At 40.2% G+C, this 72,089-nt stretch overlaps 1 protein-coding gene across 2 annotated transcripts; it reads right to left on the bottom strand.

Moving 5' to 3' along the window:
- Window positions 1–34,855: 34,855 nt before the first annotated feature.
- tmem168a (transmembrane protein 168a) lies at window positions 34,856–54,951 on the bottom strand. Of its 2 annotated transcripts, none has more exons than XM_061714711.1 (6): window positions 54,907–54,951; window positions 51,365–52,328; window positions 50,943–51,218; window positions 45,795–45,937; window positions 39,501–39,778; window positions 34,856–37,201 (listed from the first exon to the last, which is right to left on the bottom strand). In XM_061714711.1, exons 2-6 carry the CDS (start codon window positions 52,196–52,198, stop codon window positions 36,651–36,653), a joined length of 2,082 nt encoding a protein of 693 aa, XP_061570695.1. In that variant the 5' UTR covers window positions 52,199–52,328; window positions 54,907–54,951; the 3' UTR covers window positions 34,856–36,650. The 2 variants fall into 2 exon arrangements, with proteins under 2 accessions (XP_061570695.1, XP_061570696.1); XM_061714712.1 differs by lacking the exon at window positions 54,907–54,951 and adding an exon at window positions 54,667–54,701.
- Window positions 54,952–72,089: the final 17,138 nt, after the last annotated feature.

The raw sequence follows: 72,089 nt of genomic DNA, 5'->3' as shown, positions 1-72,089 counted from the left end.
GCTTCCAGCTCCAGCTCTTTGGAGGAGGCCTGTCCTATGGCCTCTCCTTTAATTTTAAGTTTTGACCTCTAAAGCACTTTATCAGTCTAGGAAGTTTCTTTTAAATCCTTTTGTGTCTTTATTAATGCTTTTTGCACACATCGCTCATCAATAAACGTGTGCCTGTCTGTTATAAAAAAAATCTAAGTTTTGCTGAGAGTAATTGTGAGTTTGTTGCAGTCCTAAAGTTACTCTTATTTGGAATTTAACCCAGCTCCACTGAACATATTATTTTTATTTAATTCACTCTAAACAAAAGTCTAACTTGCCAAACTTCTCCGGGATGGCCTCCATCAAAACAGCTTCTGATCAGACGCGCTGCCAGATCAGAGTGCACTACATTCTCCCAGCCTGAGTCCATCCAAGCAGAAATGAGCAAGAAGAGTCCAACTGGCCTTTACACCAGCACCACTGCTCAGCTTATGTTTTACTCTTGTGAATTGGGTTAATTGCAGCAGTTGCAGTCACTCTTATACAGTACATTTCCCATGGGTGCGATGAGCGTACAGTTTGAGAAAAGATACATGTAGGGTCCCCTCTGAAAACTAAAGCTAACATACAACAACCTAACACCTGTAGTTTGTCAATTGGCCAAAAGGGGACAAATTGATTGTATCTATTGGAGATGACAGGAAAATAATTTCATTGTATGCATGACCTTGGTAAACATTTTCTTATTGAGCTACTTTGATTTACTTAGAAGAGCACGTTTTAATTTTTCTTAATCCCAGTAGGGGATAAATTACTGTGGTGAAGATGAAATCATATTTATTTGGTTCACATTATGTAGAGATAAGTATGAACATACGCCCTGAACATGTTCTTTTTAGTACATTAATACTGCATGCTGACTTAGACCAACTGAAACTGACCTCATGTGTGATTAAAAAATGTGTCTGTTGGGCAGACCTGGGGTTATAATGTTAACATTTTTTGTAATATTTCATTTACGTAACTACTTCAACTGAAATGACATATTTTTACGTTGAAAACCTGTTAGCGTCACCATGGCAGAGTAATGCCAGTGCCCTTCTTCTATTGCATTACACAAGTAAATTGACAACGGGAACCATGATAACAGAGGGACCAGAAAACTTTCTTTCAGACAAACTAAAGTGCTGCTGTGCACTGCGAAAATAGACCTTGTACCGTAGATATAGTAAAAGAAATGCAAAGATTTCACACCTGAAAAGTTCAGGGGACGCAACCTTTATCCTGAAGAGATTTTATGCTTTTATTATGTCACTTTACTGGGAACCCTTCTCACCCCCAACTCATCAGAAATGGCTTTTTGGTTAAGTCTGCTTGTCATTGCTTTGTTAATGGACAGCATTAAACTTTAGTGGGAACCAGGATAGTTTTACAGGGCGTCAATCTTTGCCATGAGTTTGATCATCAGGGACAGCTCTGAAACTAGTCCCTGCTCATGGTTAGGTACTCAGGAGCTCAGAAAAACTAATGATGCTGGTGTTCTGGGAGGGGCTTGGCGTGGTGCTTGGAAACACCATTGCTGTGTATTAACAGCAAACAGTAGTTTTTCTTTGTTTACACCTACAAATAAATAAAAAAGCTTACAAACAGTGAAAGTGGTGCATTTCTACCATCAGAAGGTATGGTCAGTAGATCCTACCGAGTTCGTCACTTTAAATGGGGACACAACAGCTGAGCCTGTTACAAATCTAGCCTCTTATTTCACCCATGCCCCCCATAGATGCCAGGAGATTGTTTGCTAAATGTTGTCTACTAATAATGTCCATGTTACGAGATGTATTTGTTATAACCCAGACAAATTAGGAAATTATACATATCAAAAAAATACAAAATTACATACAAAAAATACAAAATACAAATACAAAAAAAAAAACATCCCTAAACACACACACACACACACACACCCCCCCCCCCCCACACACACACACACACACACACACACACACACACACACACACACACACACACACACACACACACACACACACACACACACACACACACACACACACACACACACAATGTTAAACTTTGATTGATTGATATTTTCAATGAGCAGATTTGGATATCAGACATTATTACAATCTAGTTAAAAGAACTGAAGAGACAGAGCTTTGCTAAATGCAAAAGACTTCAAATTGGATCAAATTGCCTGAGTTTTAACTAAGACAACTTTCCACTGCATCTTAAATGAATTTCTACTTTTTTTGTCTTTATTTCTCCTGACTGACACATTAGTTCATTTATATTGTTGTAGGAATTTCCTGGAAATATACAGTACAATTCATTACCCAGCTTCTTCTCAGAGATATCTTTCGTTGCTCTCATTCAAACTGGTCTTCATTAATCTGCTGTTCGTCCACTCATTGACAGAGAACATTTGAAGAAAAGAAAAGAAAAGAAAAGAAAATCATTAAGAAGATTTTCACACTCCCAAAACAATTTCACTGGATGAGTTACAGACCTCTCCCAAATGTAAGAGGTCAGGTGACAGGTTTAATTATGATGCTTTATTTAACAAAAACAAAAGCCACTACCAAAGCAGGATAGTTAAAAGCTCTATGTTCAAAGCTTACAAAACACCACAAGAATATTCATAGACAGGCTGGGAACAGAACAACCAGGAAAGGAAAGAAGAAGACAGAAGAAGGAAAACACAGAACTAAATGAACATATGATCAGACAAGCTGATATACAGGTGTAGACAATCAAGACAGATTATACCAACAAGCCAAAGGACACACCAGGGGAAAACACTAAAAATAACACAGGAAATCTAGTCACGAGTCCCAAAGTAAAAGAAAACCAGTAGCTACACTAAAGGCAAAATGCAACAACAAAAAACTAAGCAAGACTAAATGACAAAACCTGTCCACAGTGTTACTGTATTTATTCATCTGGACCAGAAGACAGTTCATTATCAAAATACTCTGGCAATAAAAAAAAATGGGTATCTCTGAAAGGTGCTGGATATTTTACTATATCAACTTTCAGTTTTGAACTAATCTATAGTGGCAAATATAGCTATGGATACTACAACTGTTTTTCAAATCAGACTGTAAACATTTTTATTTCTGCAAAAATCTGAGTGGTCAAGGGAGATTTACCCACTGTCAGAGCTAACCGTTAGTGGAATTACGATTTTATTTAGTTCTGTGTTCGATTCGTACGAGCAATCTGGAACTGGCTGTTGATCTTGATGCCTAAAGCCATTGCCCTCACCTCAGTCGTCATGTTAGTTGGGACTCCAGTCTACTTCATAAGTCAATAAGTGAAGCTAGTGGTTCTGACAAGATGGCAGGATATGGCAGCATCAGAGTGATGCTGAGAACACCTTGAATGAAGAATAACAATGAGACAGCAGTGGTCTAATGAGGTCAAGTGAGTTGTTTCTCACCGTCCTCCTCACTACGGGTCACATGTCAAGAACATCAGCAGACGTTACACGCAGCGCCTCTTCACAACTGCTGTCTGCTCTCATGTATAAGCACATGCATGGATGTATTGTATGTACAGTGGGGAGAACAAGTATTTGATACACTGCCGATTTTGCAGGTTTTCCCACTTGCAAAGCATGTAGAAGTCTGTCATTTTTATCATAGGTACTCTTCAACTGTGAGTGATGGAATCTAAAAAAAAATCCTGAAAATCACATTGTATGATTTTTAAGTAATTAATTTGTATTTTATTGCATGACATAAGTATTTGATCACCTGTCAACCAGTAAGACTTCCGTCTCTCACAGACCTGTTAGTTCTTCTTTAAGAAGCCCTCCTGTTCTCCACTCATTACCTGTATTAACTGCACCTGTTTGAACTCGTTACCTGTATAAAAGACACCTGTCCACACACTCAATCAAACAAACTCCAACCTCTCCACAATGGCCAAGACCAGAGAGCTGTGTAAGGACATCAGGGATAAAATTGTAGACCTGCACAAGGCTGGGATGGGCTACAGGACAATAGGCAAGCAGCTTGGTGAGAAGGCAACAACTGTTGGCGCAATTATTAGAAAATGGAAGAAGTTCAAGATGACGGTCAATCTCCCTCGGTCTGGGGCTCCATGCAAAATCTCACCTGGTGGGGCATCAATGATCATGAGGAAGGTGAGGGATCAGCCCAGAACTACACGGCAGGACCTGGTCAATGACCTGAAGAGAGCTGGGACCACAGTCTCAAAGAAAACCATAAGTAACACACTACGCCGTCATGGATTAAAATCCTGCAGCGCACGCAAGGTCCCCCTGCTCAAGCCAGTGCATGTCAAGGCCCGTCTGAAGTTTGCCAATGACCATCTGGATGATCCAGAGGAGGAATGGAAGAAGGTCATGTGGTCTGATGAGACTAAAATAGAGCTTTTTGGTCTAAACTCCATTCGCCGTGTTTGGAGGAAGAAGAAGGATGAGTACAACCCCAAGAACACCATCCCAACCGTGAAGCATGGAGGTGGAAACATCATTCTTTGGGGATGCTTTTCTGCAAAGGGGACAGGACGACTGCACCGTATTGAGGGGAGGATGGATGGGGCCATGTATCGCGAGATCTTGGCCAACAACCTCCTTCCCTCAGTCAGAGCATTGAAGATGGGTCGTGGCTGGGTCTTCCAGCATGACAACGACCCGAAACACACAGCCAGGGCAACTAAGGAGTGGCTCCGTAAGAAGCATTTCAAGGTCCTGGAGTGGCCTAGCCAGTCTCCAGACCTGAACCCAATAGAAAATCTTTGGAGGGAGCTGAAAGTCCGTATTGCCCAACGACAGCCCCGAAACCTGAAGGATCTGGAGAAGATCTGTATGGAGGAGTGGGCCAAAATCCCTGCTGCAGTGTGTGCAAACCTGGTCAAGAACTACAGGAAACGTCTGATCTCTGTAATTGCAAACAAAGGTTTCTGTACCAAATATTAAGTTCTGTTTTTCTGATGTATCAAATATTTATGTCATACAATAAAATGCAAATTAATTACTTAAAAATCATACAATGTGATTTTCTGGATTTTGTTTTTAGATTCCATCACTCACAGTTGAAGAGTACCTATGATAAAAATTACAGACTTCTACATGCTTTTCAAGTGGGAAAACTTGCAAAATCGGCAGTGTATCAAATACTTGTTCTCCCCACTGTACATGCTATTTTAGATGGAAAAAAAACCTAAATGTAAATAGCTTTTGCTTTTTTGAAACATAAGTAGGTGAATACCATGACTTTATTTCAATGCCAAATAAATTTTAATGCTGAAGAGGAATACGAGAGACCCCGTGACCCTGCAAAGGATAAACGTGTATAGAAAATAGATGGATGGAAGGAATACAAGAGAACTTCCTGGAGAAATGTTAGCAAACTCATGACCTAGACGTACACCAGTACACTAGTTGGAGACGGGCAAACCTTGACATGATGCAGTGCCACAGTGTGCTTTATGTCAGTTTTCTTGACTACAGAAGAGGAAAAAATAAGACAATCAACATTTCCCGACCAGTGATGTTGTTAGGGTCCCACATTTTAGTAAAAGGAATCCAAACAAAACACGAGCATGTTATGAACTTGAACAGACACCTGGTTTAGAAGTATATCTTATTAGAGGTACAAACTTAAAGAATTCCCCAAACATAACGTTAGCGGTTGATAAAACTGTTGAAATAAATGCTTCCACAAAATCAGTCTAAAAAACATTGCAGAAAAACATCAAGGATAATCCACTGTCTGTTTTAATTGGCTACATTTTCTCACGGGCATCATTTCTAGAGAAAATTACCGTACTGTCTGGCTGAAAATGTTTTGAGTTTCAAAAGGTTCAAATAAAAGCTGCTAGTAGACTGAAGCCCACATCTGTGTATGAAAATAACAAAATAATCATTAGAATATTATACAAAGCAAATCCAAAGTACAACTTTAGCTAGATGTATTATTTCAATAATCTGTTGAACATGAATCCCTATATTTACATAAATGTCCACTGTGCTCGTCAAGCTGAAAGGATTACTATGTAAGCATTTAACTCCCGACTAAATGGGGGCAGCATATTATTGGAAAGTTGATGAGCAATGCACAAAAAAAAGTGCTCCATTACCAGTCTTCCCCCTGCTCCCACTAGGCATGTTTTGCAGTTGCAGCAGAGATTACAAATACAGTGTAATGATGCCGTCATAACTTACTGTGTAAATAACGCATGTCAGTAATTTGCCTTCTCACTAACTGGGAAGGAACTTTACCAATTCTAAATCATATTTTGTGTATTTCTTATCTCCATTGGGGGAAGTAATGCCTCTATTGTTAATGCCTCCTTCTCTTCAAAACCCAACTGGTCTCCATCTATTATCCTTACAAGTTTCTATCCTTTCTATATCATTTCTATCCATTCCAAACTAATAAAAGGCATTCAATTCAATTCAATTAAAGGTCATGGGGGGGTTTGGAACCTATCACAGGTCAACCTCTCTTTGGGTTAGACCTTGGACTGATAGCCAGTCCATCACAGGGCAAAATACAGATGAGCAACCACAAACACCCACACTCACCAATTACCTTGACATACATGTTTTTGAACTGTAGGAGGAAGCCGGAGCGTACAGAGAACAACCCTGCCTGAATTCGAACCAGGAACTTTCTTGCCACGAGGCACCAGGCCCATACCTGTCAAGATTTGGATTTAAAAATACAGGAAATTTTCCGCCGCTGTCTCACTAGCGCAACCGAGGTCCATTATTACATTTTAAGACAGATTTACGAGAAATCTAAAATAACTATCTGTCAACCACTTACAAATTACAATTATGTGCTCAGAATCTGATAGTTCTACCTTTGTTGACACTGAAATGCTGTTGACATTCCCATGTATGTAATTCCTATAATAGAGCTTCAATGAAAACACAAGGGGAATTAAAGCACACCTATTTATTTTAAATGTTTTTTGGTTTATTTACACATTGATCGTCTTCAAGTGAAACATTAATTATTATTTATTTTCTTCATGTGGCTCTCTGGCGCCGCCCTGGCGGCGCTGGCGGACATCGTTCCTTCCCCGTGAGAGACACTAAAAACAGTTACACATCTTTCAGAACGGGTAACTGAGCCACATCCTGCTCCTCTTTAGGAAAGTAAATTCAGTTTCCCATTTTTAGAGATATTTACACGAAGTCGTCGCTTCTTGGGCAGAAAAGCCCTTTCTCTTGTTACATCCATCCATCTGATTTGTTGTTCCGAGTTTGTTCCTGTTGTCGCTACTAACCTCGCGGGAACGGCCCCCCAGGCTACAGCAGTTCTCACGAGGCTAATGACAATTCAGTTTGCAGTTTAAAAATTATTATATTATAAAACGGGAAATTTACGGGAAAATACTAATACGGGAGGACGGCGGGAAAGAGGGGTAAAATACAATAGTTTCCTGGCCAAAACGGGAGACTTGACAGGTATGACCAGGCCTAACCACCAATCCAGACCACACTGTCAACAACAAACATAGGAACTGAGATGTACAGTAACAACTTGCAAAACACAAGTTATTTGAAAATGAACATAGGGAAGAAACAACAGTGTAAGCTGTACTATGATTAGTGAAGAACACAAACACAGAATCAGAAAATACATTTAATATGGATAAAGGACTAAATTATCAGCATTTTGTGTAGATTGTGCTGCAGATATACAAATACACACTCAATCAGTGTATCCTCCTCTTTTTTTATTTGAATGTACAAAAAAATGGACCAAACTCTACAATAACTTCCATCACCTCCAGTTGGACAAAGCAGTGTTACAGACTTGCTGGTCTGGTCCCACCCGTAATCACAGTCAGCACAGTATTTTCAATGGGGTCTTTCACCAACACAGCAGCTCAATGTGTGTAATGTGGGATCAGATTGTTATCATTATTTTTTATATTCTTACTCAGTTGCTTGATTTTGTACAAAACACCTTTGAAACTGATCATTTAAAAAAAATCTTATTGTATCTTTACAGATAGTATGGTGAGGTTGCCCAAAATAGAATAATAATAAAAAAAAAAAATCAACATGTTTGTGTAGTTGAGTCTTAATTTTGCAGCTGGGTTCATCATTTTAACGGAGACCTAGTGTTGACAATGTCAAGTTGTTTTTCTTGTTATTATTTGGAAGTAGTGTGAAAACTGCCAGCTCTTGCTCACTCGTAGGTATGGCGTTACCATGGCAATGAGGCTTATCTGTGCAGAGGTGAGTTTGTCAGCCCCAAAGCTTTAAACAAGCTTCTGCATGACGACCAATAATAAAATGCTGGAGAAAAAAAAGATATTTGTTAGGTCAAACCTACTTCATGCAGTGATTAAAAACAACCCAGTAAGGTAATATTCAAAGAAATATATTGTCCAAATCCAGACAGTTTATGGAAGTGAGATTTTATTTTCAGCATGCCAAACCCAGCAGTATTATTTAGCAGTAACTACTACAGCCTCTGAAAAAACAGAGAATCCAGGGACGCGCACTTTCCCAACACTGTTCAGTTTCATATCATAAACCTCACAGAGGTCAGCAAGTACAAACAGTATTGCAGAAACACACTCATCCATCCTCACATTTCTGAACGAATTTGAGCTATTCTGATACATTTAGTAAAGGTAAAAAAAGAAAGGGGTTGAAATGGAGTTTACAACTATACATACATTTGATTTGCATTTCCCAGATTGATACACAGACCATAGAGAATATCTTTTATATTCTGCATTAATCAACAAAAGATTACATTATGGAAATACATTTGATGAGATGCTTCTCCCTCACTGCAAACAACCCAGGAGAGTGTGATGCAGCCAAAAAAAAAAAAAAAAAACCCAAAAAACAAAACAAAACAAAAAACTTGCTCCCTGACAGACTATGAACTCCAACTGATGTACTATTTCAGGTGCCAAAAAATACCAGTCTCCACTGTCGTATTGCTTCTTTCACTGTTATGAAATGTTCACTACAATCAGTGAGAGCCAGAGAGTCACTATGACAACAGCGCCTGACGTCTTGGAAAAACAACGCTGCAAATGGGGACAGCATGGTCGCTGCAACCCTCTGCCACAAAGGCCCATTTACCCTTCTTGACCATAGAGTGTGTTAATTTAATTCAGATCATCTTTTCCCATTTTTTTTCCCACGCTTCTACAAAAGGAGCCTAATTGCATATTCAGAGACAGACAATGAGTTTTCCTTCATCTATTAAGCTTTGCATCAGTGGAAATGAATGCGGGACTCATTTATGTCTCTTTGATCCCACATCTCATCGTTCATCACAGTGGCTTCGTTTCCCTTTCAAAACAGCAAAATCCTCTGTTCTGATACCATGATTTACAGGTACTACATGATGAAACCGGACAAGGTGATATGGAGATGAGAATGATCAGCAGGCGGGAGGAGAGTAGTTCCAGCCCGTAACTCATTTCCACATCCTCTTCCCCTTCTTCTAAATAAGAGAGTAATAACTCAAGTCTTAGCGTCCTCAGGTGAGTGCATAGCCTTGGTTTGGAGCATGTTGGGCTCAAGGATGTCCTCATGGCTCAATGTGAACGTCGATGATATTTTGCATCCCAGCCAAAGAACGACGGATGCCTGTCAGGAACTGTTGAAGCGTTCAAGAATGCCAGGCAGAAATACAAATCGTGGGAACATTGTGCAGCCTTACATTTGCAGGGTGTTGCAGTTAATCATGTCTCTGCAACCACAGGCGCTTCTTGAATGTTGTGCTTTGAAACTGCAGGAGAGTACCTTGAGGAACATAGCAGACATAATACAATGAGGTAATGTATCCATTACCCAGATTAGTATTCCTGGTGTTCCTCTTTGTCAGAGCTTCCTGTAATTCCCCAAAGGCTTCCCTGAACCAAATTACCTGAAGTGGTCACAAGCTTCTGGACTTGTAGGTAAAACTAGGAGCAAAATAAGGTTAATTTGCAGCCAAACGCCTTGAAATCAGCAAAAGTCATCTCTGAGATTGCCAAGGAGAGAGAGGTGGAGTATTTGTTTTTGGTGTGAGGAGAAAACAAATTAACAGAAGAGGCAGAGGTGAAAAAAGGGATGAGATCAGTTGTAGGCCAGAAAAAAACCCTACCAATTAAGCGGTGAGGTGGGAGTGGAGGGATTCGTCTGTGCTGTGTGTGTGCTTTGCAGAGAGAAAGAAGCCACTAAACTGGTTGTGATTGCTCACCTGTGCCACCTCACACATGCTGCGGCTTATGTAAGGTTTGATTACTGCACCAGTGAAGTGGTTCTAATCAAACAGGGTAAAGGGAAAAAAACACCTGATCCTCTGTAATTCGATCAGCTCCTGACTGACACTGGTACCACATGCATATAGAGCCCAAACTGCACTTTCAATGCACAAATCTTGACTGATTAAAAGTCAAGTCAGGACACTCGATGTGTATCGAGCCAATTCACAACAAAAGTGATCTCACAGCACCTTTATATTCCAATTCAGTACAATTTAATGTACTTTTATGATAATCCCATTTCAGTGGAGTCCACATTTAAACATTATATATTGCCAGCTCGGAACAAAAATACAGCTTAGCAGAGAAAAACAAGTTGTATCAAACTTTCTCCCCTGAACCTGAGAATAATTGCTGATTTTTGAACGCAACAGCCAAACCAAAACTGCAGCAGTTTTATTGGGGCGACCTGACGAAAAGAGAGAGGTTGCAATCCTATATATATTATGATTATATATGATTTTTTTTAATATAAATATATATATATATATATATATATATATATATATATATATATATATATATATATATATATATATATCAAAGTCTTTCTTATAGAAGTACCAAAATATCATAAAGTGTCAAGTAAGTTATTGGTGTAGACATGTGATTTAGTACAAAAAAGTATCCAAATTAAAAAAGTAAAAGCTGGCATACAAAAAAAGACATTTCTAAATCTTCGTATTTTAACTATTGACAGTATGTATTTATTCATTTCCAAAATGGGACCGAGATGACACAAACAAAAGAAAAAATGTAGCTTCCGAAAGTGTGTGAAGTCCTTTTGCAGGACTGTACATCCAGACCTTCACAAATTCATGCCATTCATAAAATAACTGGAATCCCCACTGTGAAGATGGTGAAAAAAAAATCATACAAAATCTCTTATGCTCCGTTGCAGCTTCATCGTATATAAACATGTGAGCGATGATCAGGAAGAAATAAAAACAATAGCATTAGCAATTGGATGAGGTCTTGGAACCATCATGACTGGACAGGTCTTTTTTGGTTTGAATAGAAAAGTCCTGTTATTTTCCATGTGACACTTCAGAGCGTTGAGTATTGTTGGTTTTCTGCACATAAGGAGGTCTGATTTTGAGATTGTCGTTGTCCAGAAGTTCTTCAGAGAAGTTCCTATCACTTTCAATATGCCTCACACAACAAGAACATTTGAAAAAAACTATCTGCAAGATGATCAGAACCTTTCCCCAATTATCTCACAAAGTGCTGTTGGGTTAACATGTGTTAAACCAATACCAAGGAGTTTCCCCCCACTTTCTTTCATGTTAAAATATCAGTTTACATTTCATTGGAGATATGCGATTATTTATACAAAGTGTCATTGTGCTGTCTCCCATGCCCACTGTTGGCAAAAAAATGTGCAAAGTCACTTTGGACTCCCCTCCTAGTCTCGCAATAACTACTTATCGCTTTGCAGCTTTATCTCAAATACAGCAAGGATAGTCAATGACTAAAAACTGGAGGTAGCGTTCAAAAATTGGACATCAAGACAGAGATGACAAAGAAACCCAAGATAGTAACAAAGAACAGAAAACAAAAACGTGACCAAGGTTCATAAAAAATGGCTTAAGATTTATGGTGTCCTGAGGGCGGGAGCATTGCAGTCTGACTGTGGTGTCCGAATCTGCTGCTTTTCAAGAGTGAAACACCGCGTGTGGGTTTCGACGCAACATTAAGTGAACCCATGGACGCTTCAGGTAAATAATTCAGAGATTTCGGCCAATTCCTGAGCACACGTTCATTTTAAACATTGAACAGCATATTGCATATTGCATATTGTACGATCCTTCTGACGAGGATGATAGCAGAAAGGACAAGAAATGGGGAGAAATGCATATTTTAGCAAGCGTCTTTCTGTGTGGTTCTCATGTTATCCCAAAACTAGCACAGGTTGGAAGCGTCCCCCGTCTGAAACACCCCCGTAGGACCAGAGGTCATGCTGAAGATGGTGCAAAACTGTGGAGCTTCTACGCCCGGTGGGACCCAGGTGTTTATCTTCACATTGTCTGGACAGTAGTACAGAACATGACCACATAACCAAACAACTGAAACTTTGTGGAAAAAACCCACTGCTGCAGCTGACGATGCAATCACTACAGTATTCCATAGATCACACTTCACCTGGATCCTAAAATTAATTCACAGTTGTAAAAAAACAGAAAAAAATACCTAACCAACCCCCTGCTAAATTGCAGATTTTGCAGTCTATAATGGAGCAGCCTTGCCAATGCAGCCATCAATATCTCTTCATCTAATAAATGCACAGTTTTGCAAAGTAAAATTGTGTTTCATTCATAGTTGCCAGCAGGGCAATATTGAAACCTATTGATTGTCTGAGCTTGGACTTGCCTCCGGCCATTGGTTTCGGGATGAGACGGGATCAGCACAAACAACCAAATGAGCGCCGTGAAGGGGGTGTCACCGGCCGCAACTCCGCAGAGTTTTCAGCGTCAACATGTGCCGGCGATTGACCTTGAAGCCACGCTCAAGCTCACACTTGAAAATACCCTTGAAAGGGGAAGGAGTGGGCGGCTGGCTGGGAGGATGGGAGGAGGCGTGGTGGAAAGGGAGGCAAGGTGAGGGGAACGGAAAAGAAAAAGAAATACAGAGGAAGGTTGGCAGGGTGTGTATTTAAAGAGCTGGAGATACCGGGAAGGATATATAGCAGGAGTATTTGTGTGTGTGTGGAGAGGGGAGAGGGAGGAGAGGGAGGAGTAAAAAAAAAAAAAAAAGATCCCAGAAAGGTCACTAGACAAAAATGATGAAGTCATCTCTATTAGATTTTCTGCAGCTGCAGCCCGGATGAAGGCTGGCTGTTTTCCAGAGAGGTGAGCTGCCTCTACCTGCTCCCAGAGCTCCTCCAGCTCCAGCAGCCCACTTATTTTGAATTCGCACAGAATTTTAATAACTTCTAAGGCCACGTTGAATTTACGCTGCATCTTTGAAAAAAGGGACCACAAACATCTTTGGGAAGCATACTGTACCTGCTGACATAACAGAAGTAATTAGATTTTAAAAGTATTTTTCTTTTCTCCACCTGTGGACGTGGTTTCCATCTGGCTGGCTGTCTCCAATGTCTAGAGGCACTTTGTGAAAAATCCAATAATTGTTCCCCAGAAGTTTGGACACCGGCTTCCTCCGGGCTCCTGCATCCGCTCCCCCTACTCACCTCTGCGGCTGCTGAACTACTGATGCAACAAATAGGCAATCCTCTCCGCGGCCCAGGGAAGCTTTAGGTCTGAAGCCTACACAGGGAGGACCTTTCCACTGTTTGTAGAAACTTCTGTAGAAGCAGCCTCTTAACTTAATTACATTGTTTTTGCAGCAATAGCAGCAAACATATTCAAAGAGCTTTCAGAATCTTTTTACGGGTTAGTAATATCAAACTTTTGGCTTTTTGTGTTAAAAGAGGGAGAAAAACCCATCCCACAACAGTGGGGGAAACAAAAGGTCGTGCATAATTAAATTCAAATGCCCAATTTGTTTTTGTGCCGTAGTTTTTTAAGCAATTGCAGGCGTTATGCTAATAAGAACTAGTTGCACTGCTGGTTAGCATGCAGCTAAAATGCAGCTGCATCTATAACACGGTAAGTACACTGAGATTTTAATCCAAATTTTATCTACAAGTTGAGTATGATTTTACCGTCACAACAGAGGCAGGTTTAGATGATCACCTGGAAACAGGAAGTACGCTATAATATCAACATTAACCCCTGTGGAGTCACACCACATGTCAATCAAAGTAAGCAGTAGAACCAGAAAAAGCCGCTGCAATTAGCCAAAGCGGGGTTCATATGAACCGCTGATCTCTTTGCATAGTTTCATCACATGTGATAATGGATAAATATTGGCTAAACTGACTATCAATCAAAAGCTTCATTAGCTTCATTTTAGAAATAAATCTTTACATAAATTCACCTGTTGTGGTACAAATGAGAAAATGGTTGATTGACGTTCATTTCTGTTGTAAACATTTTAACATGGGAGTCAACAGATATGGACTCATTCTTGGAGTCCGCTTCCCAAAAGACTTGCTGCTCACTGCAGGATGTTCAAGCAAGCAAAGGCTACTGTAAACACACTTAGATGAGCTGATGGGACACAGGTGCAGGCAATAAATGGCTGATAATAAAGACCGAGCAAATGTAACTGATCCACCAAATCAATATCCACCCCAGTCTCACGCCAAACTGCTCTCACTGCCCTCACTGCAGCAACCAATCATCGTTACGTGTCCCAAGCCCAGACAAATGAGGAGGGTTGCATCTGGAAGGGCATCCAATAAAAAAAAAAACAAAACAAAACAAAAAAACTATACAAAATCACAATCTGCCGTGGCAACCTCTACAAAAGGGAACATCTGAAAGACAGGGGAGGGAGGCTACATGTGTAACAGCAAACCAAGAACATCATTAACCTGAAATTGAAATTTAACAAGAGAGCTAAACACGCAGCAAATAATCTGAAGGTCAAATTTCCAGACCATGACAGAAATAGAAATCAATAACAGCTCAAAAACTGAAATTAAACATCAGACCATGTATCAACCGGTATAATTAAAATCTGTGTTTAATAGGAGCAGATCCACCTTAACTTCCAGAAGGACATGTGAAGTGGGCTTGGAACGAGACGGCAAGGAATCATTACTGAACTTATTGAGGCAACTCACAAAGACGCTCAAGCACAAGGCCGTATGGAGACCCCGGCGGACCAATTTAACAGCAGGGTTCATGAGCACAGACCCCGCAGCACAGAATTTAAAAGGGCTTATAGACACGGATCAAGGGAGATTTACGAACGGCGCTCGATGAGCAAATGCACACTGAGCGGGACCTGGACCCGGTAAGTCAGGAAATGTCACTGCTCCTGCCAAATCCTCTGACGGTGATAGAAGACACTCAGGACAGTGACAGTCTTCAGCTGTTATTGGTAACCTTATCACGAGAACATCACAACAGTGATGGAGCTAACCTTCATCTGCACTTTAAACCACAGGCCCAAGAAGAGGTGCCACAGGATTTAATAGATCATGTCACTTCATTACATCACGTAGAGGTTTATCAGGTTAAAATGAACCAAGGCGGGCTAGTGTGATGGAAATGTCCGCCCAAACACCATATCATGTCAGTATGAGGTTTGGCTTTGATGCCGATACACTGGAAGACGGACAGCAGTACCATCTGCAAGAGACTGCAGAGATGTCATTGCTGGAAGCTCAACATTCCCATTAAAACTGTAATGTGGAGTACTACAACATGCGACCCGGTGATATTCTGTCCAGAGCCATGCTTTGCTCGAGGAATATATGGCTGGAGCTGATGAGTAATAGGGAGCAGGTGCCCAGCATGTGAAATATTGGGAGATGATGACAGTCGGTGGGCAGGTGAGGAATAGCAAGGTCCAGAGCCACAGGAAGCATGAGTAATGCAGTGAAGAGGGTGAGTCAGATTAAACTTTTTTTTCCTGTTTCACGGCTTTGGGCCACCCACACGGGTGTTCTCACTTTAGTTTGCCTTATTGGACCTCTTTTCAGGATCATGTGCAGAGCAGACACTGATCAGCTGGAGTCCTTTTTTTTTTTTTCTCACTAAAATTCAGGTCCGTGTGAGCAACTAGTTCAAAAGTTCATTTCCAGCTTCGGTGGGACGGTCCCACTGGGACCTACGTATTTGCACGTCTAGACAGCAGAAGAACTTGAAGATGTGTAATAAAACAAATAGAATATCAGCTTTAATTCATTCATTTAGTTGAAATTACAGCAGCTCCAAACTACACCGTCGGAGGTTAACTCGAAACCCCACGGTGATGATTTAACCGCGGCTCACCAGAGGCCCGGCCCACTAAAGCAAGATAAGGTTTTAATCCAGAATATGTCCTTTAGCCTGGATGAATTTAGCCTGGAGTTAGTTGTATGAAAGCAGGGGTGGATAAGTTCATATGGAGATTTATTCTGTGCAGCTCGACCAGGAGTTCTTAATCCTGATGCTCTTTCACTTAACTGTCACTCCAATCGAAAAAAAAAAGTAACTGAAAGACCTTCTGTGTGTATGTTACCTCATTTTCTGTAGCCTGCATTCAATTTTAGCAGGCTTTATAGGCTTAATATTTATATTGATGTCAGAAATGTGTTCACTTAAATATTACCAAGGTTGTTGAGATGATTAGAAGCAAATGAGGTTGCAAACACCTACGATGGAGTGACAAGTTCAGTGGGCCAGGCCCTATTCATGTCCCGTGTGTTTCTCTCACATATTTTGATGTTTTAGATGATTAAGTTGTCATTCTTAGAAGAGCAGTTTGAACTCCTTGGCATTTCCTTACAACCGCCATCATGAAAGGTATTGTTCCTCCAGTGATTGTATCCACTACATGCACTGATTACTTTTTTATTTTCATAATTCAAGATGGTTATCACATCTTTTCTATTAAAAAGCAAGCTCATCATTTCAGTCCAAAAGTGTATTGGTTGGGTTGAACTTAAGGAGAGATGATGTAAAGTTTCTCCATTGCTTTTACATCAACACTTAGAATTCATATTTCATTTATAGTTATGTTGTGTTTTTTGATCGCTTAATCTATTTTTTAATCTCTAACTTTACTTTTTCTGTTTGCAAGTAGCCTTGAAATCTGTGTTTGTAAGGTGGGCTTCTTGTGCATCTTGTGGAGCATGTGAAAGTTGTCAGGCCAATGAATGGGGAGTTTACATTTCTAAAACGCCCCGACAGCACAATTGATAACGGTATGATATGTGTTCTTTGTGGAAAGGACCACCGAAGCAGCCACTTTTTTGTTGTTATATATCAATCTTTTGATCTGCCACAATAATGCAATGAATTCAAAGGAAAACACCAAAAGTTGAGGGCTTTTCTCAGCAATTTTTAGATGAGATTAAAAAAGAGATTAATTAGATTAATTAATTACAGATCTTAATTAATTAATCTCAGCACTAATTATTGGAAGGAGTACGGTGGCTTAGTGGTCAGCACTGTTGCCTAACAGCGAGAAGGTTCTTGGTTTGACTGCTGGTTTGGGTGGGAATCTTTCTGTGTGGAGTTTGCATGTTCTCCCCGTGCTTGCGTGGCTTCCTCCCACAGTCCAAAAACATGCATACTAGGTTATTCGAATTTGCCTGTAGGTGTAACTCTGCCTGTCACCTGTTATGAGCTGGGATAGGCTCCAGCAGACCCCCGTGACCCTGTAAAGGACAAAACGGGTATAGAAAATGGATGCATGGATGGATATTATTTGGGAGTAATTGAGACCATTTCTTATTATTCCCACAAAACTCTAACCAAAAGAGAAATGCAGGACAGTAAAGAGTGATGAGGACAGCTGCGAACAGGACCGTGAAGTTTGGACATGAGTGAGAAGACTCATGCGCTGGACACATCCGAATAAACTGCAGGGTCTAGGGCACACGAAAGAGACTTTGTGAGCAGAAAATGTCTCCACAGCATCCGTGTTCAGGTTAGAGTGATTTACAGTTGCCTTCACCTACATAGTTTAAAAAAACTACCTAAATAGACATATTAAGGCTAAATATGGTCCATGTGAAAGAACTGTGGAAAAATCTTTCATCATGCGTCCAAATTAGCTGTAATTATCTGACCACTGTCACGCTGGTCTTACAACCAAAGACTCGGTGGAATCATTTTCTGCCAGTGCTAGTTATCCTTTGCGATTCAGTCAAAACACATGTGTTCACATGCTGCGATGCAGCTGTTCATGTTTTGCATGGCTTCTCTTTAAAGTGCAGTTACATAGCTTTCCAGTTTGCATTACATGCTTTGCATCAAGACAGCTTTGCAACCACTCTGCGGCAGAGATTTCCACATATCAAACCTGGGTGGAAGATATTGGCTTGATTTTATTATTCCATCTGGCACTTTGACTAGTTGCAGCCACTAATGTTCTTTTGCATGAGTTGTTACAATAGTTGGGAATTTAGCACAGAGATGGTGTTATCAAACTTTCCATGTGACTCTTGGACAGAAGGCTAAAGTTCAGCGACTGTGTTCCACAATCTTAAACTACTCGTATCCAAAATTTCTGGTCAGTGAGGTTTGGCTTGTGCTCACTGCTGCCGATTTCAGTGTGAAGAAGAGTAAAGTGCAGCGTAAGGGCAGTTTTGTTGTAATGATGAAATACATGCTGATGACAATGCTGTTATAGGAGCTGACACGGCATATATATTTCAGAAGGGAGGTCTGCTGGTTTCTGCTTAACCACCCATTTTAACACTCCCCCCTTAACTGCCATCAAAAGCACTATATGGATGTGAGCAAGAAATGTAAGTGTACTCCTTCCATCAGTGAGCTCCTTTGGAAAATCAATGCAGCCTTGCCTTAAGTTTCGACTCAGAGGAAGGATGTATCTAAGTTTTAATGAGTGGCATTCATCTGATCCAAGTCTGCCAAAACCCTCTGCATTTCCAAGAGCCCTCTGCATAACTCGGCTTGATTGGCTGTGATTTTTCAAGCACGGCCATAAGCGGCTGCCAAGCTGGCGTGACATTGTTGAAAATGTCAAGGCAGGTCAGTCAGCACGCTGTCAAACGAAAACCACCAATTACCTCGCAACAAATCGTGTGGCGTGCAGGTTTGCATGCAGATTAGTCTGGGTCATGTTTGATATTTCCAAAAGTCAACGCCTCCTTGAAATCTCTATGGGTCTTTGTTAAAAATCCTGCAGCCCTGTGTCATCAGATGCAGCGAAAACATTCATATGTCTCATAAAAAAGGTTGGCTGCTCAGAGGATATAGACGGGATGCTGTTGTGCAGAGTAAAAGCACCCCGTGTAAAAAAAATATGACTGAATTATTCATAACATCACAGCACTAATAAAGTAACTGTTTTGTGCATTGCGAAAGGTGAGAAGGAACAATGTGAGAGAGGCAGACTGGAAATTCAGTGTGCCTGGAGGCTACGCTATCATGTTATCGTAAACGAGTATTATGAGGGCTCCCCTCGTCTTTCTGCACAAATAAATCACTTCAGTAACATGACCGTAGCATGCTGGCTGACCACAGGCTTTCAACAACAGAAACACCCTCCCCGCGTCCCGCAGTCCAGTTGTACAGACCTGACTGGCAGGAAGCAATTTCAGCGTTGAGTGCAAGCTTTATTGCAGGTTTGGATGGGAGTGAATGGCAGGATGGAGAGCCTGGCAAGTAATACTTTCTGGGTCAGGTGTTCCTTTTAGATCCTGCTCCACATCTCATGGTCATGTAACGGGCAGATGACAACAAAGAAACATGTGAATGAGGACAAATGTGACATTTTTTTATGTTTGAGTTTATATTCAAAGAGTTAGAGCGTTTGTGCTGCATCACACCGGTCATCTAAATTCATTATTGACTGATAATACAGCTGCTGGCAAGGACATTCTGCTGGCAAAATCTCCCCTCCTTACCTTGTTATACAGGAATGTGTTACTGCTCCTGAATTCATTAACTACCACTGGGAATGTATTTTACAAGCCTCTGCAGATTGCCACTGGAAATACTTGGATGTTTTGGTCATTCTCTTTCTTTTTGCTTCTGATATATGTTAATGACTCATAAGCAGAAAGAAAACAAAAACAGTGAGCCTGCAGTGCTATCGACGTGGCTAGAAATTAATTTATGTTCAACTCAACATTAATCAATTTATCACTTTTTAGAAACAGCACCTTTGTCTAACTACATTGGATGTGTCACTATTTGTAGTTCACAGAACATCCTTGAGTCCGCAAAGCAGCCATTCAGAAATTAATTACAGTCTTGCCATGGCTGCTCCATCACTGTGAGCGCGAGCTGTTTTAATTAACATGGTGAGAGCTTAAGTTATCCAGTCAGTTAATTCTCTGTGATGTAGCACGAGCCAATAAATACGCTCATAGTTCACCCAAGTAAACGTGGCTGGAATGTGTGCATACATGCAATGCATTTGTGCATGCATATAATATAAAAACAGTTTACCCCTGACATGCATAGGAAAGTAATGACAAAAACAAGGACAAGACAAGGGATAGGGTCATTAAAAATCTTTGCAGCATCATTAATGCCCAGCTTGGAGAAGCAGGAAAGCGCTGTACAGAGATTGTTAAACCCAGCTATTTTGAGGGCCTGTGTAAGTTTCCAAATTTCCCTTCACTCCTCGGAGACAATCAATAGAAAGGTTTTTTGCAGCGGACAGCCAGGAATACAAAAGGACCTGCGGGTAATAAAAGTCAGTCCCCGATGCTGCCATTTCAATCTCTCAGCTGCTGGTAAACATCATTGATGAGTAAATAAAGAAAAAATGCAGCAGCCTGGCAGCTACTTCTTTCTGCAGGTCAGGATCTGACTTTCATTTATCTTTTGCTGGTTATAATAATGGAGGAAAAAAGCACCAAAAGAGGCCTGCATCACCTCAGCTGACATTAAATCCAAGTCATATATGGTAAATATGCACCTCATCATGACTGGCTGACAAGAGCACAGTCAAATCTGTGACAATATTAGACAAATGAACTCTGGATGCCATGTGAGGTGCAGTACATCAGCTTTTTTCTTGGAGGCGAGCATCTTATCCCTCACATTAAAAAGAAATACACTCTACTTTGGATTCACAGATGCTCAAAGACAACATCTGGCTCATGGATCTGTTGCTCTTTGATTTCCATTCGGTCATTCTGGACCAGGCATCTCCAAAGGCCAGCTGATTTTGTTAATTAAGATTTTATACGTAGAGTAGCTCATCGCTTCAGAAAACACATACGCATGAAGAAATGGTGACTCCTTTAGGTAAAAGTTTCACTCGTTAGGCAGGGTCATTGAGTTTAGAAATCTTTCCCAAAAAACATGTTCTTTGCTTTGTATGAAGGTATAAACTGAAAAATCCCACATAAATGTATAAATGTAATGGCACCCTCTTGCATCCACAGTTTTATATCGCAGAGGAAAGATCAGAGATCTTTGTTTATGACGACCACCAGATTTCTTGGTGAATCAATGGACAACAAAGCTCCTAATTGGTTATTGACACAATGTAAGATAATTGCCCAAAACTTGTATAATGTACAGTGGTTGAGTTAAACACCGTCTTCTCTCCTGCTGCTCTAGCTGACATGCAACCTCATATCTTGGCTGTGGTAAGTTTTATTGGATCTGCAGGATACAAAACATTTGGCATCATCTCCTTGCGCCTCGTCTCTCTTTCCTCTCAATCCAGGGAAACGTGTATCATCAATGAATATGCCTTTTACCCAACCATCCACAGACCAGGACTGCTTCTCTTCTCTGCAGAGTAGGTGTTAATGATGGTTTATTTCAAGCTTTGCTGAACATAAATCAATTTTGTCACAAAATTTGATTCATTTAGATATGAAATATATATGAAAGAAATAGTTGTGGGAAAAGGCACATTTGAAAAAAGACTGTTGATTTCACCCTTTTGAGACCTGGTAAACACTGCGGCGCAGATTTGATATATTTAACGTTTCTTCATCTTGTCTAAATTGCAGTTACAAGTAAATGCATTTATTGTGAGCGAGCTCACAGCATGCATATGTGTCATCTCACTGTAAACCTCTTTGCAAAAGGATGTCTTTATTCCGCTCTCAGCAAGAGCAAGATTATATACAAGAATTACTTTTGCACATTGTAGAGATGAACGCACATCATTCCCATTTGGTGTTGGAGTCGATTTTTATTGAATATGCATCAGGTCATGGTTTCGAGTGGCCCCTTCAGTTGGCTCCGAGGTAATTAAACCAAATATGATCAACAGTGGGGTTTTACAGCAGCTCAACCTAAGACAGCAGCTTAGCAACTCAAGGAGAAACAGCAGTTGTGAAAAAGAAGGGAGGAAGGCCGGCAGCAGATTAACGGTCAAGGGAAGAAAAAACATCCAAAACTCCGGTCAAGGAAACAAAGTTATTCTAGACAACAGTTTGCATATGACAACGTCCTTGAAGGGGTCGTTAAAATGTTGCCACAGGAATTTATTCTAAAACAGATGCTCTACGATTGGAATAAGAAATGATCTAATTATTCAAATTTCATTCATTTCATACTTTAAAATGCAAAAGTCTTTGAGGCTGTGAGGTAGGTTGACTGGTTCCATACCGCATTTGCAACGATCAGTGAGGGGATTAAGACAGAAGATGCTTTTGTAAATTTCCCCCGTGACATGGCTGCTGTTTGTTATAAAAATAAATGTTATGATTTTTTTTGTATCATATACGGCAATTACAAGGTTGAATAACACCCCAGTTGGAGATCTCTTTTCCTTCTTTAAAATGAACATGGGATAAAACTCATCCCATGTGAAGAGATTTTAGATGGTGATAGAATAAAGCTGTACAGTTTCGAAGAAAAAGGTTTCAAATTCTTGTTTTCTTTTGCCAAGAGCAACTCCCACTTCTCTCAATTAAAACAAGCAGTCCTCAGATTTTACATTCCCCTCCTACATCCCCAGTTTCTAGGAAAGTTGGCATTCTTTGAAAAAGCTAAATATAAGCGGATAGAAAGGATTCGTGTATAATTGTATTATTTTATTTAACTAGAAGTGAGACAAAGACAATCTATTGCATGACATGTTACAAATGTTTCAAAACAATGTTCCTCAAAGAAAGATTGAGAAGAATTTGTATATTTTTACTTCCTTAATAATTTCATTAAACTATTTAGGGAACCTGGAAGAATTTCAGCGTGAAAAGGGCAAAGGTCCAAGCTGAAGCTGGACACCTGCATTCTCCCATCGCTCAGCATTTGCCTTTGTAAGGCAAGGAAAGGTAAGGCAAGGCAAGTTTATTTATAAAGCACAATTCAACAAGGTGATTGAAAATGCTTTACAGACAGTAAAACACACATCACATTGCAGAAAATAGAAGTAGTTATAAGGGGTTGCAGTGCAACAAAGAAGGCTCGTGTTCACCTTACCCAGAGGCAGCATCAGCATCTCTGAACCGTCTCTGAACTAGGAGGCATCTGGATTAAAGACCAAATGGAAAGTCCAGGCTGTTACCAGCAATTGGTCCAAAAGCTAAGCTTTGTTACTTTGGGCTTGTATCAGTTTTCTAGGAAAAGGTCATCTACACTAGTGACATCTCCACAGGGACGATGTCTTGAACGACATTTGCAAAACACATTCTTAAAGGTATGGCAAAGGAAGAGGGATGTGCCCAATAGAGAAGAGCACAGTAAAATGAGCTGCTAAGTAATAAAATGTTTGTTAAAAGAGGATTCATCCACATAGCACTAATGAGGCGTCATCTCCCCTGTTCCCATGTTCCTCCCCCAAACCATACACATCCAAACGTTCACTGGCGCTCAGTTTGAGTTTGCTGGCTGTCCAGCCTAGAAATCTACGTTTTAAAAGGTTAGTTTAAAACAAAAAATGCACTAACAAAATAAATAATTTTCAAATGTAAATTAAAACAAGACTTTATTTACGTGTGACATTGGATAAACATTAATAAATGACCACGGAATCACAAGACTATTTAGAAGATCAGCAACATTTTCTTTAACAAACAAGTCTAAGCCACAAATGTTGAAATACTGTCTAGTTGTTATATTTAAAGGAGCTTGAGGCTCCTTTTAAGAAATGAGACTCTATAGCGCCACCCTTCACCACGACGGCCGTTGGGGGTACTGCAGCCAACAGTGAAGCCGGCACGGGAGAACGGGGAGAACGCGCATGCAGCGTCATGTGACGTCACATCCGCAGCCCAGTGCGGGAAATTCGGGACCGAATTGCAGCACATTTTGCAGCACACCGTTCAAGGCAAAGGAGAGATATACTAGAGGGCTCATTCTTTTGGGTTTGGAACGCTTCATCTGACATTATTACTAGAAAACTTAAAATGTATACAGATTTTTTTCATAAATCTTGCCACAATCCGGCCTCAAGCTCCTTTAACCAGTTTGAGTCTGAATTCAAACAATGTCTAAACTAAACTACCATGGTGGATGTGTAGGCTGCTATTGTAGCTACTTCTGAGCAGTGTGGACTGCTGAAATGGTAGACGGACTGCAATCCCTCGCTGCATGGCCGGCGTGGACCATGGTAGCGACGGTGCCAACTTTACACTGGCAAACATATTGGGCATCTCAGGTTGACCCTGGAAAGTGGGTGAGGGATAAGTTAGTGAGCTCCTCAGTTGAAGTCTGAATGGAAGGTGAAACGTCGTCAAGAATAAAGAAAGCGGAGTCCAGTCGCTTTGATCCAAGCCCTTTGAAGATTCTAATAAACATGTATAATTGGCTCAAACTGTACAAGTACAGATGGGGGAATGACTGCACTTAAGATAAAAGCTAGCTTTTCCTCACATATCTCTTGACACCTAAAACCAGATTTCGCCCCTTCGGTTTCTTCTCTCATTTGTCTGTTTGTCTTTGTGTTCCTCTGATGTTCGCTGCCTGCTCTCCTCTCTTGCTGCCCTGCTTCACTCTCATTTTCTTTTCTCGGTGATTTGCTCCCTCTAAGCAGCTTCGCTCCGGCCAAAACAGATGAGTCTGGAAATCTCCCATTCTGCACGGGGATGACAGGCTCTGGATGGGATTGTGCTCTTGTGTTTCTTTCTTTCCTTTTCACCTGTTCTTATCTTTACACCTATTCTGAGAATATCCCTGTCCTTTGTGATTATTTCCCCCCCTGTTCACAGCGTGCAGTTATCCGCCTCTAAATTAGGCTATTCCATGCCGCTGACCAATTGCCCAGCAGCACGAGGCTGTGATCGCAGCGTTTTGAATGCGCGAGGGCCTCGGCCTGCTTTCAACTCCCACAGTAAACCCTGGCTTCACCATCTGGGTGGGCAAACACAAGCTAGTTCTTGCAGCATGTATGTGGACATCATATCCATGTATTTTCAGATAGTACACAGAGTTGAGACAGAAATCATAGACACCAGAATGAAAGAGTGTTTTAGTGGGTGTATGCGTGTTTTGATCATTAAAAGAACAGGTATACTTTTATCTCCTTCCTTGATTTTACAATCTATTTCCTCTGATTTCCTCAAATTGCCTTAGCTCTTTTTGTGGTGAGTAAACGCTCGAGGCAAACAAGCTGTGTTCTCCTCTATGTATCACATCATCGTTCCCCCTCATTTCTCAGGTTTTTACACACTTTTTCTCTCTTTTTTTATTTCCTCCTCTCTTAACTTGTAACCTGGCTGGCTAATAGTGGGAGCCAGCTGTGAGGCTGTAATCAAACGAGCTCCTACTAAACCTCCTGCGGCTCCACTGGCATGACACGACTACACATGGAAAAAGAGAGAAATATATGAGTGGCCTTGCTGTCAAAACCATGTCGACAGATGCATAATCGCCAGACCGGCGAGTCAGGGATGAGTGTAGGCTCAGTAATAATATTAACGTTGCACATAGCTTCGGTTCTGGTTTTGATTTGGTTCTTTTCACTTAAGTATTCCTTTATTATTCAAAGAGGTCCCTCTCAAATCTCCTTAAGGATTTGCTCTGCCTCTGGGGAAAGGTCATGGTATGAATCCTGAATGTATGTCATGGTGAATGGCTTTAAAGTGAAAGTGCTAAAAGCTACACATGCATACAGGAGGTATTGGCACAGGACAAGCAGTTTCGTCTGAGTGCCAAGGTAAACACAACCGATGATAAGCATGCAGGAGCAAAATGCCTCTTCTAAGTCCATCACCTTGTGAAGCAACCATCCCCTAATCTCTGTTCAACCCAGCGGCTGAGCTACACAGCCAGTTGACTGCTTGTTACAGGCAGCAAACAGGTACATCTGCAGTCAGCGGCTGAGCACGCCGTTATGTCATGGCTGAGGAGAGACCCTGACAGCAGCTACGGACCCCGTTCGCTGGCAGTCAGACAGACGGAAGAGGGGAGGAGCGGGCTTAGGTGAGTCATGCATCAGCACTGCATTAGCTGGAGAAACAATTTGGAAGCACGATGGGAGTCGATAGAGACACGCTGCAGGGAGCCGGGCCAGAATTAATTCTGTCTGACTTATTCTGCTTAATAACAACATTTCATGAAGATGTTCAAGTAATGCACAATCCATCCACAGAAGTTCTACTTCTGCATTTAGTAATAACGTATGTACAATTTTAAATGTTGAAGTTTGTGTGTTCAAATGTGTGCTATGTGCTGTGTAACTAAATAAATCCCGTTTTGTTAACATTAGTGATTTCTTCTTGACAGGTAGAGTTAGCGTCCTCTGTGACGGTAACTCCATCCACACGCAGTTTGTTTAAATATAACAGTTAGTAAGGTAAGAAAGAGTGCAGCACTTACACCTAAATAAGACTTTGCATGTATGCAACTTTTTCAGTTTGACAATTTAAGCAAACATCATAAACTACTAGTAAGCCAACACTTTAAGCTAAAAAAAAAAAAAACATTTAGTGAAGCGTACCGATTAAAAAAAAACAGAACAGGAATCAACTTTATTGGCCAGGTTTGTGCAAAAAAATGAGTAATTTGATCCAGCTGACTTTATCCATGATAAAGCAGCATGATATGGACAGAAATCAGTTTCACATTAATTATATTTTCAAGCACAAAGAACATCATGGGACATTTCCACACATCCAAGTTTTATGTGAAGGTTTTTCTGTAAAAATGTGGCACAGACCTTTAAAAAACAATGGATGAAGCGTTGGGTCATGTGACCCATTGTTTTTTGAAGAGCTTTTTTTCTCCAAACACGCCCGTCATATCAAAGTTAGCTTTGGCTACCAGCTCCTTCCACAGCACCCTGCTCAAATATTACTGTAACATTTAGCTGACACTGGGTTCGTACAGCTGGGTCCTATGCTAAGTGTGGTAGCACTAAATGCAATAAATGTATTGCTGTACTAAAATATCCTGGCGGGCTCCAAAAAAATTCACCCTGAAATCAAACGGTTGAGACCAAAATGTTTTTTGAACTAATCTCTAAACATGTTTGTTTCTGCTCTAAAGTTGTCAATGGGATTGATTCAGTTTTGCAGCCAGCCTCTTTCGACCAGTTAGGGAACTGCAACAAATCTTAGTTCAGAATGAGCCTCAACCTGGAAGTTGGATGGTTGGTGCTTGGCGTGGACTGCAGGAATTAGATAGCTGTGTTTTTAAAGTAGCCGCAGTCGCACTGCTCAAAATGCTGCAGCACGGAAACATCTAGACCACCAAAAAGTGAGAAGCAAAAGTGAAAACCTTTCAGTACTTCTGTATGTGGTTTCTTTGGAACCTTCTGCTACGGTCTTTCATCAATCCCAATATTTATTAGTCTCTTCTTATAGGTTAAAGAAAATTTTAAAAGTGGCTGTTGGCTTTTAACTCCCTTCCGCCTCCTCCTTTTTGTTGATCATATTTAGTTGACGCCCTGTGTTAGACTGGCGACTGTGAGTGAACTGGAATAGGCTCCGGCAGACCCTTGTGACCCTAAACATGATTAAAATGGGTATAGGACATAAATGGATGGATGGATATTTAGTGAACGCTATTATTGCCTGCTAAGTTTGGTGACATTATAAAGCTGAATGCTTCACTTCACTGACATTCCTGATGTATAAACTAATTATCCATCAATATCAATAAGTAGAGTAAAACTGTACTTTTTAAGTGGTGCTCAATCTGCAAAATGGTCTAAGTCAATAAAAACAAGAGGTTGTTTTAACTCCAAATGGAAGAAAATGTCAGAGGAACTCAAATATATTTATTTGTTGGTTGAATTAAAAAAATAAAAAGGAACATTTTTATGAGTTAAGCTTTTTAATTAGAATAAGCTCTCGGGTCTACAGCGCTCCAGCCTGCAGCTCAGGGAAACAGCTTGTCTGGCTCTGTCCAGATGTAAGAACATTTCCTAAAAGTGCAACTTAAACCTATCAGGGTATTATTTAAGATTTTGTTTCACGGTTTTAGGAACAGCAGCTTAGTTCTCACCGCACAGACCGGTATGATACCAATCTTTTCATCCAACTCTGATCTAAAACTTTGCATCCTTGTTCAGAAATATGATGGATTTACATATTTTTTTACATCATAGTTATAGATTTTGCTCTACAAAACAGTAGAAGTCATGTCAAAGTTACACTAAATAACTCAATTGCACAATGGTGGGTTGAAATTGGCTTGCAAGTTAAGTCCCTCACAGAAATATTTCTGAACTTATCAAGGGAACAGTCTGAATGTGAGCGGAACGATCCTACAGGGTTAAAGCTTGGCTGACTTAAACAGACATATGGGCTCCCAGATGTGAGATGAGAATAGAAAGCTCATCTGTTTCACTAGCCACGCTCAGCTCCGTCCCGTCCCGTCTCAACCCAACTGTGACAACACACTTAATTACAGAACCTCCGATCCCGCGCAGACTGCTGACAGTCTTGTTAGCCTCCGATTTACACTTTTAATTGAATCCTGCATGAATATTGGCATCGTCTAAATATGTTTGGCTGACTACACAACCGCTCAGACTGATTTAGGATGAGTTCAGACCTAGCAATCACTGAAATAAATAAATAAATTGATCCAATGGTGATTACAATGTGTGCAGCAGATATTTACATTCGCCATTAATCTGTTCTTGCTTCCCTTTCAGATAAAACGGCATCGAGGGGGATTATGTGGAAATGTGGCCGAGATAACAATAAGACACGGCAGTAAAGATGCCCACGAACACAAAATACACTTAAGTCCTTTATCCTTTCATAATCTTGACCTTCACTTTAGAAAGAGGCATGTGTGTAATAACTGAGACTACAAGGTCTGCTACGCCCGACCTCATTTCTGCAAGGCAGCTCATAAAACGCTGCCTGAAGTAACTTCAATTCATGTACTATGAGTAATCTTTTTTTATAACTCTGTCTTGAAGTCGAAAATGTATGTGCTTTAGCTGGCATGAAGTGGCACTGAACATTCAGGGAGTTGAAAACTTTTCCCTGGCTGTAAAAGACTCGTCTGGACGAGCTTTATGCAAAATATGCATTCATTGTCCTGCCGCGTTGGATGAGAAAACTGATTTGCGAGCTTCCTGCCAAATGCTTTAGTGTCCATTACAAACTGATATCAAAATGACCGTACGGTTGTCACAGAAAGTACAATATTGAGAGAGCTCCCCAACACCAGAGATTTTGGGCAGCGTCTGTGCAGTTAAACCACCACTAAACGACCTTGTAATTCCAGATAATGGCTTTGACATTCCAGTGTCAGCAGGAACAGGCCTCTTGGAATGAGGGGGTAAAAAAATAAAATTAGGAGCTGTGATGCTGCCGATTCTGAAACCTCTCCTCTCATTACAATGTGATCCCTGGAAAAGGACAATACTTTAGCCTGCTGGGTGCCACTGAGCTGTGAGGAAGGTAAAATACTTTTTAAAAAAGTCATTAGATTTGCAGCTCAAAACTGTGGAAAGCTAATTCTTACTTGTCAAGTGAAGAAGTTAACTCCCTGCAAAGACACTTTTTAAGTTATTGAAAACAAAATGTGCATGAAAAAAAATTGGAAACGGATTGATAATACCAAATCGTATTAAACAAGGCACAAAATTAACTATTTTTATGCATTTAGAAGAACCTGAAAAAGCTTGAGTAAAGGTGAAGCTGTTATATTAATTTACTGCCAGTGCCAAGATAAGTCTTTTTGACACATTTTTCTTTCTCAAATAAATTACAACTGGGGATACAAATTCTCAAATTGACTAAGTTGATGTCAGTAATTATTATTTGGTACGAATCATTACTACGGCAGTTTCCAAGAAAAGCTGAGCCAAAAGGAACGTGGATAAGAGGAAGAGCTCCGTCTATCAAGAAAGCATTAAAAACTACTGAAATCTTTAAAAATGATCCTTAAAAAAAAAGATTGGAAGGGATTTTAATAGTTCTCTGTCTTTAGTGTATAATATTAAAAATACAAATGGACCTCCCGTCCTCTCATGATCCAAAGCGTCTCATCCATCTCAGTCATGGATCTTGGAGCTGCTCCACTGTGGCAGGAGACAACACCATCCAGCCTGCACTACTACGGAAGAAACTGCAGAGAACACGGGTGGACGCCTCCACAATCACCTGCATTAGTGATTACCTGACAAACAGACCACAGTTTGTGAGACTGAATGGTTGTGTGTCTGACCAGGTGCTCAGGAGCACCACAGGGGACTGTACTCGCACCACTCCTCTTCACCCGGTACCTCAGACTTCCAGTACAAGTGGGAGTCCTGTCAGCTGCAGAAAGATCAGATGACTCTGCAGTGGTGGGATTTATCAGTGATGGACAAGAGACTGAGTACAGAGAGAACTGGTGGACCGTTTAGTGGCATGGTGTGGGAGCAATCCTCTCATGGTGGAGTATAATTACCTCAGTGTTCACCTGGACAGCAGACTGGACTGGAGATATAACACTGATGCTGCTGTTGTGGAAATTTTATAAATTGCACAAAGTAAACTACAGATCCTTAACAAAACTACAACACCGGTGAGCTTGAGATTACCAAAGTTTATTTTAAACTGATGCGCATCAGGAGAGTCGATGTGCAGCACGCAGGCTTGGACAGTCGAGTCTGAGGCCCCGTTTACACGGAGCAAAAACGGAGGCGTTTTCATGCGTTTTGGCCGTTCGTTTACACGAAAACGGAGCTCACCAAAAACCAAAAACCAAAAACGATAATTTCTGAAAACTCCGGCCAAAGTGGAGATTTTCAAAAACTCTGTTTTCACGTTTGCGTCTAAACAGAGGAAAACGGAGATTTAGGCTTCAGAACGTCACATTATGCAACAGACACGTCACCAGCATCATGTGTGCGAGCTGTGTTTACAATTAGTTTGGCCACCGTCAATATTTTCTTGTATTTTACCTGTTTTATATTCTAAAGTCACACTTAAAAGTAACTCCACTTCTCTGTCACTCCAAACGAAAGACTCTCGTTCCGTCTTGGAAGTAAAGCCTGAATTATGGTCCCGCGTTAAATCGGCGCAGAGCCTACGGCGTAGGGTACGCGGCGATGCACGCTGTACGGTGTGCGTCACCGCGTACCCTACGCCGTAGGCTCTGCGTTGGTGTAACGCGGAACCATAAATCAGCCTTAACTGGAAGTTACACGTCACGTGTCATTTGTTGATGTTTTTTCCAGGATTCTGATTGGCTAGCATGACGTTAACAGCGTATTCATGCGGATCCGTGTAAACGAAGATATTTTGAAAACGATCTCATGTAAACGATGGAATTTTTCAAAACGTAGAGGGGGAAATATCCGTTTTTGTAAATACCCGGCTATGTGTAAACGGGGCCTGAGGGCAACATGTTTGTTTTCTTTTATTCATGGGTTTCAGTCACGTGACATTTTTTGTTGTCAGCGCCATCTTGAGGACCGACCGAGGACCTTTCCGTCGCGCAGCCAATATGACGTCTCACCTAATAACTCACTTAACTCCCGAAGAACAGCAACGGTATCTACAGAAAATTGACACTTTAGGTTTCGATCCGTATCTAATATCTAATCAATTACTGACTCCACTCCAGTCTGCCAAAAACCTGCCAGATTTGTCGTTTGCGGACATATATATCTACCTGGTCCACAATCCTTCTCCATACACCGGCAAAGCTCTCAAAGCTTTTAAAGTACCAAAGCTTACCGCTACTTCACATCATGATGGGTTAAAGATGCCAAACTTCATCATGTGGAGGCCAAAAAAATGTTCGTGGTAACAGGAAAGGTAAGTGACAGTCTGGTGATGAATAGCATTGAATTGCCTGCACAGGATACGTTTATGTAATGAAAAGTAAGAAGGCAGTTCACTTTTTCAGTAACGTTACTACTCTAGAAAGTAAAAGCATATCATCATGTCACCATAAAACTTTATTAAAACATAAAATATAAAATATGATTTATTATATTATTAATGCAAATGTTCATCTTGCGCTCCCGATCTCCTGCGCGGTGCGTCCCGTGACGTCTCCATCACCAAGCGGCTCTCCCAAATCCAAATCAGCCTGGATCTCGTGTCCTCTGCTTTTTTCCCACATCTCAGTAATGATCTGACATGCTGACATGCTGGCTGCATTTAACACCACGAACACGCCGCTCATTCCACGCTGTTCGCTGTTTGATTGCGTCACCACACGCAGTTATTAATTGTTCCCCCACCCCCACTTACAGGACCTTTTCTCTCCCTCCCGTCCGATGTTCTGGGACCTATATAATAATAGGATATTATTTATTTCTGCCACTTTATTGTGGTTTTTGTGGTGAAATGAGGAGGAATCATAGATAACTTCTCATTTCAACTAACTGGATCAGCCGTTCCTCATCATGACTGTTAAAGATGGCGCTGCGAGTACTGTGTGACGTCACATGATATCCATGAATATGGGAATGGGTAACACCTGATAGACCATTGAAACAATGGTCATTCAATGGAAATTGTGGCCCCCTGCATTGAAAGACAGGATACCTAACAGTAGTCATTCAATGCAATTGTGGCCTCCTGCATCCGACACATAGGTGCTAGTTCTCTTAGAGAAAGGCATACAGTACAAAATAGATAACACCAACACCTTTCATCTGCATCCACATCCTCCATATCCCCCACTATCAGTTCCCCTCTCGCAGCTGACCCCCGTTAGTATTTTGCATTAAAACAGCTGTTGATCTTTTGTTAGAAAGTATATAATGTTAGAATTTTTCCATGACACTGTTTATAAGAAAGGGCAAAGCAGACTTTACTTCTGAAGAAAGCTGAGGTCCTTCAATGTTTTCAGAAAGCTGTTGAATATGTTCCATGAGTGGAGAGACTCTCTCTACTCGTAGAACATATTCAAAGCAGCCCAAAGGAGCTTTCATTTTTTGTTGAGTTTGGCTGTGCTTGTGGACAAAAGTAGTAGTGTTTAACCTGAAGGAAGGTTCCATTTTTTTTTTTTTTTTTAGTTATATTTAATTTATTTATCAAGACAATGTTGAGTGGTCTTAAGACAAATGTTTATTTTTTGCATTCTGGATATTTAAGAGATTATTAATAAGTACACTTAATACATTTATTGTGTATGTTAATATAATTTAAGTTATGTTCAAATATTGCAATTTAAATTGCTAATAAAATCCTGGAATATTCTGGAAGTTTTCAAAATGTTTCTTTAGTAGTTTTTGAAAACAATGGTTTGAATCGAACAGGTGAACCAATACACATGAAAGTTAGTATAAGTCAATACAGATTTATTTTCCATTGATCTATCAATTAATTAGGTTCATATTCGTGACAAATGTAGCCCTGACCCCCGTTCACCCAATCTGTTTGGTCTTATTAATGTCCCGTCCCCAGCAAAAAGTGTACATGCAGGTTATGCTGTTATATCGTCCCTGCCAATGTTGAGACCAAACCTACGCCCTTGGTAGAGAGCAATCACATCTGCAGTCATCTGTTGGGGGAGCAGCATCAGAACCATCGAGAAACTGTTGATACATGAGGCTGGCTCTGTTCTGGGACTGCTTCTGTGCCTCTGGAGATGATTGTGTGAGGGAGGATGCTTCATGAAATGAAGAAGATCGTGGACAACCCAGTGATTCAGCAACAGTGTCTTCAGTGAGAGGCTTCTTCTGATCTGCTGCAACACAAACCGCTCCAGGAGATCCTTCCTGCCCACAGCCATAAACCTCTACAATGAATCTGTGAAGAGACTCAAATCCCGAGTACTGTAACAATTCATTTTACTTGTGGGATACATTTTTGAATTTGAATCATAAACCATCATTCACAGCTATTGTAACCACAAGGATCAGGGATTACTTTGAGAAAGGTTTGCCACGGTCTATAATAATGCAGCCTACAGCAGGCTACGCTCACAAACGTTATTAAAGATTGTAAAGAAGCCTTATGTTAACCTTGTCAATATGCATCATTGACATCTTTGAGCTGGAAGGCATCTCAGATGGATCATCACACAGTGGAGGGTGTATTGTGGTGAGATGAATCAATATTCCATATTGGGTTTTCTCTTTGTTATAAGAAATGGGTCCCGTGGGGTCGGAGTCACAGTTAGACCGTTATGATCAACGAGTCCAAACGCCAGGCTCTGTGAGGGGGTTGGAGTTGCATCCACGCCCTTGGAAAAAGTCATTTATACGTCTGTAACGGCAGCATTGATGCAGAAACAGGACGATGACACTTTACGACATCTTTTCTAGTGACGTTTGTGCATATTAAAAAAAAAAACAAGACATAAAAACACAATCTGCACACATTAAAAAAGGCCCTTTCAGATATGTTAAACAGGATTTATGTGTCATGTGTATTGTTATCCGTGTGCATGTATATATATATATATATATATAGAGATACTGTACAGTAGGTGTACGCACACATTCATTTATTTATATAGATGTATTTACAAGTTCAAAATGTGTGTGTATGCACGTGTGTATCATGTTTTTTTATATCTATTCCTATACAGATACATAGATTCATACTAGTGGTACTGTTGTGCTCTACACAATGGTTTTGACACGTCGAATGAATGAATAAATGAAATGGCCGAGGAAGAAGAGGACAGCTATTGGACTGGGCTGTCTGCAGGGAATAGGAGGAGAAGAGAAATAAAGAAAAAGTGCCTATACTGTTGCGTACTTTAAGACGATGCACAAAGGATGAGACAAAATGACAACAAAAAAAAACAAACACCCTATTTATTGTTTATCCTCAATGCCAGAAATGCTTTTTATTTTTTTATTTTTTTAAAAGAAGAAATGACATCACCATGATGAAGCGTTCTAACTTTCTCTGGAGATGCAAAAACACAGCCACTCGCTGGAAACAAGTCTCCGCTACGGATGAAACAGGATGAATTGGTGCATTCACACATGTTTGAGTGCTGACGTGTGCGTTGGAAAGCGCCTGCTGTGGCGGCTCTGACTCAGCTTCTCTCACGGGCCTCACAAGCAGCTGACTGTTTTATTACCTAATCCAGTTCTGGAGATGTATCAGACTCATAATCTGATATTCCCTAAATGAATCCCTAACTTCGCCATCAGAACTGCAGCTTGCAGGTCACATCAATGCTAAAGGAAGTCCTCAAAGCACCTCTGGTACGTATGTTTTCATTAATGCTACAACTGCTCCAATGCACCAATAGCTTTGATATTTTTTAGTTTAAAAAGGTGGTGTGTTTTCATTAAAAGTTTGTAGCACTTTAACGTCTACCAGAACCTCGCCTGGTGAAAAGAGCCGCAGGCAGAAGCCAGAATCGAATACCTCCCGGCACCTTCAACATATCTGGCTGGACACTGGGACTAATTGAAGTGAAGCAAATCCCTCAGAGACGACGTCTTTTGACATGAGAAGCGAAGCTGGCTGATGGAGAGCAGGGAGGAGAAAATAAGGCATCCGATCTATTGTTTTCTCCTTTTAAATTCCAATCAGCCGCACCTCCCATCTGTATTTCCCAGATGAAATCATTCCACTTGACCAGAAAATATCTTTTTTTTTGTTTTCAGTTTATTATTCAGATTTTGTTCTGACAATTTAAAACACATTAGGCACATGGGGCTATAACGTACCAACAACGCAACTTGACCTCTTTGAAAACAGAGTGAAATACCCTTAGAGCCAGCGTCAGGACCACGAGAGACAAAGACACAAGACGGCGAATAGAAAACAGGGTTTTTAAGCTCAGTGCACAAATGCAAAGCATCAGGACTCTGCTGATTTATTGCTTTGCATAGCGACCCACCACCTCCCACCGTGGCGAATAAAAACGGATAGAAAACCTGACTGAACTGCATTTGTACAGAGCCAAAGGGTTCTTATCCCCCAATTAGAGCAAATAAGGTGAAATACAAAAACAACCAATGCAGCTTTACTTAGTGTAAAACGATGTGCATTCGAGTACTTTGAAGTGATAAAGATCCTACAACAAAAATGACAGGCTGTTGGTTATTTATAGCCATTTTAAGCATGCTGCGGAAAAGCTTCAGCATAACCAAATAACTGAAGTTCAGGCTGCCAACAGGAAAGGCAGAAAAACTGAAGATTGATGTCAACAAACATGGGGATCCAAAATCTCTCTTTAAGGCAATAAGTTAAAGATAAAAATGGCACTTTTGCAGGTTTTAGAAACAGAAAAAGGCCCTAAACCTAACGGAATTTTGTAAACAAAAATCAAAATAAGAATAATAATTACACTGTCCCCAGGTATGAAAAGGTTATTTCTTCCTTCCATATAAAATATCCCACAATTATTCAATTCACCTTGTTTTTTGTTCTGAATTTGCTCAAACTGCTACATTGTAATTGGCGTTCATACATTTTTTCTGTTATATAGTCAGAGCATTGTATTGCATCACAGAAATTAAACACGATGTAAAAACTGAAGGGTTTGAAGGGTAAACGCTCTACCTTTTCACGTGTTTTTGTACATAATAGTCAAATCAGCTATTGAATACAAATGAGGTGTATTTTCTGATGGCAACTATGAGTGGACCAGTTTGATTCCGTGTCCAGTGTCCAGCACGGCTGGAGGGAACCAGGCGAGTTTGCACCTCCTGAAACAGCGCAGAAACACGCAGCACAGCCAGAGCAGGTTGAGGCCACAGCACCAGTTGGACAGGTGCACCAGGGGATATATGGCCTTGGGAAAGTGGGTCTCCCAGTGCTTGGCCACGTCACTTCCGGTGGGAAGGTGGAGCGTGTAGTCGCTCCAGCGCTTGGACACGCCGTACATGGCTGTTACGGCCCGTCCCTTTTCGGACCAATGGTTGTCACTGTTTGGTTTGCAGTTGAACTCCACCCATTCTGAAGTGAAGTCCCCGAGCAAAGGGGTGTCCCCAGATTCCGGGTCCAGGTTGAAGGGGGGCAACTCGGCCCCCTGCACCGCCACAAAGATGCCGTCCACCTTGCGCACTTCCTTAATCCACGGCACCGAGTTCTCCGTGTCCAGAACGATGATGAGGCGGGAGCAGTGGTCGGCGTTCTTCTCCTTCCACATCTCCAGCAACTGGCCAAGATGGAGACTCTCGCCTCCTGCGGCAAAAGAGATACGACTGCTGAGGACACGGGACATTTTAGGGACACTGCTGCGTCATTATGAGCAGAGGTGTCAAAAGTATTCACATTCATTACTCAGGTAGAAGTATAGATACTAGAGTTTAACAATACTCCTGCAGAAGTTGAAGTATCAACTCAAGTTTTTTACTCAAGTAAAAGTATAAAAGTACTGGTTTCAAAACTACTTAAAGTATAAAAGTAAAAGTAATGTAAGGGGGAAAAAAGCTATTAAGGACAAAAGCCATTGAAAATGAATGCATCTTAGTATAATGCAAATATATTAAAGAACCATGTATGTGTACTATTGAGCATTAACATGTGTTTCAGAGAGCAGGAGATATGATGACTAGTTGCCTATAAGTATTGTAATGGTGCAAAAAGTCAAACTTCAGAGGCATGTTATCATTTATCCTAACCTTTATTGGAATCTACATCCAAATTTAGTTGCAGGAATCTGAGGGAACGGATGTAAGAACAAAACTGGACAAGAACATCTGAGCCACAACCAAATTCCCTCTATCCAGACGGAGCAATTTAACCGGATAGTTTTTTTTTAAAGGCCGAAATGAAATATAGTAACGAGGCTGTTTTTAAAATGTAAGGAGTAAAAAGTACAGATAATTGCGTGAAAATTTAAGGAGTAAAAGTAAAAGGTAACGAAGTATTTTTACTTTGTTACTTGACACCTCTGATTATGAGCTGCAGCCGTGGTGATCAACAGTTGCACTTCTGTGAAAGATCTTTTCATAATTGGGGAACCGGACAACCCCACCTTTTCAGCAAAGGTGTACAATTATCCACAGCCTGAAAGTGTCGCTTCGAGATGGTGACTCAGAAAAGAGATTATCTTTTTCAAAAAGGAAATTGTTTCTGCACCCTGTTTACAGTTACACACAGAGATAATACATAAAGTAATCTCTGCACAGAGGAGCTGGAAGTGACACGGCGTTAACCTGCTGCGATTCTCATTTCGTTTCGGAGGGAATGCTTGTCGGCCCGGTCTGCAACTCTCAAAAAAATCCTCCCTGCTGGATTCAAACTTCTGATAGAGAGGTTCGCAGCGGCTTTACCTCTTATGTCGAGCTTGTCTGATCTGTGTAAATGAACCTGATGGACTGAAAATAAAAAGGGATGCAAAAAGAAGTGTAATGCATTTGAATTTCATGCAGAATACAGTTTCTGCCTGATGCCGACACACAGAGAACTTCACTTTTGTACCGACATGTTGTGCTTTATCTCTGGTTTAGTAGTTATGAAATGTCTGACTGAGAAAAGACTTAAAGGCACACGAAAAATACACAATAAAGAGAATTATAACTTAGCAACAATTGTTCAGCCTACTTATCGTTTTTGCACCACTAGAAGAATTGTGGTATGGGAAAGGAAACCCTTTGCTTCTTGGGATTCCCGTTCTCCATTCCTTACTCTCTCATTGGCTTGTAGCTCCAATGGAGATTCAGTGACGCCACCATCATCAGCAGTTGGAATTTGCTCAGCAAATTGGGCCTACAATCAAGTAGTGTAAAAAGAGCCTAAACTGTCTTTTCAGGGTTGTATTCTCTCTCGATCCAACACGCAGCTGGAGCAAACGCAAGTCATTTTCATGTCTATAGGTAGCCCAACTGCTACAATCATTTATATAGCCTCTAGTGGGAGAAAGTGGGATTTCACATTTGAGTTTTTACTATGTTTTCGAACCTTTCCTCCCTTGAACCCCTTCAGAAGAAGAAACATTTGGCCATTTGTGAGATGCTGAAAACTATAATAATGGGAAGATTACTTTACATCGTTTTTAGTGATTTAATTGAACTACAGGCACAGGCTAATATGCAGTAAAGCAGCACTCCTGGGCAGCAGATCGCCCACAATAGTTCCTTTGTAATATTTGACGCTCACGTCGTGCTGAGGTTAAATTAAAAGTGTGAAATTTGGGTTGAAAAAGTAAAAATGTACACGTCACTGCAACGCATCTCTTTTTAACACGGGGCCTGATGTTTGTTACGGTTCGGGCTCAACGTCCAGCTTAGATCTGTTGTGTTTTCAGAGATTGTGGAGCAGAAAAGCCGACATCACAGTTGCAGAGAAGCGCCAGTGGCCAGTTCACTGCCAGCTCTGTCTATCCCTCTCTCTGCCTAATCACCACGGAAACACAGTTTGTTCTGTGAACAAACTGTCAACATACAAAAACTTGAAAAGATCTGAATTTACAGGACTGATCGCTTTCCAAGAAGGTAAAGGGATAAAAAGTGACGTTATGTAAGCGTGTGGTTCTCACCAGTCAAAGACCAAGCCCCGGAGCCTTTTTTTGCGTGTCCACTGTAGAAAATCAAATACGTATCGTGACGTGGCCCGTCTGCCGTCCGAAGGTCCAGAAAGTTGCACAGCTTGGTCTGCGCAGCCTCCATGGTCACACCGCTGGTGGAGTAGTCGCAGCCGAACGTCTGGATCATGTGGTGGGAGAAGAGGCGCTGCATGTTGTTCAGCATGGCTGTGGAGCGCATGTTCAACTCCTGGACATGCTCAGGTGGTAAGAGGGCGGGCTGGCCGCCGGCACTGGACAGGAGAGAAAGATGACACTCCGTGAGAAAACCGCCGTTGTTTGTCTTTTTTATCTTCTCAAAGAAAGACTGAAGTGAGGCAGCGTGTCAGACGCAGGGGTGGAAGAGAGACGAGGGACACAACAAAACGAGAGATGAATGACTGAGGTTCTTTTTGGAGTTTTTTTTTTTTTAAGCGAGAGAGAGATGGATTGACATTCGGGGGTGGAGGAGTTGTCTCCAACACCGATGTGAGAGACGGATAGGACAGGATAAGAGGACATGGGGAATAGGCAGAGAGGTGGGGGATAACTCCAGAACGAAATAACATTACCCTCAAAGATGAGCATGAAATGGAGAATAAGAGTTAAGAAAAATAGCAAACATCTAGAGGAATCAGACTGAAGAATAACAATAACCGAGTCACAAACAGAAAGCTAAAGAACTTTGTTGTGGTTCATTTCTCATCGGAACCCGACTGGTGGAAAGTTTCTTGTTTCTTGTGAACGTGTGAGATGTTTTGTTCACATGAGAATTGAGGCTGCATCGTAACTGTTTGATACAGTTTAATATTGTTTGGACCTTATTTAATTAAGATAGCTTCTTTCTTCCCTCTCACAGCACCAACAAGTCTGCACAGAGTGACACTTTTGATTAAACAGGAAACAGGAAGTACCCATGAAGCTTAAATTGGCTTCCAATTTATAACCTCACAGTTTGCCATGACTGAGACCCCCCCCCTCTCTGGTCATCCCACTGCTGCTTCCACACGCCTGCGTTCCCCCCCCCCACCCCCTTTGGTCATCCCTCTGTTGCTTCCACATGCCTGCGTGGATGTCTGCTGTGCTGCCGACGTCCCCAACCACCCCAGTCTGGCCTTCGGCAGGAGGGTCCCCCCTTATGAGCCTGGTCCTGCTCAAGGTTTCTTCCCTCCTTTTCTCCCACTAGGGGAGTTTTTACCTGCCATTGTTTATGTAATAATTGCTCGGGGTCATGTTCTGGGTCTCTGGAAATTGCCTAGAAACAACTTTTGTTGTATTAGATGCTATATAAATAAAATTGATTGAATTGAATTTCCCTGGTCTTTTATAGATGTTTCTATTGTCTCTGTGCTTTTACTTCTGTTTTTTTTTTTAGTTTAGTTTATTTCGGTCATGACATCACAAAAAAAGAATAAAAAGACAAACATCAAAATAGCTTCAAAATTAAAAATAAAATTAAAGCTGTAAGCAGTGATGAACGGGCCCTCGCACCCTTGTGCACCAGGCATGCTGCAGTGGAAGCGCTTGTATAACTTGCATGTAGATTCTTCAGGCCTGGACATTTAGCGGATGACACCAGCCACGACTCTCTATATCAAATCATTCAAAGGTTATGGCAGAAAATCGGAACTATGACATATCGACCAATCAGAAGAAGGGGCGGGGCTAATTCAGGCCAATGAAGGTCAAGGAATCAATACAGAGTCCGATGACACCACCCACATGTCTTTTTCACAACCCGTTCAAAAGTTATGGCAGAGAAAAGTTTTCTAGGGGGCGCTGTTGAGCCGTTAGGCCAAGCTCATTATTGCAAACCATGAAATATCAAATGTATCACCAGGCCTGGCTTGCATGCAAAATTTGGTGACTTTTGGAGAACTATCAAATATGGACCAATCGGATGAAGGGGGGCGCGCTTTTTGGCGTCTAGCGTCGCCACGGTAATGCTTTTGAAAGAGAAAAGTAATGCGCGTCGTCGCAGGGTGGAGACGCACATTTTGTATAACACACCTGGGTGCACGTTACGGTTCGGGTAAGAAGCGGCTGAAGAAATGGCATAAATTTCGCCAAAATTACACGATTAATTCAAAATGGCCGACTTCCTGTTCGGTTTCGGCCATGGCGCCAAGAGAAGGGCTGGCTTGCGTGCAAAATTTGGTGACTTTTGGGGCACGTTTAGGGGGGCAAAAAGGCCCTCCTTTCGTCGGAAGAATAAAGAAGAAAGAAAGAATTCCTACAGATATAATAGGGCCTTCGCACTGTAAGTGCTCGGGCCCTAAAAAACAGCAGAGGCTGCAGACTGTGTACCTTTAGCCTCTTGCTGTTTTAAATGTTGGCTTGAGTCGCTTTCTTTACTGATCTGTACTCACAGTGGAAAACTACCACATTATTCCCACAGTAATCGTTTTCTGGCTTGCTAGCCAGAAAAATAATATGATTTCTAAGCTTTTAATTTGATGCATTTGACTTTCAGGCTGTGCATATGATGCCAATCACCAGCCTATCAATTGCTGCATCTCTACATCTATTTTAACATTAAATATGCTCCCCAACATTAACTATGTAGCCTTGAACATCCTTCTCGGGTGGTTTCACAACCTTTCTTGATCAAAACATCTTACATGGCGACCAGATAAATGATGGACAACAAGACGCTCAAGAGCCGTATGAGGGATGAGTGGATCATTATTTTTCATAAGTCTTAATTTACCCCCAAACAGTTTAAGAATCAACTCCAGCATATGAACAGGAGAGACAGCTGAAGTCAAAGTGATTTCATAAAAGACCTATGGATGCATGTGGCACTCAATCTCTAACCAGAACCTGATGAGGGACACACAGCAAGTCAAGACTATCTGCTTTTCAGTGCAGCCATATATTTTCTTTTAATCTCCGGGTTTGATGTTATTCATGGCCATGCAGATGGAAAAGTTATACTTTGCATTTAGACACATCTGCATACATCAGCCATCATATTATGCCCTGTGCAGCCACTATAAAGTGCAGCTTTACCCTGGCAAAAAAGGAGGGGAGTCATCAAATGTGGATGCAAGAGGATTGAATTTATTTTCTCCACTTAAAAAAAACCCAACTATATTTCAAGAAGTTATGTCAAAAACTTCAACACTCGCATCCGCAGAGCCTGAGAATACTTTTTCCTTTTTTTTTGTGCTATTTGAGAATATTTTCTGTCCTTTTGCAAAACCCAACAGACTTCAAATTTTGAAGCAATAATGACATAATTCAATATCACACACAGCCTGCAATGGAGATGTATTATACTTGTTCAGAAAATGACACACTGCAACCTGTGCCTGACTTGGGGAGCTCACATTCCTCTAAACTCATTTCATCTTTTCAGATCTCATGGTGCCCATGGAAGAAAAAGCTTCCACTTTGACATTCTGACCACATCTTCCCCTGTGACACTCTCTCTTTTAACTTTAACAAAAAAAAAACACACTCTTTTCTAGCTGAATTCTCCCTGAGCTCCACCTCTCCCTCCTCTTATTCACATTTCCTCCCCCTTCTCTGTTCTGTCCCCTTTTTTGCTGGTACCTCCATCTATCGCCAGTCTTTACAACCTCAGCTCTCACCTTGTGTTTTTCTTCCTGTATTATTATTTTTTAACTCTACCCGTTAAACCCTGCCGGCATCCCCCCACACCCCCCCCCCATCTCTCTGATCTCCCAGAGGGGATGCTGTTATTACGAAAACATGATCTGCAGCCATCAAACAGCCGATTATACTTTGCTGCATTCTCATCATGCACTCGGTCCTCCCTATGGATCCTGCAGATACCGCCTCGCATACAGAGCGCCCATAGTTCCAATAAGACATGGACTTGCATTGAAAAATCAGCTGGAGAGTTAAACAGTAGTAAGACTGCATGTCGTATGAATGCTAAATCACCACTGAGGAGTCAGAAATACATATACTGTAGTGGAGAAAATACTTCCATCAAATGAGGACAGATTTCAAGACAGTTGAGGTGCCCTTGTGTATGGAAACACTACAGTTGATCTCATGGTTAGTTTGAACTGTTTAGGAGGAACAGATAGTAATTCAGAACAGATAGTAATTCAGACCCCCCCCCCCCAAAAAAAAAAAAAAAAAGTGCTTTTGTATCCTGTACAAGCTCAACTACATCAATGCTTAATTTTTCTGGTGCATATGATTAATTAAGAGGTAATTTTCTTGTTATGAAGGTCTGAAACTAATGTTAAACATTTACAAGACGAGAGCTGAAAAAAATAATTGGATCTTAAACAACCATTTATTTTGATAATTAACCATCATGGTGAACATGAGCAAACATTTCTGCTCTTGTAAAATTTGCAGGGAACAAAAGAAATCTTGAAAAAGCACCATCTGCAGCTGTGCGAACAGCTGACTGATGGGTTTTACTTTAAAAAAAGCAAAACTTGCCAACAGTTTATTCTCTACAATAAGGTTAAGATGAAGGGTTCTAATTCGAGCGTGATTCAGTGCAAAAATAACCTCCCTGCCCAAGCTGAAGTGCAGAGTTGTTACAATGTCAAAACGGGTGGAAAAAAAACATCTACTGCAGAAGAAACAGACTGTACTGAGTCTGCATCTTTGTTCCCCAATTAATTTAATATATACATGTTTCAGAAGGGAAATAAGGTATATTTTTACTCATATTCACATATATTTCAGGTTTTAGGTTATTCTCCCACTCAGCACTGTTGGAGTCTGATAGAGACGGCTTTCAAGCCCGTTTCAAGCATCACGCCTGACATCTCATTCCTGGCCAGAGCTATTCAAACCCAGGGTGGCGATTAGTTTCCTTGGGAAGGAAATTGTGACTGATTGCTCTGAAAAGAGGCAGCAATAATGTCCTGTGGTTCAGTAATATGCGGCATATTTTTTGCAATCATGACAGAGTAGGTTATTTTTCCACCTTATACTGACATTATATAGATCAAATTATTTGACAAAGAAAAAAAAACATTATAAATGCTGATTACTTTAGAGTTTCAATATGTAGGAACAAATATACATAACTTTTTGTCTAACTTATTTCGTAAGGGGCACCACGAAGGTGGGTGGTGAGTACTATAGCATCATAACAAATAGGCCTCCACTTCCCTGATTAGGGGGCGGTTTTTGTGTGGCCTGTGTGTCCTTTTTTTTAGGATTGCGTGGGTTTTCCACAGGTACTCCAACTTCCTCTTACAGTAAAAACCCCACTGAAGTTTTGTTGGAGATTCTAAGAAGTCTGTACAATTGTGAGTGTGAGCATTTATGTTGTTTTGCCTCAATCTGTGATGGTGCTGTCCAGGGTGCTACCCACTCGTCAACGTCTGATAGCTGAAATAAGATCCAGCCCACTTTGTGCCCGGGAGGGAGGGAGGGAGGGAGGGAGGGAGGGACGTACGGATGGAGGGATGGATGGATCATTTAAAAAGAATGAAATCCAAACCTCTTTTCATTTCAGTTTCTATCCTGTTTGGAGCATTTGCTCCAAATATTTCAATTTCTAATGTTTGGTGATTTAGGATGGATTTTTTGGCATCTTGACTTTTAGTCGGCTGTAAAAAGTATCAAGAAATGAGGGAGGAAAAACTTGGGATGAGATATCCAAGTATTGCATCTGTCTACGTCCGGCCGGAGAAGCCCCACCCTGTCTGGTGAAAAGAAGCTGCTCAGTCCTCAGGTTTAGAAGGAGACCTGAGCTCAGTGCAGGGCCTCCCGGGGTTGGCAGAGGGAGCAATGCCCAGGACTGACTTAGGTAGGAGCACTGGGTGATAAAAATGGGGAAAGAAAAATCGGGAATAAAAATTTGAAAAATAAAAAAAATTAAAAAGCAGTCCAACCATGGATCTTTCCCATCCAATTAAACTTTTGAAAAATGACATATTTAGAACATTTCTTGTGTTCTTTTTGTGTTTGAGAGCACATTTTTGAGTGTCTGAAGTGACAACCAACTCAAAACCTCTGACACAACACAATTCAGTCACTCTGTGGCTGCTTATGTTTGAAAAGATCTCAAATGTCTTTCTTTCCACCCAACTTCACATCAGGCTATATCTGCTGTGCCTCCAACGTATTTAGGGCAAAGATGTAACACGGATTTTAAAAAAGAGAAGAAGGTACACCCCATTGAAGGAGGGAAGTGGTAGGGGCTGAAAGTTACGTATCTGGATTAAGATGCATCAAAGACATTTCTTTAAGACCTCGGAAAATTGTGTACGATTATAAAAAAACAAAATAAAATTGTAAACCCAGCAGAGACGGCATCAGTACCTGCTGTAAGAGGTAGGTATGACCAGTGCGTAGCCAACACAGGTTCCCCCGAGGCAGCTGCCCAGCTCATGGAACAAGCTGTAGGTCAGAGACTCCAACGGCAGCACGATCATCAAAGCACTGAGGAAGAGACCGCTGGAGGCCTGCGGAAGTCCAAACAATCAGAGTCACTTTCAGTTATACCGTAACCACTGACCCCACCCGTTGAAAAAACACTGGACACTGTGCCATTTTAAAACAAACAAAACCTAACTAAATAAAGGAAGAATGGTAGCATCCAATACATTATACGTGTATGTCTAAAAAAGGGGATCAGTGCCTTTGATTGCCGTCTTGAATTTTATTGAATAAAAACTGTATAATCTTTTAGTGTCAAACTCAGTTGTCTCAGCCTAAACAAGCACAGAATCAAGAAAAGACAGTTATCCATGTAAGCAGCTTTAGCTTCTGCAGAACAATGAATATATCAGGATCTGAAAAGACAATCTGCATGAGTATGGATCAATCAACCGCTTTTGTTTGGACACTTTGGGATAATTCCTTCAAATTATTTTCCTTAAGGACGTCACCTGGTTGGATGACTGATGTCCCCACAGAAAAATCATTCAAGGTTTTCCGACGACACTGAGCACATCCCAACCTATAATTACATTACTTGCTAACTCGCACATCTCGGATGATTAACTTAAGGAAGCATGCACAAGAGAGTCAGCACAGAAAAATCAATTAAGTCACTACATAAACAAACACGGGTCAAAGTCCGGTGGTAAAGTTCAGACCCCTTGAGCAATCAAGAGGAACAAAAGGCTTAGTTCAGTCCTTGATGCTTGTGCAAAAGCAACTGACGGCAGGCTTTTACTGTCATATGGCAGATTTATGTTGGGAGATTTAAATCTACGGTAGTTTGAGTTTGTACAGTGTAAGCAGGGTCACAAGGACTTCAATGTTGAAAATTATGACAGCTTTAATACTGAAAGATTTTACTGACCCTGTGTGATTAAAAATGGTGGACTTATACATTTACATATGGGAAATTGTGTTGTGAAATATAAGAGAAAAATGTATTTCATTCACTGATGGTGGATTAAAATGATCCCTACAAAAGGGCCAACACCCATGAAAAAATAAATGACTTTTAGATTTAGCTTAGCAAGTTGTAGCTGAAGTCCTGTTAGATAAAAAGATTAAAGTGAGGCTTGTCGCTGTTGCTGCTTTTTTACTTCTGAGTCCACAGGAGTAAAGCAAGTAAGGTCCGATATGAAATGAAAATCTCAAGTGCGGTTAACAGTTTTAAATGGATGCTACCGCACTAGTTTTTCATCCTAAAAAAAAAAGAGAATAAGGACTTACAATTCCCCTTCCATGTGATCAATGTCTGTATCCTTATACAGGAATATATATTAGGAAATCGTACATGTTTATTTCTAACTTATTGCTGCAGTATCTGCAATAACCTCAACATCTAGCTGTTCTTCTTTTGCAATAAAAAACTTTTTCTTTTTTTAGCCTATCATTGTATCTTTGTAAAGCTGTGGTAGGATTTTGCATGAAAGCAATTCAATGGCAGAACTATCTGCATATTATGAAAATGTTTAAAGGTTTTAGAAGGTCTCTTGAGATTAAACAAATATTAGAGCTTTTATTCCGGTTTAGAGTCTGCTGGAAGTCTGGGAGCATTTTACAGTGTGCTTTGATCAGCAGCTGGATTGTAAAAAGTTGAATCTTTTTCATCCAGGGTTCTGGCAGATTAAAAAGTATCAAACAAGTGACGTCCTTCTCCTACTTCCCTGCAACGTTGTGCAGTCTGAATTGTGCCCGATTGCTTGCTATCCTGACAACCGAACTGGATGCATTAACAGAATGCACGACTCTGACGGTGAAAGCTACCTTGAGAAGCAACTCATTTAAAACCCCTGTTCATCCTTAAAGTCAAACATCACCTGCACGGATGCCCAAAGTGAATCTATCAGGAAAAATTGCCAAAGGTAAAAAAAACAGATATATAAAAGAATAGTGATTAGGTGGTCTGCACCTTCCCGGGACTATTTCTGTGTTATTCTCTGAGTATTTGCGGGAACTGTTTTCCATTAAAACCTAGTAAAAATAGTGCATACATATATAGCGTCTCTTTTTTCAGCACAGCTTGAGACCCGCCTGTCTGCTGGAACCTTATTTATTCATTACTTAAAGCAGCAGAAGGATTCTCACAACACAAGTTTTCCAGGTAAAAATCTATCCATATGTGGCAAAAACAAAGTCTGGATCAATGTGTGTCCTCCACTGGCAGTGACATACATGCTAATGGCTTTGTGGCGGTCTAAAACTGCAGTGCCTTTTCACTGCCCGACTCTACTCGCTGTTTCTTATTGATCCAACTGATTGCGGCTCACTTGCGACAGTGATAAAAGGTCTGTTTTCTAAAAAGGGAACATCCAGGATAGTTCTGTTTAACAAAACATCGGGCTCATTAAAATCCCTTTAACTTTCAGATAGCAATAAATGAGACACAAAACTAGATGCTTGCACTGCAAATGTAAATAAATACAGTCTTACCAATAAATAAAAACATTGAAACTTTGCAGAATCATAATTGTGGTTCCGTGTAGCAAAGTGGAAGCATATTTTATACAATTTATTAGACATTTAAGATTTATTCTCCTTACTCCTCTGTGTTTTTATTGTCCTGCAGTATGAAAGCAGCCTTTAAAGTGCGACACACTCATATTTCTCACAGAATGAAAAATGATTTCCAGTACTTAAGAGTAAAGCTGTGGGAGGAGACGGTTATTCAGGAGAAACTCTGTGCTTTATAGAAATGCATTCAAAAGCTCACTTCAGAACATGAGTGCTTCTCTTCCGCAATCTCACAAAAATCGATATTCTGCTATTTAATCAATCCACACTTTCAAACATGTTTTCACACACTTTTTGAAAATAGACACAGTACTTACAAAATGAAACAGAATACAAAGGAAAAGGCAAGTCTTTTAAGTTGCATCTCCTCTTTTGTTCAAAAGGTTTTACATGTCAATATAAATTATAACAAATGATCTGGACTTGAAATTAGGACGCTACAACCTTCGATGAATAACAATGTGTGAAATATTATTAACTGAAGAAAAACTAAGTAAAAATGCAGAGATAATGTCTAGAAAATCAAATACACCCAAAAACAAAACCAAAGAAAAAATTATTGGACTAATTCACATCATAGCAGCAAGAAACAGTCCAACCTTCACGTCATCAATATTGAATTATATTCAACTCGATTCTACTCTACATTTTATTCAAGACTAAAACTTATAATAATTGTAATAATAATAGTAACAATGTCCAGATTTATAGTTAATATACACTAGCTGCTTTGTTGGTTTTATAATGTCCCTTTGACTACCCCTACTCCACATAACATTAATAGATCATTTTAGAAATAACCCCATTAGACAATGTTCAGTCTTCAGTGAGGGCTGATTGTGTAAACAAGAAGGCAGAAGAGCAGCATTATACATACACTTCAACGAATGTGAGGGTATGTATGTTTATACCATTGTGTCACCCCCGGTAGTCCAATAGTCTTAATTTTAGCCCGATCCTACACCTTCCTGTTTATTGACCAATAGTAGAGGAGCTGGACCAAGAAGGGCAGCCCTCTACCATTTGCATAATGAGGTCAGCTTTTTACTTTACCTGATGCAGAAATGCATCAAGAAAAGCAAAAAGAGGAGACAAGAAAATGCAAAAACAAAACATATACATTTCTGCTTCTATTCTTTTTAATTATGTCAGTTTTGGTCCTCCATGGTGGTGGTGTTTCACATCACTGACAATCTAATGTCCATTCAAGAAAAGCCTGCGTTCATCTACATGCTGTAAGCAAGCACAGATCTGATACCTGCAGAACCGTTTATTACATAAGAATTAAAGTATTATGTAAAGATTGCACTCTGTCAAAGAAATAAAATAATCTTTTGTCTATCATTTTTATCCTTCAGAATAAAAATGTAATGAATTAGTTTGTCTTCTAGAGCTTTACTCATTTATTAAAAAAAAGCCAGATAATGTGTTAAAAGTAAAAGCAGTTATAATGTTCTTATCTAGTATTGCACAGTACCATGAGAGCCCAGCAGGTCACCTCACGACTGAGGAAGAAAAAAGCCCTCGAGCCAAATGATGATGCCATCTCTCAGGTAGCTGTGTGGCTGATATCAGAATGGCTGCAGCAGAACAGAGTCAAGGTGTTACAAGTCCAGACCGCCACCTGGTCCAAATGCTGCAGCCAGTTCTGAAAAAAAGCTAAACCAATATCTGCAAACCTCAGAAGCCACAAACTAAAAGAAAAGGAGACAAAATTCCTCTCCTGAAATGTGGGAAAGCGGTAGAACCTAACAGAACAGGTTATTGCTGCTAAAACCAACTTTTGAATCAGGTGGCTTTTGCACTTTGGCATACATTTTCAATAAATAATAATACAAGCACGAGATAAAATCATGACATCATGTCGTGTGTTGTTGTTCATTTTAGGTGGTATTAAACTAATATAAAAGACATGGTAGATTTTTTTTTAAATGTCCAGATATGTAAGACATTAGAACTGAAATAAGAGTATTTTCTACATATTACTGTACAGAACTAAAAAAAAAAAACCCCACCAAAAAAGACATTCCTTAATCCATTTCGCACAAGCACGCCTAGGAGACTCCAACAAGGTAAATGTTTAATAAGGCTAAATAAGTTATTGCTGCTCCTCATGCAAGTAGATGAGGATATTAGAGTACTAATTAAATTCGTTTCACAAAAGAACAAAAATGCCTGAATTAAGGACGAAGCTACAAACTGCACAATGCCACAAGCCTTTATGTTAAATTCTCTTTTAATGTTTATGATACATTTCTAGAGGCGTATCCATGAAGCTGAAGGAGGATGAGTCAGATTCTGGCTCTCAGTATGATTCATGCAGAGATCCAGGAAGGTTTTCCTGATTCCTGACTCCAGCAGCCAACAGGTTTTTTTGTGTTTTTCTTTTCAGTAATACAGCATGGGAATAAGAATACTTGCAACACTGATAAATCTGACAATATTTACAGCAGAAATTGGAGAAAAAAAAAAAAAACATTAGTGGAAACTGTAAGATAAGCTCATGGATCTTACCTGCCAGGACACGGCCGCCAGTATCACCGTGGAGAGCAGGCAGAAGAACACCAGGCGTTCTGAAATGAGGCAGAAGTGGCGGATTCCTCGGGAGGCCATGACTTGGTCCAGACTCCTGCTACTTGACCGATGGGCCTTCCAGGCTTTCTGGCAGCCACTCAGCTTTGTGTGGAAGCCCCAAATTGTGATCAGCAAAATAACGTGACAGATGGCCCAAAAAAGCCCAAACAAGCAGAAGCCGGGGATGACCAGATACCACAGCTCCAAGTGGCCAAGCTGTTCAGAAAAACACAAGTTGAAATGAAACAAATTCATAAACTACCAAATAAGTATATGCAAATTTCTGTTGTAAAAAACTACTTTTTTGGGACTTGATTTTTTTCTTGGGAAGTGATTGGGTTTTTGGAGAATGGCGTTCATACCTTCAAGGCAGCAAAGACAAAGAAGGCCAGCTCAGTCACACACAGAGGAAACAGGGACAGCCGCCGCCACATGTTTCCAAGGGAGAGCACTGGCATCCAGCGCTCACTTGGCCCCAGCGCACTGAAGTAAACATCCATGACAGGCTCACAAAGTAGTCTGCCCAGGTAGCAGCCTAAGGCATAAGGGTTTGCTGGGAGGCCCAAGGCCTGGAAAAACACAAGCGAGGTAATCAAGGCAAAACCAATCAGGTTGGGGAAAGCTAGAAGAGATTTCATCCTCAAGTCCACAATCAGAACCCCGAGGGAAACTACCAAGCCTACTATGGCCACCGACTTGTGGAGAAGCATGCTAGTGCTGGCGATGCCAAATCCCAGGAGCTCCAGCCATTCAGCTGATTTTAACAAGGTGGGCTTGTAATGAACGGAGGTACAAATGCGCTCAGTCACGGCCCATACTCCTTTCATGACTACACTGGCTACAAGGAGATAGTTGGCGACCAGTTCTTTCACGTTGGACCCCAAAGTGGGACTGTTGAGAAAGCACAAAAGTCCAAGCAGAAAGCCGAACCACAAATGGTACAGGCTGAGGCTGGCTTCTTGCATCGCAAAGTAGTAGTGGAGGATGCTGGCAATCCCCAGGACGAAGAGGCCTAGGATGAAGATGACCAGAATCATCGATTCGTCTGTCACCTCCCAGCGGACATACATGCCAACGCAAACGGCCACAAGGAGGTTGATGGTGGACAGGTAACCCAGGCAGCACACAGATGTAAACACCTCCCCCTCCTTAGGTTCCTTCAGGGTCAGCTCCTCTTCCTCCTCCACCCGATCCATGGCTGATGGAAAATCAACTCATTCAGTGTGCAGGAAGTCTTTTTGCGTTTTAGTTTAGACTCCAGTCATCCTCTATAGACTTGCAGCTAGAGGCCTATGCCTCTTGATGATCATCTTCATGAATCAACCCCTGCGAACAAAAAATAAAATGCTGATATTAACAGGCATCCGTGACGTTATACAGTCCACCCTTATCCTTGTATCATAAAGGAGAAATCTGATCATTCAACAGCTACTAACCATATCTGTCAAGTCTCCCATTTTGGCCGGGAAACTACCGTATTTTACCCCTTTTTCCCACCGTCCTCCCGTATTAGTATTTTGGCGTAAATTACCCATTTTATAATATAAATATTTTTAAACTGCAAACTGAATTGTCACTAGCCGCGCGAGAACTGCCTCCTACTGTAGCCTGAGTGGCCGTTCTTTTGAATTGAATTGTCTTTATTTCGGTCTTGTACAAGTTATTTTACAAAACAAAATGAAAAAAGTAAAGTAAACATTGCTTTTGCCGAAAAGGTGTAGGCTGAAGCCGTAGCTTATAGTGCCTACCCTTTTTCTCTTGTGATCAGCTTAAATCTGAAACATTAGCATTAATCCGGGGAAACAATGCATAAAGAAGGACAAATATAAATAAGATAAAAATATAAAATTGACGTTTCACATTCTAGAATGTTTTTGATAATATACTTTATAGTTATAGTGTTTTATATTTATTTAGAATATTTTCTTTACACATTTTCTTGAACTTGTAGATAGAACTGCACATTTTTAGGTCGTTGTCACAACTATTCCATATTTCTCTTGCCTTACTTGATGTACATCTCTTTTTAATATTTGTTCTTGCTGTCGTCGTCTCAAACATGAGTTTCCCCCTCAGGTCATAGCGGGTTTCTTGTATTTGGAACAATTCCTGAATGCAGTTTGGAAGCAGTTTCTGCTGGGCTTTAAAGGCAAATAAAACAGTTTTCTGCTCTACTATATCATGGAATTTTAGAGTATTATATTTAATATTCTTCTCGCGAGGTTAGTGGCGACAATGGGAACAAACTTGGAACAACAAATCAGAGATGGATGGATGTAAACAGAGAAAATATATTTCTGACAAAAGAAAAAGACTTGGTGTAAATATCTCTAAAAATGGGAAACCAAATTCACTTTCCTAAAGAGGAGATACAGAAACATGCGTCTGTGTCATCAGTCATGAATGCCACAGAGCCACATAAGTGAAAATGACAAATTAAAAGAAAATGTAAATGTTTCACTTGAAGACAATCAATGCATATATAAAATGAAAATATTTAAAATAAATAAATGTGCTTTAATCCACTTTTGTGTTTTCCTTTTTCCTTTAGGCTCTATTATAGGAATTACATACATAGGAATGTCCACAGCATTTCAGTGTCAATACAGGTAGAACAAGGAGATTCTGAGCACATAATTGCAGTTTGTAAGAGGTTGACAGGTAGATATTCTAGATTTGTTGTAAACAGAGGTGTCAAGTTACAAAGTACAAATACTTTGTTACCTTACATAAGTAGAAATTTTGGTTATCTATACTTCACTGGAGTAATTATTTTTAAGACGACTTTTTACTTTTACTCCTTACATTTTCACACAATTATCTGTACTTTTTACTCCTTACATTTTAAAACCAGCCTCGTTACTCTATTTCATTTTGGCCTTTAAAAAAAACTATCCAGTTAAATTGCTCCATCCGGATAGAGTGAATTTGGTTGTGGTTGTTTCAGATGTTCTTGTCCAGTTTTGTTCTTACATCCGTTCCCTCAGATTCCTGCAACTAAACTTGGATGTACATTCCAATAAAGGTTAGGATAAATGATAACAGGCCTCTGAAGTTTGACTTTTTGAACCATTACAATACTTATAGGCAACTAGTCATCATATCTTCTGCTCTCTGAAACACATGTTAATGCTCAATAGTACACATATATGGTTATTTAATATATTTGCATTATACTAAGATGCATTCATTTTCAATGGCTTTTTCCCCCCCTTACATTACTTTTACTTTTATACTTTAAGTCGTTTTGAAACCAGTACTTTTATACTTTTACTTGAGTAAAAAACTTGAGTTGATACTTCAACTTCTACAGAAGTATTTTTAAACTCTAGTATCTATACTTCTACCTGAGTAATGCATGTGAATACTGAAGACACCTCTGGTTGTAAATCTTTTTTTAAATGTAAGATACTGGACCTCGATGGGCTGGTGGGACAGCGGTGGAAAATGTCCTGTATTTTTAAATCCAAAACTACTAACACCACCACAAAAACTAAGATCACTCAGTCTGCAACATTCCTGCATCACACCCACAGGCTGTTTACCAGTTCAGCTGATATTCTTGATTTATCACCAGTTTTAACTTTGCTTACGCACTACTTATGTCAAAAACTCCTCGATTAGAAATGTATTTTGCATATGAACGAGCTGGATTGCGACTTACAGGACCGAACAGCCGGTGATGAAAGTAAATACATGAAGTTGCTGTAGTTTGTGAGGATGTGGCACTGAAGCGCTGAGTTATTAGCCCCGTCTGCTCACTCTTCCCTCACGTTTAAAGAGTTTGTCATAAATAATTATAACGTTTCTAGCCGTCTTTACACTACAGCGGATGTGAAAACTGTGGAAAAAATAAATGTCCTGTCACATATATTTATATATTTGATTGTTGAGTGTTGCTTACATGTTTCGTTTACGGAAGCTGCGTTTCCGGGTTCCACACTACGGCGTCTCCGTGCTGCCAAAATAGTCAGGCGTTCGCTTTTCAGGCTGCATACTTATCCTTTGCTGGTTCTCAAATGTAAACTATATAAAAGAGCAAGTGACTAAATATATCATTGTTCTTATTGGTGAAATTGTATTGTCCAACATAAAAAGTTATAAATAATTACTATTAGAGAATAAGGCATTAGACACATTTATCAGAAATAATATTAAAAGTCATTTTTTAGCCTATTATTTTTAGACTTAATATGAATTCCCCAGTAATAAAATCCTTGATTTTGAATGTTCTACATTTCCAACTCTACAACTGCTGCCATCATGTGTTTTGTAAGTCAAGATAGACCCATTGAGGGTCAAGGTTAATCCATATTTACCTGTTTAGAGCTTCTTTCATTCTGAGAAAAAGCAAGACATCTAACAATCATTGGAACATCATAATTCAGGCTTGTTCAATGTCCCAAGGGAATACTGAATAAAACTAGCACCTGCATGTGCAGGTACCTTTCGTGCATGTGAAAAAGAGTATTTTTATTTTAAGAAGTTTTAAAAAAGTACAGCACACTGCTCAAAACATATACATGTTATGTGTACGTGTTTTCCAAATATGTGTCTCTAAAAATAAGATGTATGTTTTGAAATTTGTTACATAGAACTTTCCATATTTGATTGACACGAAAAAATAAACTGAACTCCAAAAGATTGTGAATCTTTACTAACCAGTCACCGTTTGAAGCATATAGTTAGGCACAAATATGCTGCTAGGAAACCCTTTACCTTAGCAGTCATGTGGATATTGCACTTTCCACTTCTCTAAACATTGTTGCAGACATAACCATGGAAACTGTCTTCCACATGGTAACAGCATCCACAGCCACAAATGAGTAAATAGTAAATAAATAAAGTGTATTTATGTAGCACTTTTCACAAGTCAAAAGCCACAAAGTGTTTCACAAAACATGCATAAGAAAATAAGAAAAAAACATAAAGAGGAAGCATAAAAACAAACATAAAACAAGAAGAGTCAAGGCAATGTAAAGAAGCAGGCAGCTCGCTCCACAACCGAGGGGCCGCTGTCATCAAAACACAGTCACCTCGGGTCTTAAAATGAGTGCACCACCAGCACCCTTTGACCAGATGACCACAGACTGTGAGAAGTGGTGTGGACTTCTAAATAGATCAGAGATGTACAGTATAAAGCTCTAAAAGCGAGCACTAACATTTTAAAATGTAATCTAAAATGCACCATCTTGTGTTTGTGAGGGGCCTTGCAGCAGCATTCTGAACTGCTTGTTGGTCAAGCTCTTTTTTGTTTAAACAGGTAAAAAAGCTATTATGATAGTTTAAACGAGGTGAAATAAAACCACAAACAACCATTTCCAAAACCTATGAAATCTGGAAGAGGGCAGCTTTCATAGTTACTGCCACATCAAGACTGTCAGAACAATGACTATTAAAACACTGCATAGCATCATCAACATCATTGCTATCATTCAGAAAACATGAATTTTGGACCCTGAACTTTAAAAGTGGTGGATCCAGGTGGAAATTGAGGTTGAAAGAAATATTACACAGAAATGATCCCTCAGATGTTCATCTCTGACATATCGATTGGTAACTTGCAAGTGTGCTGGTCCAGAGATATGCTGAGGGAAGTTAAGAGTCAGTGATAGATGGCAGGTCAGAAGCCAAATAACTTGAATACTCAATGTGGAGATTGAACTCCCCCCTAAATAAAACTCTATCATGCTTGATGGTAGAAGATACAAACTAAGAAGAAAAGAGAGAAAGACAGAGCATCAGACACAACAGAGCTTAATGAAGCAACTGGATGATCGCGGCAAAGTCCTAGAAGCTTGTACCTTGCCCCTCAATTTCAGAACCACTGAGCCATCTCAGCATCGCCTGCTGGGGACACCACAGGAAGTCCAGTCCAATAAAGCCCCAGCCACAATCCACCATCCTAAAGGATTCCCTGCAACCTATGTCTGCAGTACCAGACTCTCAACAGCCCCAGAGGTTTTGCATTCATGCTTTAATAAGTCAAAACTCAGTATCTGGTCACTGTAGTGTAGATTTATTACTACTCTTTGAAGAAAATGGTAAAAGTAGGATGGTGACTTAACTTTAGCATGGACTACTGTACAAATGCATACATTGCCTGTACAGTATTAGTTTATCTGCAAGCGTATCTATTGTCCTACAGTGGTACTAAAGGGCACATAAGAAATCATCTGAGCCTCGCAATCCTTTTTACTTGCAAGGTTTGCCAAAATGGATAATATAGGTGTTTCAGCACTGGTGCTGCAAAGGTCTATATTGGCCCAGGAAATGTATACTAGTGGCTGTTACCATGAGCCAGCAAGGTTGGCTTTGAGCTATTCCACATGCGATGAGGTGCTTTCTTCATGGAGATGTCGCTGCTACAAATAGATTTCAGTTCATGATGACCAGGAAATTATTAGAACATCCGTTTATTCCTTCCAAATCCATTTATTTCTGGAGATAGCAGGAGATGTAACAGGATGAAGGTGTCACCACATTGATTTAATTGGGCCCTGCATTCATGCATAATTGATCATTCTGGTGATCAAATTATTTCCCGAAAATCCAGTGTGTGTGCAGGTTGTGCATGATGAGCCCTCTTCTTTTCTTTCCTTTTCTTTCCTTTTCTTTTCTTTTTTAACACTTCATCATCATCATCATCATCATCATCATCATCATCATCATCAGTAAAACATGCAGGAGTTCCTCTAACATTTACATGACCTGGATAACTCAATGCTAGACTACCTCCATATGAACTTAAATACCTGAAAAAAAAACACCAGTTAGTTCAAACTGAAGACTTTCTGACAAGTGATTGAACATCTTTAAGAACCAAGAAAGAAGTGCAGCTTTCTTTCATTTAAGCCGTCACTACTATATGACCTAGATGACAGACTATCCTCACAGACGTCTTTGAAAACAGCCTGGCAGGCAGAGAGAAAGTAGCAGTCAAATGTAAAATGTGAAGGTTTCCGTGAGTATTGGAGCAAAGGAGTTCACTAAGTGTAAACTATTTCTGTTAAATCATATGTTTACCCTCTGCACCTTAGCATTAGGACTTATTTATTTTGTATAATTCTCTCATTTGTTTTCTTGTTATTGTGTTCAGTTTTTCTTCCCACTCCCGTGTCGCGTTTATGATGACAATTTGCCACACAGCTGTTATATTAGTCATCACCTTCCTCTGGCTTTACTTCTAGGTTTCCTTCATGTTAATCTGTGTCTCACTGTGTAAGGAATCTTCAAGTGAACTCTTCGGCTGCACCCTGGAAGACTGTTTGGACATCCTGCGGCGATGCTATTTTTCGGCTTACCTCATTAAGTTTTTCTATTTCTTATCCATCTGGATCCAACTTGTAAGCCTGCACTTAGGACCTTAACCACATCTTTTGGAAGAAAAGGCAAATGCGGGAGTGGCAATAGAGAGCTATAAAATACTAAAAGAGACAGGTTTATCTGAATAATGCATTAGACACGTCTCTACACCACCTGCATTTACTTAACTGTATGAGCCATGAGCACGTACCCACTGTAACTTGTCTGGAGCAAATTGATTTTAATTTACATTAGTATTCTGAGGAAGAATTAGTATTCTGAAGCTGTTGCTTTCAACCATATACTAATGATCATTTACATTTTTTCAAAGGTCAAGTAATGTTTTTAACAGTCGTTTTAACGTGGGTTTGTCCAAAGAAAACATGCAAACTTTCACCTCAAGCTGATTGACCTTTTTATGTTACATATTCTTAGTAATCAGTGTAGTCCTTACTGACATTTCATCATCCGCATAGTTGCTATGGTAGCCCACATGCAAAGAACTGATGTAAATAAACACAAATGAAGGGTGGTAAACTGGCAAACCAAGTCTTTTTCACCTCTTACCTCCATCACTCTGCATGACTCTTTAAATTAATCTTTCTGTAGGATTGCCATAGAGACAAAAGACAACTTGAAATCCTGTTTGAATGAGCAGAATTTGTAGATGGTGACATGTGAAAATCCAATTGCAATTGGATTTGAACTCACCTTTGAATGTGGTTTTGAGCTGTTCAGACTGTCTATAAATCTATCTTGGTCTGATTGTTGCTGGGAGTCTGAACATGATCCAAGACCTCCTGCCCTTGCAGCCTTAATTTCTGCAGTACAGACTGCTTCCTCAGAGGCTAGTAATCAACTCCCACTCCACAGCATCCTAGTGCCACATCATCATTGCGATGCCACATAAATTGAGAAATTGGCAGTACTGACAACAACTTAACTTTCTGCTCTTTGACTCAGAGCCTACAGGCGGTTTCTGGGGTGATGGGGTTCTTTTATTTCCTCTCTTTTCTTCTGATAAGCAGTTGTGCACTAGTTTGCAAGCAATAGATGGACACTGTCTTTTCTCCTTTTAAACAGATCAACGAACTAGAGGGTGCATAGTTATAATAATAGGAATGAACTATGTAAAGGGGTGTGGCTGCAGACAGCTGCCCGAGTTGGGTGCTTGAACTAGTTCACAGGTGTCACCACATTAATGGTAAACTGTCTGTCACAGTATCATCATCATCAAAGTATAGAGATGGAAAGCATGTGATTTAAAAAGCTTCAAACAAATGAAGGACAAAATAAATCTATTCCAATGAGCTGGCTCACTGAGGATTTCATCTATCACACTCCATAAAGATCACTGTGCAAATGGCTTAGACACTGGCATTTAATTACAGACTACCTTTCTGTACCTTTATTTCAGCAGTGCAGAATGTGGCTGAGAGGAACTGACACAGAGATAATTTCAAATGAGATCCATTTTCAAACATAGGGTTCATTGGCATCACATTGTTGGCCAGTCCTTCATATACTGCTGTAACAGTGCACAACACCCAGGAAAGGTATGTTCACCATCCATGCTAGTGGATTCTTTTTATTGGGTCTTGTACAAGTTTGTATGAAAGATTTAAAAAGAATGAACATATTGGGAAAGAATATTTACTTTTTTCTATTACACAATACCAAATAATGCAGGTAAACTCGAAATGCAAGCCAGAGTGAGAAAACCCTCAGATTCTATAAAACATTATGCAACATTCGCAGCAGTTTGCACTTTTTCTTTTTTGTTGGAAAAGACTGCTGTGCATGTTCCAGTCCGGCATTATAGCCTGTGGTGCTCAGCTCTAAGCCCACAGCAGGAGTGTAGCAAGGGAAACAGAAAGAAAGAGACTGTTTAGGCGCAGTTTGTGATCGAGAAACTTTGAATATAGCATAATTAGGCAGGACGACTTCAAAAGTAAAACTACTGGCTAACACCAGAGATGAAACGAAACAGAAGTACTGAATTCAATGCTAACTCTTTTGAAATGTTTATAATCATTTTACCACAACGAACTTAGTTCTTCTTACTTCTTTTGTACGTTTGCTTGTCGTGTGGTAACACACGGAGACAGAGAAAAGGAGACAGCAGCAGGGAGTCAGCAGAACAAAGATGGCAAGAAGATCCAGGTGAGAAGGTAAATTCAGAGCTCTCTGACAATCCCAGTTAGGAGCTGCAGCTGTGAACAGTCATTTAATGTGCTGAAACAGCTACACATATCGCTGAAGCACACAAAGGGGCAAGACAGAGCCCATTTTTCATTTTTAATTATTCTGGAATGCAGAAAAATGCAAAGTGCAATAGTGTGATGATTTAACTGGGGTTGTGGTATATTTTTGCCCATGCAGAGAATTAAATATAAAGCTAATGCTCATTAATGTTCACACTGTGGGCAGAATTAGGCTTTTCCAAAAAGATGAATATCCCTAGCCTATATTTTAACCTTTGCCAATTGTTTCAATTTCCCCTACAGTAGCAGGGATAATTGGCTCAGCAGGAGAAGTTCATGTAGTGTACTGTAATGCACATTTCATGCAAGTAGCAGAACTTAATAATAAAAAGATATTATTGGAGCAATGAAGACAACTTTGCCTCAGTGGCATTTTATGTCTAGCAGCTGCTTGTTCCAGCTTCAGAAATCAATGTGATGGAACATTTTCCCCAAAAAGTAAACGTTAGAAGAAGCACATGACATTAGAAGCTTAAAACATAAACTTTGGTGCTTACTATATCCACCAAGGCCGAAGAATTTCAGAAAACACAGCTTGTGCAAAATAAATAGTTTCATAGGCTGCTAAGGGAGAGACAGAGGGAATGGAAGAACAGAAAAACATGCATCAGCAGGTTGACAAGTAATACAGCACCATCAAAAAATAAAGAACATTTTCTATTTCTGCAAACCATGCATTTCAGTGCTCGTTCAGTATATGTTCGTAAAACATATTTACTCTTTTAGTGCTCTTATTCATGCATATGATTACAAAACTCTTGTAATAGTTCTGGTGCCTAAACCTAACCTCAATGAACTTGCCTGAATACAACCAGTCAGTGAATGAAAACACATTTCTTTCAACCAAAAGTGACTAAACCTGAACAATTTGAATCGGTTCCTAAACCTCACTGTTTTAATTGCCTTAATCTAACTATACAGGGGACAAGATAAAAAGGATAGCGTGCACTGCTGCCCATTAAATTGGAATAAAACAATTTTGCCTCTTCTCACAAAATGATTGTGAAAAAAAGAGGAATGTTTCCAAAATCCAAAACAATTCCAAAAACAGTGTGAGTACTGCATAATATCGAGAAAAAAAAGACTGAAAACACAAATCTCTCCCCTTCCAGCTTCCAAATGTGGACTTTGTTAATGTTATAAAAAGGCATACACTTGGCTTAAACAATGTTACTCATGGAATTTTCCTTCAGTGGAAAAAAAAAGGTATTTTAAAGAGATTACAAGATAAATCTTATTGGATCGCAGTGTCAAGGACATATTGTATAATGAAGATAAAATATTATAAAGGGGGCGACAGATAATCTACTAGAATAGTAGAGTAATTTCCTTCCTCCTTTTCTTCTTTCCCAAGGGCCTGTGCATTTTTTTCTTGTAAGACAGGAGGTGCACAGAGGACTGCAAAGAAAGGATGTAAAAATAAATCCCACTGCCCTGATTAATCCTCAAAGGAAGTGAAATTCACCATACAGTCACTTTCTACCCAAAAGGCAAACCATCTTCACGGGACAAGGACAATGCCTCATCTGCCAAGACACGTCATTTCAAACAGCCATTAAGCTGCTTTTCCCCCTGTCAACATCACAGACACGGGGCCAACGCTGAAGATGAGATACGCAGAGGAGACGTCCTTCATGTCCCAGTCACAGAAGATGAAGAGACTATTCGGATGAAACAAGATTTTAAACGTAAAATGTTTTAAGTAAGAGCAGTTATTAAATTAGATTAACAAAGAGGTACATTAAACATTTCTCAGCTTGACATTAGCATTCACCTGGAAAGAGCACAGACATTCTCCCTCTCTGTGAACATGAACTTTGAATAAAACTACCAGTTGAGGGCAATCATACATTACCAATCTAATTTAGCCCTTTGCCTGAGATCACCAAGTGAAGCGGCAATGGCTTTTTAATAACCCGACCTGTTCAGTCCCACTGAGCTGTGACGATGAAAAGTCTGATTCATTAATTGTGCCAACAGGGGGAAAATTACGGTTCAAATAATGAATCTGTTTGTGCCATTGTGAGAAATGCTGTGTGCTCCCTTTAAGTCTGCAGTGCACCTCCACAGAATGGATTTTCATTCCTTGATCAACAGAGCTGATGATAACGACACTGTTCATTAAGCACACGCAGTTTCTCAAATGAGGGATCTGACTTCTATCTCTGACGCCGCGCTTTAATGTGCTTGTGTTGCAATCGGTCTGGATTAGTCAGGAGTTTGTCAAGTGTGAACACAGACATGTTGCGATCGCCTCCCTTTGACAGATGGATCAGAGACAAAAAATGCGGTCACTTGGTTTTCCTCTACTCCGTTCCCACACCAGAATTAAGTGGGCTTGTAGAGCAGAACATGGCAGAGAAGCGGGTAGCATTCAGGAGTCTGGCTGTGCTTTCTCAGGTTTAACAAATCAGCATCTGCTCACCGCTCTGCCTGCCAAAGCCCACTGACACCAACCTAACAGAGATTGTTGAGAGCCAATAAATAGAGACAGGAATCACCACATTTCATTTGCTAAAAACGTAGGATGTTGTCCTAAAACAAGACATGGTTGGGATTGTCTTAATTACTCAGTGTGTGCTTTCTAAAAGAATGAATGACTAGAATAGGCCTTCGCTTCAATATCTCTTTTTGGAACAAAATTGATTTACCTTAGTTTAATGTCAAAGGATTGTTAGGATCTGAATGATCTTCAAATTACATTTTTCAAAACATTGATATACAGTATAACAAAAAAAAAGTGGCTTTATAAAATCTTTTTTTTTTTTTAAACAGACTTGAACAGATGCAGTCCTAGCCATTTACACCCATTTACACACTCGGTCACAGACGTGCGTGGAGTGCTCGAGTTTAGTTTAGTTTGGCGAAGAGCGTTGCTGCGGCTTGATAAATAGCTAATATCTTTTCTGTTAACGTTAGCTGTGGCTTCTCTCGCGACTGGATGCTTTGTGTTTATGTGGCTGCACTTAAGCTGCTTCGGTGGTAAGCAAATTCCTTTCCATAAAGAACAAACCCACAGTGACAGCCAATCAATGTCCACTTCAAGGTGGGACTGACCGTTGTGTTTGTGCAGAAGTGGGCTTCTTGTGCTTGAGTTGTGGGTGGAAAACAGATTTCATAATAAAGGTAACTCGCAGAAAACAGAAAAGTAAAGTTAGAGATTAAAAAAATAGATTCAGCAAATGCAAATAATGCGCTAATTTGAAACCCCTACATATAATATTGTTTTGTTCCTGATTTTGTCAGTGCTTTAAGCACAGCATCTTATTTTCAGTACTTTATGTTTACTTTACTTTATGTTTGCAATGTAGTTATCATCATCCTCAAACATGTCACAACTGCCACATGGTGAGTGCATTTGATGTCATAAAATGCTGAAAAAACTGGAGAGATGCATAACACTAAAACTCATGTAAGGGATTTCAAAGATGACGTGAAGTCTGTTGATATTTCAAAATAAATAAAAGCAATGATGAAACACAGAGACGCTGCTGTAAACATGGTAGTTTCCAACTCAGAGAATGGTCTTGGTCTGTTGTTCTCCGATGCGGTGAAAGTCACAGAAATATGAATATTTTCCACTCTTAAGCGAAAGAAATGTATCCATTATGTGAGGTCAACAGTTGAACTCCCTTGTTGGCATTGCTAAATTTCCCCCACAACATTGTTACACAAGCTCTTACAGTTTGCTTGGTCATCTGAAGCGTGATAACTGAGCAATCAGTGACTCAAGTTCTGAGACATGAGATTGACAAGTGTCAGCATACGGACAGCATTCATCTCTGTGCGAACAGCCTGGTGTCATACTCGGGGCTGTGAGCGAACTCAATTACTGTATAGCTGATCAAATCACGCTAATGGAGCCACAACTCTGGAAACAAGAAACTAAAGAATGAATTTTTCCTGGTTAGGGAGAGCACATTGTGGGTTTTGATATATTTTGCAACAAATGTGTCTTCTAAACATGTGAAAACATGGAGTCTGGGACACCTTCCGTGCCATGGCGGGTGATTCATTTCTCTGAGTCTTGCTTCGCCGAATTTGCTAGCATAACGTGTCATCATTTTAGTCTCTTTTTTTCAATGTACTCTCTTCATTGTGTCACTCAAGCCACTCTAGTGTCACTCCTCCTCACTTGCATTTTCACAATTCAGATCATTTGCTCTCTCACTCTCTTCCTCTCTCCCCGTCTGTCACTCTCTCTTCCTGTCAAGGTGAGCGAGTTAAGCACTTTCATGCACCATTAGAGCAGTGATAAGAGCTCGGAACTGCCCGTCTATGGAGATGCCTGATTGGCATGAATATGACTTGTAAAATATATTTATCTTGATGGATTATAACGGTGTAAATGTCACATAGGTGGGCTTCCACTTCAGCGCTATTTGAGATGCGAGAACTAGTGAATGGGTTAAAATGGGTTTGTGTTAGGTCCGCTGATCATAAAATCAGCAAAGTGTAGGTGAGTCACACGTCCATCCATCCATTTTCTATACCCGTTTTATCCTTTGCAGGGTCACAGGGGTCTGCTGGAGCCTTTCACAGCTCATTACAAGCGAGAGGCAGGGATTCAGCCTGGACCAGCCAGTCCATCGCACATATACAGACAGACAACAATACATACTCACACTTACGGGCAATTTAGAAGCATCAATTAACCTACTCGCATGTTTTTTTAACTGTGGGAGGAAGCCAGAGAACCCATACAGGCACAGAGAGAACATGCAAACTCGACACAGACACCAGGAACCTTCTTGCTGTGAGGCAACAGTGGCAACCACTAAACCCCCGTGCTGCCTTGGGTTGCACATCTGATGTACAATTTCTAGAGAAATGTAAGCATCAAAAGAAAAAAAGAGTAAAGTACAATAGTGACAAAATACTAACCACATAAAAACGACCTTGATGAGATCACAAGGGGTATCAAAAACTCATGGCATCTCCCGTTGTCAGAGTTACGTGCATATTTGTTATTCTCCCTCCAGTTAATAACTTTGTTTGTGGACCTACAGTATGTGAATTTGCTATTTAGTGTGTTAAAGCAGTGCCACAGTAGAAAATGTAATCTGAACAGTTGGTTTAAAGACCATTTTTCGGCTCTGGCAGGTGCTGACTCCACCCAACAATGGGTAATCCAAAAATGGGCATAGCGATCAAAACCTTTTGAGATTACCACACGCTAGCTATTTTACTGGAACTTATTTCTTGTTTACTAATGGTGTTTTATATTAATTCTCAGGTGTCACTACCCAAACAACATCTGAAATCAGTACTGCTCGAGGTAAAAGGAGGTCTGGTGGAGTTTTAAACGAATATTTGGTTCCCCAGCCATCCCAGATGTGTCCAAGCGGAGAGTGGTCAGCTACTGATTGGCTAATGGTCTGATTAGTAACCAGGAACGTGCCAGAGGTGAAGGTGGCTCGCCTAGCGGACGCTACTGCTCCAGCTGCCGTAAGGGGGTAGCAGCTGAAGAGCTGGAGGTCGTCATGCCAGATGTCTGCTAGTTAACCCTGGCCATCAGCCTTCAACAGTGGGCAAAGGTTGCTGCTTATTGCATAAAATGTTGGACTCTAACTGTCTTTGGTCAGTGTATCTCTGATCAAAGCTCCAACTGAGCCATTGGTGTATGTGTGTGACAAAACTGCACAAAGCACACATTGAACACGTTTCTTTTTCCAACTGTCAAAGTGCAGCTCAGACAGCCCAAGGAGACACCTTGAAAAATGACTACAGCCTCATAGCCTGCTCAGTCAGCTGCACAGCAATCTCTTGATACTCTCCTGTTCACCCACTTATGAATTTAGGCCAAAGCTGTATCATAGATTAAGTCAGATGCTCCTTTTTTATTCTCAATTCTTTTTTGTTATGACATTTTATGCAGGAACTGAATTACCTTCGCACACATCCAGCGTGCGCATATACACACACGGACACATATGCCAAGACAGACTGTAGAATAAAAATCGCTTTGTTGACAAAATCCGTGTAATCTCCTCTGGTACAACCAAAATAGTCCTTTCTGCTGCAGGCGTGGAGCATCAGACTCATCCAACTCAGTGATGAGCCCAGTTCGAGAGTATAAAACGCTGCTACTAATGTGCAGCCACTTAATTTAAGTACTTTTTTTCCCCCCATTTTGTAAACACAGGGAAATTACCATTCAGATGTCAGCTGATTAAATTAATTTGCTGAACTAAACAAACATCTTTTGGGTAAAATAATCATTTTGAGCCATATTGTCAGAGAATACATTCGTCTTTGATGGACAATAATGAACATGACAAATTCTATTCAAACAAAAGAAAACACAAAGAAATGGCTGTTTTTGTCAACTTGAAGGAAAGTAATTAAACTTACAAGATGGTGTTTGGACTAGGCAGGAGCAAAGCTACAAAGGAGGCCTAATTATGGAAGATAAGTGAAACACTAAGCTAAACGTTAAAAAAAGTCCCAAAAGTACATACATACATACATACACATATATATATATATATATATATATATATATATATATATATATATATATATATATATATATATATATATATATATTATAGAAAGCATTTGAACAAAGTGTATTCTCCTCCGTCTTTTCCTGAAAGGAATTTCCACAAAGTCCGTTGCCAAGGTAGGACGTTTCGACGAGAATTATATCTCATCAGGATATCTCGTGGTACAGCTGCGTGCCCTTTGCTGGGTGCAGAGGTTACATGATGCCTTTGATAGATGGATGTAGGAGAAGCAACTGTAATGTTTCTTTTTATAACTACAGGTCCACATTACATTTTAGTTGATAACAGGAGTGGCCAGCATTCAATATGACAACATAGTCAGATTTCTGGGTTTAGTCTCATGTGGAAATCTGTGCTGTTCCTCAACTGGCCACTGGAGGCTGGCTCCAAAACCGAGTCAATCTCCAAGTTAAAATGTTCAACTTTAGAGCAGGAAAAATAATTTACAGCCTGGTTCAAATAACCAATTTGGTATCAATTTGTCTCAATTTGATTTCACAACCATGACAACTAAACAGGATGTTTTTAGAAACCAATGAGTCACGTAACTTAATGGTTTATTCATTGTTTTTATAGTCATGGTTACCTGTAATGTAGCCTACCTCTTTGTACATACTGTGGTCTCAAGACACTTCAAGACAGGAAAGGTATATGGCAAGGTACATTGGAGGAAACAACGTAGGGTTGTAATGCCGTGATAGATGTACTGAGAATAGTGAGCCAGCTAGTTTGATTTTGGTGTGTGACAGATCGCTCTAATGTAATACCTTTCTTGGCTGGACCACAAAGCTATATAGTGCAATTCCAGGCTAGCCTGGTGCACTTGGTAAGTGGGAAGAAGTTATCACATTCACTCTAAGTCATTGAAATGTGGAAAAATGACATACAGTAGTGTTAATTTAATTGTTGATCAGTCCTGGAGATTAGCATTTCCAGCAGAAAGGAAAGTTTCAATGACCCTATAAAATGTTTGTGGATTTTAACTGGTGATCAGATGAAATCAAATTCTTGTTGTTAAAGTCAATTTGACTTATTCATTCCATGGTTTGAGATTTGTCATCATATTTGCCCAAATAATTCAGAATTCATTGTTCTATAATGACGGCGAGCTACCCTTGCCCAGACACAGCAGAAGAGGCCCAAATCATGACTTCTGCATACTAATATAAAGTAACAGATGTTCTCCCTTAGTAAAACAAAGTGATTAGTATTTGTCTCATCTTTATCAACATTCACATGCCTCTAGGTTATATTTAAGCCCTTTCTCTCAAAATTATTACAGAAATCATTATTACAGAAAATAAGCTTTTATGGGGCTTTGAATTCCAGATTTCTGCTCTGCTTCAAGCTCACGGCTGACAGGCCAGCAAGCAGTTACTGTTAGCGACAAAATTAATTCCCGTTGACTTATTTCAGCGAGGTTCAGTCTGCTTTGCTGAGTCCTAGTATTCCATCACGCGCTTATACAGTAGTGCATAATTTTTCACTTTTTCTGGAAACTCATTATGAACATCAAGACCAATATGCCAATGGGCTGCCCTTACATCATGAAGATTCAGAGGGAATGCTAAATAAGGTAATTAAGCTTGGAAAAGTGCTACTGAGTGTAATAATTTCACAAGAGAGCTCATATGTCAAAATAGCAAAATTACCATATAATGAGTCTGACACACTGAGCAGCTATCATTTGGAGAAAGGGATAATGAGTTTGTAAGTAAATAAGATTTTCCTCATGTTTTTTCACTTTCCTCATGTTTTTTATGGGTGTGAATCAGGTGAAGCTGGGCTCACTTCTGCGTTTAGCTTTTAGGTGCCATTGCCATCATCATTTAACTCGTATTTGACGCATTATTTGAAGACAGCAGCTTCCTTCTCCGAACTTTCATGAGTCACTGGCACGTCACGAAAATGCACAGATGTGCTGTCAGAGCCATTTGGAGAGGTACGTAATTCACCTGAGTCATCCTCTGTTTGACGCTTTGAATGGCATTAGAAAAAGGGACGCCAATCACTAGACCAGAGAAATAGGGACCAACATGTCAGGCTGTCGCCATGGCAACCCTCCATCATAAACCCATCCTAGAACAGCTGTTGTGATCTTGTGTGATTAAGCATGTGTTTTAATCATCGTGACCTCTCCGACTAATAATAAAAGAGGTGAAGATAATGGAAAAAAGAAAAAAACCGAGAGGAGACAAGTAGGATGGAGAGTGGAGAAAGTGTGTGTGTGTCAAATCAGAGATCACTTCTCTTAGACTAGATTAGAACACTTGAAAGAGAGCCAGAATTTCACTAGTCTGTGGGAGATGTAGAAATAGAGCTATGTAGGCGTCTAAAAGAAATGAAAAGCAAAGAAATGAAAGAAAAATATATGACAAGTCCTGCAGCTATATGAGGATTTATTACAAAGTCCGGCGATGTTGAGCAAATAAGAAAATGCAGTTCAAATAGAGGCTGTGTATATTACCTCATATACTCAAGGTACTTTGAATATTACATTCTATTGTACTGCTGAGTCAGAGTTCCTAGAAAAAAAGCAGGAAGAAAATACACGACCATAAAAATTGCCGGGAGGTCTTTGACAAGAGGTGGCATTGAAGGCCCAGTCTGAAATGTCTTTTCTGCAAAGGTTGGAGGTTGAAACCGTTAAATCAAACCTGCCTTTTATTCAGCACCATATCAACCTTTAATTCCCTCTTCGCCTGCAGATGTAATGCTGGTTTGGCTCATCTGGTGCCAGCTTCTCAGTAATAAAATCTGTTTATTCTCTTCATGTTTTCAAGCAGCCACGAGATGTCACAAGTTTTAATGCCAGTTCCCCACACCAAATATCACACAGTCATAAAAAAGGACACATACTGTGGCATCACACTGTGCAGCTTTGTTGCCAGAAAGGTTTTTAGATTCATACAAATTTTAACATGAAATCAGTTTTTATTAGAATCAACAAGGCTTCTATCATGAACATGTTTTTCACTTTCGAAAAAAAATGCGAGGGTAGATAATTGTCGTCTGAGGTGAACCAGTGACGTAACTTACAAGTCCAAATAGCAAGTTAAATGACAGCTTTTCACACACAGAGTAATGTTTTTGAATTGTAAAGACTTCACTCTCCCAAAGGAATATAAGTACTTTTATTCAGAACTTATATTCAGTACTGCTTCACATATATATTTGTTACAATTGTGTAAAACTATAATTTAATGATACGTGGTTGGAAACGAATTTCACCGAGGCACCAGGGATGGACCATTACAGTGGAAGTGTGTATTTTAGTCGGGCAAATTAGTATTCAGTCCGTCCTCCATCCATCCATGAAGAATGGGACAAAATAATTGAAATGCTTCATTGCTTGGCATCCTCACTGGCAAGGCATTGCAAAGTTGCAGACATTTTACTGCTTCAAACTCGCTTGGAATCTTTTAAAGGTCTGAAATGCAAGATAGGAATCTCATTAAAACATTTTTATGAAACCAACGAGACAAAAACATATGTTAAAACTTGTTAGGTTCATTCTTTTTGCTATAAAAGTCAAAGTATCTCTGTGAGAGCTTTTTCTATACTTTTTAAGTATTTTCTGAGGGTTGTACAAAATAGTGGATAATCACTTCAAACAAGTAGCAGTTAGTGTCTAGTCCAGAGATTGTCTCATCAGATTCCTTTTAGCAAGAAGAGGAGCCGCCTGTGCCGTGGCTGGTTACCGTGTCTGCTACAATTAAGACAAACAAGGTAAGTAACTGCAAACGTTTACGGGGTACAATGATTTACCTTTTGGCTATAGGGCCAACTGTGTTTTGCAGGTTACAGCCCGACAGCTCATGGAGGCGCTCACCAGGTATACAGGGAGTGAGTAATGGGCTGCGGCTGGATAGCAGGAGCTACACTGGAACCGAACATGATGAGTGAGTGCCGAGACAGATAGTCACCATAACAGTGAGTGTGAGGGAAAACATACTGTTTTCCATTGAAATAGACAATAGCATTTCAAAAGTCAGGAAACGAGACACGTTCTTGATGGCAGACAAAACATTTTGGAGACATGATACAAACCTCCCTTTGAAGTACGTTACTTTAAAATGAATGCAGTGTGGCTTTAAATATATTTTTAAATTCTCATGTACAGGATAGGGATGCAAATTATCCATTATTTCATTAATTGACAGTTGATAACCTTATCGATCGATCATCGATTAGTTGATAAGCGGCGTTTTTCCCCCATCTGAGATACAAACATAATTTTTTTTGCTTATATAAAATACAAAGGACATTTTAATGTATTCCTTAATCAAATATTTATTTGATACAAAAGTAACAAAAAGACATTTTTGTACCACAAGGAATATAATATAAAGTGCACTTCAAGGCTATTAGTAGTAGCAGCAGCCATAATAGTGTCATTTGTGTCAAGCAAATTTTAAGTTCTGGTTACGTTTTAAGTTAGAGTTTTGGCAGTGTTCAAAATAAAATGATGAGACCTGCTGTATTGGAGCACATTTTCTTTTAGTTAAAACTGTAGCGGGGACAGATGTTTAGAGAAACCTATGTATGTACCAGGTGAAGGCTGATTTATGGTTCCGCGTTACAACAACGCAGAGGCTACGGCGGCGGCTCTGCGTCGATTTAAGGCGGAACCATAATTCAGGCTTTAGGGGAACATACCGGCGAACAACCAGAAGAATATAGAGTGGATTAAAAATAAAAGTTAAGCACTGAGCTACATGTGTCTCCCGTCTGGGCCATTGCAGACTCATTGCCTGAGCATGATATTACTAAAACCAAACATATCCGCCGTCTCTTTCTTCTAACTTTATGTGCGCGGCGCAGCGCGTTGTGTCGCATTAAATGTGGTCCGGGCGTAATACCAGCTGGTGAAATTAAACGAAAAAAATAAATAAATAAATAGATTAATTGTAATCGTTAATTTTAATTGGGTAATTTCATAACGGCAATTAATCGAAAATCGATTAATTGTTAACATCCCTAGTACAGGACTGTTTTGCTCTTACATC

Source organism: Cololabis saira, chromosome 23 (assembly GCF_033807715.1).
Source record: "Cololabis saira isolate AMF1-May2022 chromosome 23, fColSai1.1, whole genome shotgun sequence".
Lineage (NCBI taxonomy): Eukaryota > Metazoa > Chordata > Actinopteri > Beloniformes > Belonidae > Cololabis > Cololabis saira.
Note: the sequence above shows the minus strand (reverse complement) of the source record. Positions and strands in the feature narration are given on the sequence as shown.

Excerpts from the sequence above, each read along its gene's own strand:
- tmem168a (XM_061714711.1), bottom strand. The coding sequence starts at position 52,198 with ATGGATCGGGTGGAGGAGGAAGAGGAGCTGACCCTGAAGGAACCTAAG. Across the intron at positions 45,938-50,942 it reads TGGCGGCCGTGTCCTGGCAG|GCCTCCAGCGGTCTCTTCCT; the intron begins GTAAGATCCATG and ends GGACTTCCGCAG. Across the intron at positions 37,202-39,500 it reads CGGGGCTTGGTCTTTGACTG|GAGGCGAGAGTCTCCATCTT; the intron begins GTGAGAACCACA and ends CTTTTGCCGCAG.